This window comes from Acomys minous, assembly GCF_964271855.1.
Source record: "Acomys minous genome assembly, chromosome: 3".
Lineage (NCBI taxonomy): Eukaryota > Metazoa > Chordata > Mammalia > Rodentia > Muridae > Acomys > Acomys minous.
In genome coordinates this window covers 18409482-18479632 of record NC_140485.1, presented here as the reverse complement: position 1 = coordinate 18479632, position 70151 = coordinate 18409482, and the positions used below count along the sequence as shown (strand labels likewise).

Sequence of the window (70151 nt, the reverse complement as noted above, 5' to 3'; positions counted from 1 at the left end):
AGGGCTGGCATGTTTGGAGCAGGGTCACTAGGAGGAGGAGTGGGGCAGGCTTGATAGTTGTGGGTAGGGTGTGTGAGAGCAGCCGCATATACCCGGTAGGCTTTCGGAAGGAAATTCTCACTTGCAGCCTCCTGGGCCAACAGCCACAGACACAGGGTCAAGGGCCGAACACCATCTAGAGGTGTGTCCTGAGCTGGGTGTGACTGCCTTCGGGGTGCTCAGAATGTTGACCCCCCTATGGTCTGTGGAGAGCCAGGTTTGGGAACTCAGGCTCTGAGAGGGGGGTGGGGCTTAGGGATGCTGGCTGCCTGGTTCTCACTAAGGCTCCGTAAGGTGCAAGGATGATGTGGAGACTCTGGCTTCGTGACCTGTGGTCTGAGCTACGTGGGAAGATCAAAAGGCCAAGGCCAACAGCCAGGCGTGGTGGCACACGCCTTTAATCCCAACACTCAGGGAGGCAGAGGCAAGCGGATCTCTGTGAGTTCGAGGCCAGCCTCGTCTACAAAGTGAGTCCAGGACAGCCAAGGCGACACAGAGAAACCCTGTCTCAAATAACTAAAAACAAAACAAACCAAAAAGAGGGAAAGGCTGTGGAGAGAGAGACCCATGTCCCAAGACTGGTACCATCTTAGGCCTGAGGCCAGAGTGGGAGTGGACTGTTGTTCTGCAGGAGAAAATGGGAGGAACCCCAGCCAAAGAGATTGAGTCTGAGAAAGCAGCTGTAGTTCCTGATTTTAGCCTGTAAGTCATATGTTTGCTTGTTTCTAGGGTAGTCTAGTGTAGCCCAGGCTAGCCTTGAATTTACTATGTAGCAGAAGCTGGCTTTGAACTCTTGATCTTTCTAGCTCCACCTCTCAAGTGATAGGATTATAGGCATGTACCATTGCACTCGGCATTAGGCTTACCAGCCTCTTTTCATTGGCCACCAGAAAAAAAACCCTCTGTTCTTGGGCCCGCACTAACCAGCCCATGCCCTCTAGTGTGCACAGGCCAGGGTCCTCCCAGCTCCCAGAGGCTCCTGCTACCTCTCCCGGGTTATCAGTGTGCGTCAAGGGAGCTCCAGAGGACTGTCTGGCTTCTATCCCAACAAATACAGTGGGGCCTGGTAGCCAAGGTGGCCTCCCATACTCAGGATTTGAGGCCAGACCTTTTCAGGAATCACTGAGAGGCACTCGAGGACTCTAAGAGGCAGCCGGTGCCGAGGGAAGCCAAGTCCATTGGCTTCAGCGGCTTGAAGCTTCCTGACTTGGGCAGGTCATCACCGGGTGTCTGACTCCCCACTTAATTCCAGCATAAAGTAGCAAAGGAGGGCAACCATTGCACAGGGCTGTGCGCACTGAGTCACTTCATGTGAAACCTAAGGGAAGTGCCTGCGTCACGGTGATGTTAGTTGACAGCGGCATTGTATTATTAATGTCCTTGTTAAGAGTCGAAGCCACTGTTTTCCAGAGGGAACAGCTTCCTTGGCCTTCCACTGACGGCTGAAGATGAGCTTTGGGGCCCGATTTGTCCTGCTTAGTCGTGAGGCAGGCTGGGGGGGGGGGGGGGACACCTGGCTCAGGCCTGGGGTGTGGCCTTGTCCCTAACTTACTCTCTGTACTTCAGTTCCACAGTATCACCTGAAAGCTGATGGGGCCAGACTAAAAGACACAGATCCAAGCCGGGCGTGGTGGCGCACGCCTTTAATCCCAGCACTCGGGAGGCAGAGGCAGGTGGATCGCTGTGAGTTCGAGGCCAGCCTGGTCTACAAAGTGAGTCCAGAACAGTCAAGGCTACACAGAGAAACCCTGTCTCGAAAAACAAAAAAAAAAAAAAGAAAAAAAGACACAGATCCTAGGACCAGCCTGGGATGACCCAGAGCCCTTGGCCAGGTATGATGGCTGGAAAGTGGAAAGGTCCCACGAGCATGCTGGCTCTTTTCATTTCAGATCCCACACCCCACATGGACCCCCAGATACGCTACACTCTATATTTCCCTCACTGGTTCTTTTTCCCCAAATACTTTTATTTTATTTTATTTTATTTTATTTTATTTTATTTTTTTTTTTTTTTGGTTTTTCGAGACAGGGTTTCTCTGTGTAGTCTTGGCTGTCCTAGACTCGCTTTGTAGTCCAGGCTGGCCTCGAACTCACAGCGATCCGCCTATCTCTGCCTCCCGAGTGCTGGGATTAAAGGCGTGCGCCACCACGCCCGGCCTCTTTTATTTTATTTTATTGGGACAAGGTCTCGATCTATAGCTCTGACTGGACTGGAATTTTTTTATTTTATTTTTATTTTTTGTTTTTTGTTTGTTTGTTATTTGAGACAGTCTCTGTGTTAGCCTTGGCTGTCCTGGACTCACTTTGTAGACCAGGCTGGCCTCGAACTCACAGTGATCTATCTGCCTCTGCCTCCCAGAGTGCTGCGATTACAGGCATGCGCCACCACATGTGGCTTGTGATCTGTCATTTTATCCAGAAGTCAACACTTACTCTAACTCCCTCCATTCGGACTCTGGCCAAAGCCACCTACTGAAACTGCTGTGGTGGTGATCAGAAAGTGCCTGTGCTGCCGTTTCAGTGGGCACAGCTCTGTATTTCACATGGGCCTCTCCCAGCAGAATTCCACACGACGAAAATTTTGTCCTTTGACTGCAACACACTTTTTCTAGTCCCACGACATTGGGCTTTCCCGGTTGTCCACCACACCACTTCCATTTCTGGCTTCACGTTGGTGTCTACACGCTGGAACACCCCAAGACTCTCTACGGTGTCTCTTCTCTTCCTCCTAGGGCATTTTTATACTTTTTACACACTAATGATGCTCTAGCTCATATCTTCATTCTGAGCCTTTCCCTGGCATGCAGATTTGCAGTTAGAACCTTCCCGTGACAGCTTCCATCCTCCAGGCATCTGATCACCAATCAAATAGCACCCCCCCACCCCCATACACACAGCTTAACACTTACTGACCTGTCTAGAGCGCCGCTCACTTAATAAGTTACTTTTATTTAGTTTTATGTGTCTATCCGTATGTACGCATGAGTAGAGGCGCTCCCAGAATGCAGAAGAGGGCATCAGAGTCCCTGGAGCTGGAGTTAGAGGCAGTTGTGAGCCACTGAAATGGATGCTGGCGACCTGGTCCTCCGCAGGAGCAGTATGCAGTCTTAACTGCTGGGCCAGCTCTCCAGCCCTTCACTCTCTTTATTCTTTTCCAGCTTGGGTCTGTGTTGGTGGGGTACCCCCTTTACCCCCCTCAGCCCCCCACCATACCCCTCTCTTCTTCCTGTGGGGTGTTCATGTGTGTATGTGTGTTTGTATTCCTTCTAGAATGAAAGCCCCAAGACACGACGGATACCATCACTCGTGTTTATTATTCCCCTGGGAGTGTTTTGAGTTTTTGTTTTGTTTGTTTTTTGTTTTGTTTTGTTTTTTGTTTTTTTTGTTTTTTTGCCAAACAGTGGCCTTTTCAACTATAGAAAGAATGAAGGGGGAGGGGGAGGGAAGGCCTGGGACCAGCCCGAGCTCTCCAGGGCACTGCTGTGTGACCTTGGAAAGGTCAAACTTATTTCCAAGGTTACTGACTTGATGTGCTCACCCCAACTCCTGCCTCATTATACGCTTGTTTGAGACAATGTACCTGTAGCTCAGTCTGTCCGTGAACTCGCTCTCTGGCCGACTCTGCCTCAGTTCTTTTGTTTCCCGTCCTCTTCCCCCAAGCTGGGATTACAAGCACGTGTCGGCATGCCTAATTTCACTGGGGTCTTATGAGAAGGTGAGGTGTTCTAGAGTCTAGTGTTTATCTTTTATCTCCCCCCACACACACCTTTGGTTTTTTGAGACAGGGTTTCTCTGTGTGTAGTCCTGGCTGTCCTGGACTTGATATGTAGATTAGGCTAGCCTTGAACTCACAGCAATCCGCCTGTCTCTGCCTCCCGAGTGCTGGGATTAAAGGCCAGGGTCACCAAGACAGATGACAAAACTTGTTCTAGTTTAAAATCCTGTACAGTGGGGGCTAGAGAGAGGGTTAAGGGGTTAAGAGCACTTGCTGCTCTCGAAGAGGACTCAAGTTCTATTGCCAGCATCCTCGTGATGGCTTACAACTGTTTATAACTTCAGTTGCAGGGGATCTGGTGTCTCCTTCTGGCCCCTGTAAGCACGCCTTCTGCAAGGCACGCCTGAGGTGCACAGACATACGTGCAACAAAACACTCATGCACATAAAATAAAAATTATTTAAAAAAAGAAGAAAAGAAAAAACTCATCCAGGCAGTGGTGGCACACATCTTTAATGCCAACATTTAGGAGGCAGAGGCATGCAGTTCTCTGAGTTCCAGGCCAGCCTGGTCTACAGTTTGAGTTCTAGGACAGCTAGGGCTACATAGAGAAACCCTGTCTCAACAAACAAACAAAATCAAAACAAAAACATATGAAACAAAACAAAAACCTCTGTATAGAGCTACGTTGGGTAGATTCACAGTTCTGGGTCTGGTAGCCTGCTGAGGTTGACAGGGACAGGGGCCCCAGAGGGACAGGACAAACCTCTTTAAAGGATGTGGGAGGTACCAGCCCTGTCCATCTGCCCACAAAGGCGGCCAGGCAAAAAGGCAAGAAACACAGCTTGATGAAGAGAAACTCACAAGAAAAGACAAAAGGCCTCCAGGGTCCTGGAAGCATGTGGGGGTGGGAGGGCCGCAGGGCACAGGGGGCAGGAACAAATTATGCCATTGAGCTGGTCCAGCAGGCTCATGAAACACGGGCCTGACATTACTCAGCACCATCACTGCGGGGAGAGGTTGGTCCGGTCCGTCTGCAGGTCCTGGCTGGACGTGAGGCAGCTGGCTGCTGGAGTCTTCCCTCGGCCCTCAGCCCCGCCTCTGCAATGGGGAGGCCACTGCAAAGATGATGGGCCACCTGCCCACGGTGTGGGGACTCCAGTCCTTGGGAAGAGCTGAGGATACGCACCTTTGCAAAGGACGGGGAGCCGGGTCCAGGCATGTGTGTGTACCCGCGCTCCAGGGTGGGGGGTGGGGTGGAGGGGGGTGGGGGTGGAGTAGGGGTCGTGGGGGGGATGCAGGTAGGCGCGCCCATGCGCGCGCGCGCGCGCACACACACACACACACACACACACACACACACACACACACACACACACATCCTCCTGTCTCAACCTACTAAGTCCTTGCGCCACCCACCCACCACTCTTGGCTCACACATAGGTGTCAGAGTATCTGGCAGTCTTTTTACCCAATTCACATAAAACTCCTCAAGGAAGTATTCTCTTCCCATTCTTAGAAAACTGAGGGATAGAAACAGAGTCACATGCCCAAGAATACAAAGTAATAAGACTAGGCAGGGTGGCTTATGCTGTTAATCCGAGCACTAAGGATGCAGAGGCAACTGGGTCTCTATAAATTTGAGGCTTGCTCTACAGAGCAACTTTCAAACCAACCAGGGCCACAGAATGAGGCCCTGGCCAAAACCCAAAAATGTAACCGTTCCTTTGTCCCAAACTCCACAGCTGACAGTTGACTAAATCATGAAGGGGTTTAACATATTGACTCTAATTTTCTTTTGAGGCACAGGCAACTGAACCCAGAGTGGTGGCGTTGTGTGTTCAAAATGGAGGCTCGTAGGAAAAAGCCTTACTAATGATGAACTAGAAAGACTTCTATGAATGTGGAGAGGCGGAATGTCCTGAGTCCAGAGCCAAAGTGCCTCGGCTCTCTTCAGCCCGGCTTAGTAGCTGTCCACTGGCAGCCTCTGTGTTTGGCCAGCACGGATGCGAGGACTGAGTATCACGGCTCAGGAACACAGGTCATACTCTAAGCCATTGCCTCAGCGTACTAACAGTTTCATGAAGTTTTTACATTTTTATTGATTACTATCATGTGTGTGTATGGTGTGTGTGCACATGGAGTTCAGAAGACAGCTTTGTGGAGTCAGTTCTTTCCTTCTACTCTCATGGGTTCTGGGGACCAAACTCAGGTCACCAGCTAAGCAAGTTCCCAAGTGAGCCATCTTGGCTTCTCTCATGAGGATTTTATAGTAACAGAACAAAGCCATAGACCAAGACACTTAAAAACTCACTGGTGGGGGCTGGAGAGATGGCTTAGCGGCTAAGAGTGTCGCCTGCTCTTCCAGAGGTCCTGAGTTCAATTCCCAGCAACTACTTGGTGGCTCATAACCATCTATAATGAGATCTGATGCCCTCTTCTAGCCTGCAGGTGTACATGCAGGCAGAGCACTGTATACATAATAAATAAATAATTAAATAAATAAAAACAACAACTAATTGGTGGGTGGTGGGGGTGAGGGTAGGGGGGGGATGGGGGGGCGGGTAGGGAGAATGACTCAGCAGTTACCAGCACTGCTCCTGCAGAGGACCTGGCTTTGATTCCTAGCAGTCAGCGCTCTCAACTGAACCATCTCTTCAGCAAAGCTGAGCAAAGGTTGATGTTTTGCTTTTGGGACAGGGTCTCTGTGGTCCTGGCTTGTTGTTTAAAAGAAAGAAGATCCCAAGCCAGGCTTGGTGGCACACACCTTTGATCCCAGCACTCAGAGAGGCAGAGGCAGGTGGATCGCTGTGAATTCTAGACCAACCTGGTCTACAAAGTGAGTCTAGCACAGCCAAGGCTACGCAGAGAAACCCTGTCTTGGGGTGGGGGTGGGGCTATGCCAGGGCTGGAGAGATGGCTTAGTAGTTAGGAGCATTGGCTGCTCTTCTAGAGGACCTGGGTTCAATTCCCGGTACCCACATGGGAGCTTGCATCCACCTGTAACTCCAGTTCTGGGGGACTGGACACCCTCACACAGATATACATGCAGGGAGAACACCAATGCACATAAAATCAAAATAAATAATTATTTTTTTAAAAAAGGCTGTGCCACCATGCCAGGTCCTCATATAGGGTTTTAAAACAATGTTTTGTTGCCTGTATTAGTTTGTGTCTCACACCTTTATTCCCAGCACCCAGGAGGCAGAGGCAGAGGCAGAGGCAGAGACAGGCCAACTTCTGAGTTTGGAGTCTACATAGTGAGTTTTAGGCCAGCCAGGGCTGTAGAGTGAGACCCTATATAAAAATAAAAATGGAAGGCCGGGCGTGGTGGCGCATGCCTTTAATCCCAGCACTCGGGAGGCAGAGGCAGGCGGATCGCTGTGAGTTCGAGGCCAGCCTAGTCTACAAAGTGAGTCCAGGACAGCCAAGGCTACACAGAGAAACCCTGTCTCAACCCCCCCCCAATAAATAAATAAATAAATAAATAAAATAAAAACGGTGGCGGCCCCACCTTCTGCCAGCAGAGGTTGGAGAGCTGCGCTGGGCCACGCCCCAATCTCCCTATGGGTTTCTCAGAGGAAATTTTGAGGGTTCAGGCAGCATAGCTCATTTCCATCGTCTCATTATGGGTGACCTCTCTGAGACATCACACACACAAGCATGTGCCCCAGCATCTCATGTCCCCGTTGCTCACGCCATCGCGCCCCTCTTCCGTCTTAGGGGCAAAGCTCCCCTGCTCATCCCCTGGGTGAGAGGGAGGAAGGCAGGTGAAAGGGGTTCTCTCTGGAGGCTCCCGGCTTTCGAGACAGGCTAATTGCAGGCTTCCTAATTAATGAGCCATGGGGTTGCATTTCATTAGCTGAGTCATAGCTTATGTCTGGGCCTTGGGCCCAAAGAGAGGGTACCAAGAGTCAAGGAGGGTTCTGGGATGCGTAAAAGCCAGCTTGGAGATGCTGTCTAACCCATTTGATATTCTGCATTTAACTTTCTAAATTAAAAAAAAAAAAACTCATTTTTTTAGGTACGTGCGCCTATGTGTGGCCCTGTCTTGTGAAGGCAGGTGCATGAAGACCCATTGATTCTTGCGCCTGGAGTTACAGGTGTTTGTGAGCCACCCAACATGGCTGCTGGGAGCTGAAATTGGGGAAGAGCAGTGAGTTCTCTTACCCACTGACCTATTTCTCCAGACCCCTGCCCTTCCCCCTCCCCCTTTTCAGATTTATTTATGTATTTTATATGTATGAGTGTTTTGCCTGCCATGTATGTATGTGCACCACATGCGTGCCTGGTACCCACAGAGGTCAGAAGAGGGCATCAGATTCCCTGGAACTGGAGTTAACTGCGGAATCCTTCCCCAACCCCTTTTTGAGACAAGAGTCTCAGTATGCAGCCCCAGCTGGCCTAGAACTTGCTATGTAAAGTAGGCTGGCCTGGACCTCACAGAGCTTGGATTGCCTCTGCATCCAGAGTGCTGGTATTAAAGCCAGCTGCCACTATGCCTGGCGTGTCTTTTCCTTATTAAAGCCCGAGTCTTTCCACCCTGCGCCGGCCTTCTTAGTCATAAATCATTTCTGGAACTTCTGCCCCTGACCCTCTTTGACTCCCATGCCTTCAAATCCCACCAGAGCCACACGGGGTTCGTTGGGCACCACACCACACATTTCTCCAGCCGTGCAGTTTTTCTGTCAGACTTTGTCTTTGGCCACACCTAGCATGCACCTGGGCTCTCTGGGAAACATGACAAGCCTGCTTCAGCAGGGTCCTGACACCCACTACGGCTAGATGCCATCTAAGACCCTTCCCACATCCTCCTCCCAGTGTCTGCACGGTGGGGACTCTTCAGTTGACACTGTAGCCGTGATGGACCTGCTTTCACGAGGCCTGAAGCTCACTCTTCAGGACGCTTACTGACTTCCGTGTCTCTGGTTCTTCACAGAGGACTCAAGTGGAGGTTCCTGTAGCCCACCTGTGGGTCATGAGCCCTTTCACAGGGGTCACCTAAGACCATTGGAAAATACAGCTATTTTTGGTTGTGAGCCTAGCCTTTAATGGCTGAGCCATCTCCCTAGCCCGAAAATAGATATTTACATTGCCACTCATCATAGTAGCAAAATTAGTTATGGATAGCAATAAAAATAATTTTATGGTTGGGGTCACCACAACGTGAGGAGCTGTGTTAAAGGGTCGCAGCGTTAGGGAGGGTTGGGAGTCAACGCTATAGATAGTGTGCCAGCGTCAGTCACCAGATCGAGGCAGGCAGTGCAAGTGAGATCTGTGGGCGAGCACTCAACTGCTGAAACAATAGCTCATATTATTACCTCACATAACCAAATCTCTCGGTTTTGCTCCCAAACCTAGAGTTGTGTTAATTATTCATACAAAGCACGCAGCGCACTGCCGAGGACATCACCCTTGGATACACTCCTCCCCCTACTTTTCTCTGTGCATGATGTTGGGAACCAAACCCAGGGAAGGACCTCAGCCCTCTTTTAAACATTTTAATGCAAAGTTTTTTTTTTCAACACAGGGTTTCTCTGTGTAGCCTTGGCTGTCTTGGACTTGATTTGTAGGCCAGGCTGGCCTTGAACTCACAGAGATCTGACTGCCTCTGCCTCCCAGAGTGCTGGAATCAAAGGCGTGTGCCATCACGCCCAGCTGCAAAGGTTTTTTGTTTGTTTGTTTTTTGAAACACAGTTTCTCTGTGTAGCCTTGGCTGTCCTAGACTCACTTGGTAGACCAGGATGGCCTTGAACTCACAGCGATCCACCTGCCTCTATCTCCCGAGTGCTGGGACTAAAGGCATGTGCCACCATGCCTGGCCAGGTTTTTGTTTTGTTTTGTTTTTTAACATGCATGCCCTTCAAGGTATTCATTACTCCCTAGATAATATGAATGCAGTCACATGTCACCTGTTCTTGAGTCTACAGTCTGGATGTAGGTGGTCCCTCAAGGGAGTAATATGGTACCTCAGTCCCTAAAGGACCAACCCAAGCTGCCACTGCCTATGCTGCTTTCTAGAATGGGGCTTTTTATAAACTTAAAAAAAAGTTTTATTCTAATTTTTGAATTATTTTATGTGTATGAGGGTTTGCCTATCTGTATATCTGTGCACTATTTTTGTGCCTGGTGGCCCCAAAAAGCCAGAAGAGGGCATGGAATCCCCCAGGAACTGGAGTTACAGATGGTTGTGAGCTGCCATGTCTGGGAGTCAAACCCAGCTCCTCTGGAAGAGCAGCCAGTACTCTTAACTGCTAAGTCATCTCTCCAGCCCCTAGTCTAACTTTTAAAATGAATTTTGTTTTTTGGTTTTTGGTTTTTTTTTACAATTTCATACATGTCTGTATTGTATTGATTTCTTTCTCTCTCTCTCTCTCTCTCTCTCTCTCTCTCTCTCTCTCTCTCCTTTATTTAACTCTCTACTCCCTCCCTCCACCTCCCTCCCCCCTCTGCCTCATCTTTGTCTCCTTAGATCCATAACTTTCAGCTGGTGATGTTTTGTGACCCATGTAGTTTAAGCAGGACCATCTGTGTGAACTGAAGGCACTGTCTCCCCTCTGTCTCTGTCAGTAGCAAACAGTTGAGTAGTAAAAGATAGGGACCCTAAGCCTTCCTCCAGCCTTGCCTGACTGTGATGGGCCCACTCTCTTTCAGAAGAGGTAGCAGATCCCCGAAAACTGGAGTCAGACAAGGTTGTGAGCCACCACGTGGTGCTGGGAACAGAATGTAGGTCCCTGCAAAGGCAGGAAGTGTTCTTAACCCCTGGGTGCCCTGAAGGGCCCCTTTCCTCGCCCCCTCCCTCCCTCCCTCCTTCCTTCCCTCCCTCCCTCCTTCCCTCCCTCCCATTCTTCAGACGGGATCTCTTAATGCAGCTCTGGCTGTCCTGGAACTTGATATGTAGACCAGGCTGGCCTCGAACCTAGAGATCCAGGCTCCTGGGTGTCCAGGAGTAGCTTATTTGCCTCATGTGCCAGAGGCCTGGGGTCTGATTCCTCAGCACAGGCACACAGTGGGACCGCATTTCTTTTTTTAAATAGAAGTGTTGGGAGAGACAACAAAGTATTTTGAGTGGTGATACGCAGCACCACTAGCGGCTGTGCCAAGCTGTCCTTCACCATCTTTTTTATTTCTGTGTCCTCTGGAAATCCTTCCTTCTGCGTGGATTATGAGGATGTGGCCACACTTGCCTACAACTGAATGAGAGCCTGGGTTCCGTTCCAAGCATGGGGTTGGGGGAGGGGTGGCAGATACAGTCACTTCAGCAGGTGGAGCCCCAGGTGGTAGTCAGTGGTTAGTACAGAGTGAGGTTCAAGCCGACTGGGCAACCCCAAGCCAACCTGTGTTCTATTTTAGGGGTCTTCTCTCCTAGGACAAAGGTTTATACAGGGCACACCTGTCTCACAATCCTATCTGGCCTCACCCTGTGATCACGTAGCTGTGATAGTAGACTTGGTCTGTGTCTCAACTGTCCACTCTAGTAGCCGCTGGGAAATGTGGCTGGCTGGGGACACTAGGAACTTAAAGTCAATTTGCCTTGTTTTCGTTTTATTTATTTAATTTTTAGTTTTTTGAGACAGGATTTCTCTGTGTTATCTTAGCAGTCCCAGGCTTGCTTTGTAGATCAGGCTGGCCTCAAACTCATGGCAACCCACCTGCCTCTGCCTCCCAAGTGCTGGGATTAAAGGCATGCGCCACCACACCCAGCCAATTTGGCTTGTTTTCGGGCAAGGTTTCTCTCTGTAGCCCACGCTGGCCTCACATGCTTAAGGGTTGGGAATACAAGCATTAACCGTGACACGCAGCTTTTATTCTAATTACCCAGGAACACAAGGTGACTGTTCTGAACAGTATGGCTTTGGCCAGTTCCCAACCCGGCTCTCCCCTTTTCGCTCAGAAGCTGAGGAGAGGCTGCACGTGCCAGCAGCCTGGAGGCCAGGTGAGACAAAGTAGACCTCAATAGGTAGGCGAGTGGGGGAAGCTGTGGGCCAGGTCCTCCTTCCAGAGTACCCATGGGAGCTCTGTGGGAGGAGGCCAGCCCCCACTCCTACCCCAGTGGCCGTCACAATGGCATTCAGGTCTGCGTCACAATGCCACTGGCAGTGGGAGGCTGGTCTCTTTGTCTGCAGACCTAGTTACAGGAACTCAGGCGTCAGCGGACCTTGTTCCCTGGGGAATGGAAAGGAGCTCAGCAGCTGAGCGGCCTCAAGATGGAGACTAGGAGGAAGCACAGCAGGTGTGGGGCTGGGCGAGCCTACCCAGCCCCCCAGCGCGCCGTCCCCAGGACCCAGATGTCCACCTCCGGGCAGCAGGGATTCTCCGTGACCACTGAGCAGCTGCTCATCTTCTCCCTCGCTATCTGGTTCTTCTATTTCTTCTACCTTCAGGACTGACTAAGCCTCCCTTCCACCTGCTCAGGTGGTGGCTGAGGTGTCAAAGCCTTGGCCCCGCAGGGCCGCTGAGCAGCTCTCGCCTGCTGACTTAGAGAATGAAGACCCAGCGCCTGCAGCCACTGTGGGCCTCTTGTCCCAGGCTGCCCGCTTTCTGTTCTCAGGAGGCGGCACATGTCTTCATCACGCCTCCAGCCTTGAGCCTCCACTGACCCCATCACCAGGCAAAGGACAGGGCCGCTCTGGAAGACTGCCAGGCCAAGGCAAGGTTGTAGCTGCGTCATCTCGGTCAGTGGGAATTGAGCTCTGCAGGGTTACTGGAAGCTGTTTTGTGACGGGCCCCAGGCCCAGACTTTTAATGAGAAATAAAATGCCTATGGCACCAAATAACACATTTCTTTTTATTGTGGTGTCTTTGAGACAAGTGTCTGCTGGGTAGCCTAGGCTGGCCTTGAACCCGTAGCAGTCCTGCTGTTTCCACTTAAAAGCTTACACTAAAGCTGGCTTTCATTTTTGTATCCTAGGGAAGAAAAAGAGCAGTTCCTTGGGGTTGGGGTCAGATCTTGAAGAGAAAAACTTACTCATATTACTGGTGTGGGTGTGGCTCCCCTGGATGCATGGTGGGTCTTGCCCACCCCAGGGGCTCCCAGATCTGGACCCTCCATAGAGCTGCAGGAGAGCGGCAGCTTGGGGGCTCTCAGGAGTCAGGGCAGGGACGGCTCCAGCACTCACATGGCGGTGTGAAGGCTCAGTAGGAGGTGGGCTGGCTACTCCAGAGACCGTGGCGGGTTATGGGTAGGTCTCACCCTGGACCACCCTCTGTAGTTGGACGGGCTAAGCACACAACTGAGAACTTAAGGGACGCTCTGGCAGAGTGAGGATATGAGGAGCCACCACGCCATGCAGGGCGGCCTGTTATGCAGACCCTCGTGTGTCATATAAAGACTGCAGCACAGTAGGCACTGGAGGTGTGTAGGGGGAAGGAGGTGACATGTCCCCTACTGGCCGCCTCTGTGGACACCCCCCCCCCCCGGGAACTCTGAAAGCAGATTCCCTGAGCCCTGGACAACCTGAAGACACAACATGTGGCTCAAGGGACTGTGATTTATCTCAAGACAAAGTAGACCAGGCTGAAGAATGGGGAAAGTGCGATGACCTGCACAAATATTCCTGTCATGGCTGGAAGCTCCCCTTAGGGTGAACAGAGCTGTGTGGAATCCTTTTCTTTGGGACTCCATAAGGTTTAGTTTTGAATGGGAAGAAACAAAAGTAGTCTAGGGAGCCAGTGAGGTGGGTCAGAAGGTCGAGGAGACTGCCACCCCGCTGACGACCCGAGTTTCTGTGAGCACATAGTTAGGAGTGAGCGGACTCCTGGAGGATGTGCTCTGACTTCCAAGGGCATACCATGGCACATGTGTGCCCACACATAGACAGAATGTGCTAAAAACACTGCCTATAAAAAGTATTTTGTGCAGCGGGCTACATATGGAACAGGAATCTCCTTCCTCAGAAGCAGCAGCAGGACAAACCACACATGTCTGGTCTGACAGAGGCTGCTTGCCCTGCTCCCTGGCACTGACACACCCACGCTGGAGAGATCTGAACCACTGCCTGACCAGTGGCAGCAACTGCATATGGCTGTCCTGTGTGCCAGAAGGAAGCCTTGGTCAATGTCAACTGTCACTTTATTAAGGCTCCAAGTGTCTGCAGGGGTGGGTACACAGGGCTAACTCACGTGCTTGAGAGCTGCGTGAGGTCCCAAGTCAGTGTGGTGACTCCACCCACAAAGCTCCATTGGAAGGTTGTCTGCAGACAACATGGGCATCGGGGTGCTTCTGAACAGTTGGGGCTGGCTCTGGTTGGGTATGGCAAGGCGGGCCAGGAGAACAGGATGTCTTCACCAGCCCAGCCTATGGCTTTATTATCCTGTTCTTGCCTAAGAAGGAACGGGGTGTCCCGACCCAGTCCCTGTAACACACAATGAGGTGCTCAAGCCCGGGAGAGAACAGGGGCACTGGGATCCTGTTCTTGCTTCCTCCACCTGCAGGTAGCCCCCCAAAATGGGGTTTCTCTGGTTGAGGCTGGCCACTCAAAAATGGACCCGCAGCACATCCTGGCTGGTGCCTGGCTGCTGGCAGGCTGTGCAGATGATGGGCTGGGAGCGCTGCTGCTCACTCAGGCAGGGTCGGCACAGGAGGTGGCCACAGGGCAGCTGGTACACAGGCTCCTTTGTGGAGTAGGAAGAAAATGCTCTCTTGCAGGAGGCACATTCTGGACCAGAAACGCTCCTGGGATGCTCTGAGGAATCAGAAAAACGAGGCAGGGTGAGGGGAGGTGGTTCCTTAGTGCATGCTTTGTCCCTGGAAGCTAGGAGCGGGGGACCTCCCTCCTACATCGCTCTCAGTCTTGGTGCTGTGTATGGCTGTTCAAGAACTGGCTTCTGAACACAGTCCACAGGACCAGGCCTGTCCCCTGCTCTCCCAAACAAAGCAACAGTCCCCAGGCAAAGCTAGAGGAAGGTACCAGCTCACCCTGACAAGAGAAAACTGCAAGGAGAGGCAGAAGCAGAACATGGCCCAAATGCCAGGCTCACAACAGTCGGGCTGGAGGGGAACCGCCAGAGGGCAGCTTCAGTGTGCAGCGGCCTTCTACCCCCATCCCTTTCTCAAAGTGGCTTTCGGCAAGCCCTCTCAGTACAAGACTCACTGCAAGCCTGCCTCAGGCCTCCAGACGAGAGCAGCTCTGCTCCCCCCACCCCTGTGGCTCTCCCCTGTGGTTTAAAGGAGCTGTTCTTCTTCCTCAACTCTAAAAAATACAGAGGCCAGGCTGGCCTGTTTTCAAAGCTCACTCCCCAATACTTGGGGACCCCAAGTTACCTTAAACCACTTTGCAAAAATTCCTTGTTTTTGTTTTTTTTCTTGGAGGGGAGTCCCCTGTGATTTTTTTTTCTTTTTGGGGGCGGGGACTCCCATGCCACAATATGCCTGTGGAGGTCAGAGAACAACTTTGTGGAGTCACCTTTGTATGGCTCTGGGGTGTGAACTTGTCACTAGGCTTGCCATGCAGGGGCTAGGAGGGTGGTCCTGACTTTCCGATCTTCTTGCCTCAGCCTCTTGTGAGCTTGAGACTACAGCTGTGAGCCACTACTCCTGGCTTGGAAATTCTTACCTCAAGCCCCTGGTTTCTTTTTTTTCTTCTCTTGAAAAATTTGGCTCGGTAATCTATCACTGTGCTTTTCTAGTTAAAAATGTTACCAAGAAAGGCAGAAGGTGACATTTGAAGCCTAAACCTTTAAACATGGACATAAAGTAGCCCAGCTGTCAGAAGAGAGTGGGGTTAGGAAACAGGAAAGGAGCATCGGTGTCCAGCAGAGAACTGTGCGGCCCACACAGGCAGGTGTGGTGGGCGCCTTTGTAATCCCAGCACTTGGGAGCCAGAAAGTTCAAGGCCAGGAAGAAAGCAGCCTGTGTCAAAACAATCAAAACAAAACCTGAAGCAGGCCACCAAGATGTGACCTGACAGCCTATGACCAGAGAGGGGGAGGAGGGCCCCTCGGTCATAGTCCTACAGGAGGGGAACAGGGTGAAAGTGGGAGGGAGGGAGGAACGGGAGGAGACTAGTGATGGGATAACAACTGAGTTGTAATCTGAAAAAAGAAAAGAAAAGAAAAGAAAAGAAAAGAAAAACCCTATAGCAAAGACTTCTAGGCTGGCGTCCACAGAGCAGCAGGGCTGACTGAAGGCCTGGCCAGCGATGAGCCCATTTCCATTTCCAGGCAGCCCAAAAAGGCTAGGCCCAGCCTCCTGCACAGGTACATGCTAGAACCCCAGAAGATTACCGGCGCTGGCGTCTGGCCTCCTGGAAGCACTGCTCCCTCTTGTGCCGAGCTGCTGGAGCTGCCCCTTGGTGAGCCGGGCAGTGAAGGAAGGCAAGGAGCCAAGGGTGGAAGTCAAGGCAATTTCCAAACTTTGCGACAGCTTCTGCTCATGGGACACTGGACCTGTTGAGAAATACATACATAGACAGTCATATCGAAGAAGGCCCAGTAAAAGGGAAAACAGCCACAGGTCCTTGGAGGACCAGAAAATGACCCTTCTAACTTCAGACATGTGGGTGTAATGTCTCCCAAGATGGTTATGGCAGAACAAGGGAGTCAGAGTTCTGGGGACCCTCACACTCCTCCCATCTCTAAGGCCTACAGAGAGCTCTGAGCTTTATCTTCTCCTGGAGTGTTGTGCAGGAGAGAGCCATCTAGAGGCTTCGGAGCAGAACTGCACCTACCTTTTCTTTCCTTCCCTTATTGATTTTGTGGTGCTGGGGATACAGCCCAGGCCTTGTGACTTCCGGACAGTGTACCACTCACTCGGCTACACCCCAAGCCCTGTGTTACATCCTGGAAGGCCTTCCTGCTGGCCAAGGAAATGATGAGACAAGCGGATACCAGCTCTGTACAGTTCCTACCACACTCTAGCCTCTGCCTCAGCTTATTTCCTCTTGTTTTGGTTTGGTTTTGAGACAAAGTTATCACTACGTAGCCCAGGTTGGCCTCGAACTCATGTTGATTCTTCAGCTTCTGCCTCTTGAATGTTGGAATTACAGGCTTTGGCTTTGCTACCAAAAAAAGCTCAAGTGCCAGGGAAGTGGCCCTGTCAGTAAACACCTCCATCAAGAGCACGAGGACCTGCGTTTGATTCCCCTGGGATCCGTGGCAGATCCAGGATGGTGGAACACACTATGATCCCAGTTCTCAGGAGGCAGGGAAAAGCAGACACCTTGAGCTTGCTGGTCATGCAGGCCCGGCAACCCAAATTCAATCCCTGGAACCCAGAGAGGAAGAGAGTAACTATCCCTGAAAGCTAGCCTCTCAGCTCCACACAGGTACATGGCACATGAGTGTACACACACACACACACACACACACACACACACACACACTATAATAATAATATCATTATTATTTAATAACTTTTAAAAAGTAGAGAGTCATTGAGAAAAGATTATAAGCAATCCAACTGGGCTAAGTGAGGAGTGTGTGTTTCACTCTCTAGGGTGGCACACGCCTGTGAACCTAGTACTTGGACGGTAGAGGTAGGAGAGTAAGTTCAAAGTCATCCCAGCAACACAGAGTTCCAGGGCAGCCTAGGCTACATAAGAAACAACAACAACAGAAGTCCTCTTTAAATCTCTTAACTTAGAGAAGGGAGTGGTGCTGCACGTCATTAGTCCCAGTACTCACGAGGCAGGTGGATCTCCAAATTGGAGGCTAGCCTGGTCTACAGAACAATTTCAGGACAGCCAGGGCTACACAAGAAAACCCTGTCTCAAGGTCAAATCAAAACCTACCAACCAACCAACCAACCAACCAAACACACCTTGTCAATATTAAAAGGTCACATGGTTCATCACACATTTCCAAAGCCAGCCAGGGGTCTGCTTTGCTCAGGTGGTAGTAGAATGCTGCAAAGGGCGGGGAAAGCTAGACCGTGCAAATCTTACACTCAGCAACAACACAGCTTGCTCTCCTATTCGCCCGCCACACTTTCTTCCTCAGAGGCAGGCCTCCCGCCTCAGACCTGTCCACTTTCCTGTGCACTGAGGCACCTCACAGGGGAGACAGCAGAACCACAATGCTCTTCCAGCACTCTCCTCTGCGAAGACTAGACATAGTGTCACAAAGGCATGTAGACACACGACATACTGAAGGTTCCAGAAAAGAAGGCATGGTCTGCTCTAAGGGGTCTACTCTTTCTCCTCCCAGCAGGTCTGAATAGAGGATTCGAGACAGGAAGAGCACTGATCTGACAAGAAAGCACGAAGGGAACACAAAGCACAAGCTCACGGGATGACAGCACAGAACATGGTGACAGGGCTCAGGAACAGTCAGGTGTGGGGGCCTGACTGGAGGACCAACAGTTCAACACCAGTCAGGACTACACAGGGAGCTTTAGCCTGAGCTACAAAATGAAACCCTCTTTCTCTATAAATAAACAAACAACATTTTAAGAAAGAAAAAGCCCAATATGGTGGTGCACGCCTTTAATCCCAGTAGGCAGGCAGATCACTGTGAGTTAAAGGCCAGCCTGGTCTACAAAGAGTTCCAGATAGCCAAGGCTATTACACAGAGAAACCCTGTCTCAAAAAGAAAAAATAGGGCTGGAGAGTTGGCTCAGAGGTTAAGAGCACTGACTGCTCTTCCAAAGGTCATGAGTTCAATTCGCAGCAACCGCATAGTGGCTCACAACCATCTGTAATGAGATCTGGTGCCCTCTTCTGGCTTGCAGGAAGAATACTGTATACATTAAAAATAAATAAATAAGAAAATAAAAGAAAGAAAGAAGAGGGAGATGGGCTGGAGAGATGGCTCAGAAGTTAACACCACTGGCTGCTCTTCCAGAGGACCTGAGTTCAATTCCCAGAAACCACATGGTGGCTCACAACTATGAGTATTGCAAACCAATGCCCTCTTCTGGCATGCATGAAAACAGCATACTGATATACATAATAGAAATAATAAATAGATAAATGAAAAAAGAAACCTCAGAATAATAAAAGAACACACACAACCCTGTGGGGCTTCCAGTGACAAGCCCTACCGCAAACAAGAAGAGACATGGCCCCAGACTCATAAAGCCAAGCTCGTAAAGCATAAAGGCAAGGACAGCGGCACCATGTCAGCAGGAAGAGCAGGGGTGACAGCCACGGACACAGAAGGGAGAGTTACCTGCGGAACAGTCCATGTCTGTTGGGCTGGGCTCGCTGGGGGCTTTCATCTTCTTGGCAGTCGGCTCTGAGGTAGTGGGCGAGAGCAGAGGGCTTGTGGCCGCGGAGGAAGCGGGCATGCCAGGGCTGCTGTTGGAGCTGTGCTCAGCCTGCTCCGGCTTCCTTTTCCTTGAGGGCAGGGTAATGACAGAAGGGGTCACTGATGATGTAATCTGTGCTCTCCCAAGCAGGTGGCAGCCAGAAACAGAGTGCTGGAGTAGGAAGCGGTCGATCCGGGCCTTCAGGGAAGGATGGGGTAGGGGCTGGGCCTGGGGAGTAAAGGCCAGCCCTGTGAAAGGGTCGCTGGGCACGCGGCCCCAAGCAGCTTCGCTGAGGTTGCATTTCTCCAGAGTGCTCTGGTCAATGACCTTGCCTGAGGGCAGCAGCATGGGGCACGGCATGATCTCCAGGGTGATGGGGTCTAGGAACTCCTCTGGCACATCATGAACCACCTCAGACATCTCCTGTACGGTGCAGGGAGCCTGCTGGCCCTCAGACTGACCCCCGGCGTCACAGTCACTCTCCATGGGCGAGGCTGGGGTGTGCAGACCCAAGTTCTGAGGCAGGCTTTCTGATGCTATCAACAAGACTCGATTAATCACCTCCTGAGAGCAGGTCTTGGCTGGCTGACCCCACACCTCTAAACGTTTGATGCTAGAGACGCCATTGCCTGTCACGTGGGTGATGCCGATCTTGAGGTGGGCCACATGGCTAAGGGAAAGAGCCCCTTTATTCCAGAGTTCCTGGGCTACCACAGCAGGAGAGAGGAGTGCGACTTCCATTGGGCTAAAAGGTGGCCTGGCCTTGAAGCCCCTGTGGGTGAACACCACATGGTTCTGATTTTTCAGTAAGACTTTGCCTACCAAAGTGAAGGCCTCCTTGTCTGGGACCGACGGCTCCACCAGGCCTGTAGTCCAGCACTCCTGTGAATCCTGAGAGACTCTGCTAGATAAGGCAGACGTGTACAGTTCCAGGCCAGTGACATTCTGACCTCCCCCAGCTGTGAGATCTATGTTAATCCTACAGAGTTCCACATTAAAGGGAAAGGAAACTGTCACATAGACTGGAGGTCTAATGAAATACTCTGTCCTAAAGCCATGGCTTCTCTTTATGAGGTCCTCAGAGATGAGATTTTCTACTTCGTAACCATCAGCTGACACCTAGGTTTAAGGACAAACAGGAGACACACTGATCCAAATGAAGACAAGTGCCTTTCAAAAACTTGTCACTTACAAAAATACTTTTTAAAAAAGATTTATTTATTTTATGTATATGAGTGCTCTATCTGCATGTACACCTGCAGGCCAGAAGAGGGCACCAGATCACATTATAGATGGTTGTGAGCCACCATGTGGTTGCTGGGAATTGAACTCAGGACCTCTGGAAGAACAGCTAGTGCTCTTAACTGCTAAGCAATCGGTCCAGCCCTCAAAATACTTTTTAAATTTAATTTAATTTTATTTATTTTTAATGTTTTTTGAGACAGGGTTTCTCTGTGTAGCCTTGGCTGTCCTGGACTCACTTTTGTAGACCAGGCTGGCCTCAAACTCACAGTGATCCGCCTGCCTCCGCCTCATGAGTGCTGGGATTAAAGGCGCGTGCTACCACACCCAGAAAAATACTTTTTTAATATTAATGTTTATTTTTATGTATGTGGGTGTTTTGCCTGTTTGAACGGTTGTGTGACACATGCATGCAGTGCCCATAGAGACCAGAAGAGGGCATCAGATCCCCTGGAACTGAAGTCCCAGATAGTTGTGAGCCACCATGTGGGGAACTAGAAATTGCCATCTGGGTCCTCTGGAAGAATAGCCACTGCTCTTAACCACCAAGTCATCTTTCCAACTCCGCAAAAGTTGATTTTAAGGAAGACTTTATATCTGTTAAACTGAATTATCTCAAGTTCTTGGAGGCACTCAGTATCATGGCAAAGGCTGAAGGGAAATGCCCCCAAGCATGATCAATTATTAAAAATATGAGAATAAGAATAAGCCAGGTACTGTGGTACATATCTGTATCCTAGCACTTGGAAGGTAAAGCAGGATGATTGGAATTCAACATCTTCTTTTCTCTCTTTCTGTCTTCGGATTTTTGAGACAGGGTTTCTCTGTGTAGTCCTGGCTGTCCTGTAATTCACTACATAGGCCAGGCTGCTGCCTGGCTCTGCCTTGCTAATGCTGGGATTAAAGGTGTGGGCTGAAGGCCATCCTATGCTTCATAGCAAACCAGAGGACAGTCGGGACTATGTGAGAGCCTTGTCTCAAACAAGCAAAGCAAAACAAAAGCAACAGTACATAATACTGTGTGCGGTGGTTCAACAAATCCCCACACTTGAGACTGAGGAAGAAGGGTCACTTCAAGGTCATCCGTGGCTATATAGTGGCATACAGGCCAGCCTGAACTGCATGAGACTGCTTTAAAGAAACAAAAACAAGGGCTGGAGAGATGGCTCAGAGGTTAAGAGCACTGGATGCTCCTCCAAAGGCACTGAGTTCAAGCCCCAGCAACCACAGTGGCTCACAGCCATCTACAATGAGAGCTAGTGACCTCTTCTGGCCTACAGGGGTATATGCAGGCAGAGCAATGTATACATAATAGTAAGTAAATAAATCTTAAAAACAAAAACAAAAACAGCTGGGCATGGTGGCACATGGCTTTAATCCCAGCACTTGGGAGGCAGAGGCAGGTGGATCTCTGAGTTCGAGACCAGCCTGGTATACGAAGCGAGTCCAGGACAGCCAGGGCTACACAGAGAAACCCTGTCTCAAAAAAAAACAAAAACAAAAACAAAAAATGAAAAGCAAGGTCTGGAGAAGCATCTCAGTGGACTCGCAGCACCTGGCTGGCCTTGAACTCATGGCAATTGTTCTGACTTTTTGCTTCCTGCCTGCTAAAATTAAAGGCATGCACCACAACACCTGGCAAATGAATCTTAAAAACTAAACAAAAAGCAAGTCAAGAACAACAAAACCATGAGAGGAAAGAGGAAGGGAAGGAGGGAGGGAGAGAAAGAAGACAGCGATGAATTCTACTCTGCTATGACAGGTGACACTGACTGGCAGTGAAGAAAGGGCACAATTAAGTCTACTTTTCACAAAATGAGTCCCGGAGCCAGAGTGCTCAGGGTTCCCAGTGACTGGCTAAATGCTGTCTGGTGGGATTTAAGCGTGCCGAACAGTAAGGCCACATGCACGACCCAGGAAATGGCAGAAGCACAAAGGGTAGATTGAATGTGCGTGTGTGTGTACTTGTTTGGTTTACCTTGTTGCAGTGAATTCTTGGTCTGAACTGTGGGAGACAAAGATTTATTACCATCTTTGTGGTTGAAAGAATAGCTTCCAAGCATCAGAAACAGCCTTTAAAAAAGAGTGAAACTTAGTATTAGTCAGACACATTAAAATTCAGCTCTGAACTTTGAGGATTTGAATGGAAGAGAGGAGCAAATAGGGCAGGAGCAGAACTTCCGGTACATTCTCCCAGTCCACACACACCACTTGCCTGTACCCACTGATACTGGGAGACTACTCACTGGAAGGAAGGCTGGGGAGGTGAGAGCACTGGCTGCTCTTCCAGAGGTCCTGAGTTCAATTCCCAGCAACCACGTGGTAGCTCACAACCATCTATAATGAGGTCTGGTGCCCTCTTCTGGTGTGCAGGCAGAACACTATATACATAATAAATAAGTCTTTAAATAAAAAAAAGAACTTGAGGGCGCTATCATGGCATGGAATCACAAGCACAGCATTTATGGCCATTTACTTAAGTAGACCTGATTTCCTCTTTTACTTTTTTTAATTAAAAATTTGTTACTGGGTATGTATGCATATGATGTGTGTGTGAGGCGGCATGTGCCACAGCACACGTGGCAGTTGGAGGACAGCTGCGGATAGCTGGTTTTCTCCGCTCACCTCTCCATGGGTTCTAGGCATTTAACTGAGGCCACGAGGCTTGGAGTGCAGGTGCCTCTACTCTCTGAGTTATCTCACTGATCCCGCAGATTCCGACATTTTAAAAACTTACGGTGCGTGTGCACATGTGGCTCACGTGTGCCACAGTGTGTGAGAGCCTCAGAGGACAATGTGGCAGGAGTGCTATGGGAGCCCTGAGGTCATCAGGCTTTCACAACAAGTACCTTTACTGGCCACGCCACCTCTCCTACCCAAAGTGCTTAATAAACTAAAATTAGGGTGGCTTCTAAAAGAAGGCTCAGAAGTTAAGAGCACTGGCTGTTCTTCCAGAGGACCCGGGTTCCATTCCTAGCACCTACATGATGGCTCACAGCCACCTGTAACTCAGACCAAGGGGCTCTGATGCCGTCTTCTGGCCTCTTTGAGCACCAGGCATGCATGTGGTACAAAGGCATACCATGCAGGCAAGGAAACCGCCACTGCCCCCCCCCCCCCACATTAATGTATGATCTACAAATGTGGAAGTCTTTTTTGGTTTGGTTTGGTTTGTGTTTTTGAGATAAGGTCTCTAGCAGCCCAGGCCGTGAGCTTCTGATCCTCTTACCTGTAGTCTCCAAGAGGTATGTGCCACCACACCCAGTTTATGTGGTAATGACGATCGAATCAGGGCCTTCCTGTCACAGTCTCAATCAGTTCACAAAGCTGCTCCAACTTGAGCAACGGTGGCCAACTGCACGAGCACATTACTGAAGCCTCTCAGCCCAGGACAGACACATCCACTGCCTCTCTCCACAGCACTTACTGAGTCGGGAGGAAGATAACAGAGGCTGTTCAGGCCGTCCACATTAAAGTATCTTCATTGTCAACCTCAATGTCACCTCTTGTTTTCTTTCTGGTATCTTTGGGGACTGTGGCAGCTCATACCCCATGCTACCGCCTGACAGATTTCTCAGGAGGTCGATGGGATCCTCTCCTGTAGCAAAACAAATGTTAACACACTGACACAGTGTTGGGGATGGGGTGTAACTCAGAGCTAGAGCATTTGCCTAGCTAGCATGCATGAGGCTCTGGGCTCAATACCAAGCACCACAAATAGCCTTAAATATATATATATAACTTAAGGCTTGGTTGTAAATACAGCTCAGTGGTAGAGATTGACTAGCACTTGTTAGACTCTAGGTCCAATGCCCAGCAACAGGAAATTTAAACAATATAATTTAGTTGCTATATATAGTGGCTTGAGTGAGAACGGCCCCCACAGGCTCCTGTGTTTGAATGGTTGGTCCCCAGTTACTGGGACTGTTTAGGAAAGATGAAGAGGTGTGGCCTTGTTGGAGGAGGCGTTGTCACTGAAGGAAGTGTCAAAAGCTCACACTAGGCCCAGTCTGTTGGTCTCTGTGTCTCTGCCTGAAACTAGCACATCAGATGTGAGCTCTCAGCTGCTTCTCCAGTACCAAGGCTGCCTGCCTGCCTGCCTGCCACCATGCTCCCTGCCACGGTCACCATAGACTAACACCCTGAAACGGTAAGCAAGCCCCCAAATTAAGTGCTTTTTTTCTGAGCTGCTTTGGCCATGGTCTCTTCCCCTGCAATAAAACAGTAACTAAAACGCTATATTAGTCTGGAGAAAAGGGTTTGTTTGGCTTACACTTTCACATCTCAGTCAGAGCAGAAACTGAGCAGCAACCTGGAGGAGGAACTGAAGCAGAGACCGGGGCAGAATGCAGCTTCCTGGCTTTCTCGTCACAGCTTACTAAGCTTGCTTTTCTTTCCTATGCCCTAAGACCACCCGCCCAGGGCTGGCACTGACCAGTGAGCCACAACCTCCCACATCAATCATTAATCAAGCAAATGACCCACAGACTTGCCTGGTGGGCGCTTTGTTTGTTTGATTGATTGATTGATTGAGACAAGGTTTCTCTGTGTAGCCTTGGCTATCCTGGAACTCATTGTGTAGATCTGGCTGGCCTATAACTCACAGTCATCCGTCTGCCTTTGCTTTCACAGTGCTGAGATTAACGGTGTGCACTACCACAACTAGCTAGATTTTTTTTTTTAATCTGGTGCCCATGAAAACCAGAAGGGTATGTCAGATCCCCTGAGACTGGAGCTGCCATGTAGTGGGTCCTCTGGAAGAGTAGCTGGTACTCCTAACTACTGGGCCATCTCTCCAGTCCTCAACTTTTTTTCAACTGAGGTTCTCCTCTCTTCCCAGATGTCTCTAGCTTGTGTGACGTTCACCAAAAACTAACCAGCACAGTAGGGCACAAGGTGGGACAACATGTTAGCTAACAACCACAGCATTTCTGAGATACTTCTTTTCTCAAGCTGACTCTCTGGGTGGTGTACTGGCCTATGCCCAGCCCAGCCCAGCCACGCCCAGCCCAGCCACGCCCAGCCCAGCCCAGCCCAGCCCAGCCCAGCCCAGCCCAGCCCAGCCCAGCCCAGCCCAGCCACGCCCAGCCCAGCCCAGCCCAGCCCAGCCCAGCCCAGCCCAGCCCAGCCACTATCACCACCAAGCTCCTTGCCATACAGCACAGAAGCATGCACTTAGCTGTTCTGCAACGCTGTGTAGAAACCAGTTTGTAGTGAGGGATGCAGTGCTCTTAAGTTGTTAAAATGATCATTCTCTACTCTGCCTGGTATGCTCTTTTTCAGACCATGAGAAATTCCTCCTTTGTTCTCTATATTAAAATAATTGTTTCTCCAAGCAATTCAGTGTCATTAAGGTACAACCAGGATCCTCTACTTCAGCTGCCAAAAACAGGGACAAACCAGGTATGGTGGTGGGTGGTGGTCCAGGTAGTTTCCCTCTCTCTCTCTCTCTTTGACACAGGGTTTTTCCTGTAGTCCTGGTTAGCCTCTTGATCCACCTGCCTCAGCCTCCCAGTGGGAATAAAGGTGTGTGCCACCGCCCAGCTACTTAGGTTTTCCAAGACAGGGTTTCTCTGCATAACAACCCTGGCTGGCCTGGAACTCACTTTGCAGACCAGGCTGGCCTTGAATTCACAAAGATCCTCCTCCTGCCTCTGTCTCCTGAATACTGAGATTAAAGGTGTGTGCCATCACACCAGCTTTGGCCCAGAACTAGAGGCAGAGGCAAGCAGATCTCTGAGTTCTAAGACAGCAAGGGCTATATAAACAGACCAGAAAGAAAAAGAAAAAAAGAGCAGTAATAAAATCTGTAGCCTAGCACTTAAAATTATCTTTGTCTAAAATATTTGACACAGAGTACAAGGTTGCTGTGAAATCAAACAGGATGGGTAAAGTATAGTTCAATAGTAAATCATCTCCTTTTGGTAGATATCCAACTGGTCAGCAGCCTTCTACTCTTGAGGCTAGCCTCCAGGTCACTGCGCTACAAAGGTATACCCGACTCCTGACTCTCTTGCTTTCACTTCCCAAATGCTAGAAACATATATGGGTGCTGTCACACTAGTCCAGACACACAGTCTTTTCTTTTCTTTTCTTTTTTGACAGGGTTTCTCTGGACTGGCTTTGTAGACCAGGCTGGCCTCGAACTCACAGAGATCCGCCTGCCTCTGCCTCCCTGAGTGCTGGGATCACAGGCATGGGTCACGAGCCTGGCTTGCCCTTCAGTCTTATTTTAGTTTACATTTTTAATTTTGAGTCTACATGTTTTAAAGTTTCAGCTAATAATAAATTGGATTTGGGGGGTGGTTGTCCTGGACTCACTTTGTAGACCAGGCTGTCTTTGAACTCACAGCAATCCCCCTGCCTCTGCCTCTGGCGTGCTCGGATTAAAGGCAAGTGCCACCACGCCCAGCTCCATAAATTGGATCTTAACTCTTAATTTTTGTTGTTGTTTAAAGCAGGTTGGCAAGTACCCTAAACTGGCCTTGAACTTACTAGGTAGGCAGGGTTAGCCCAGAATTCCTGATCCTCCAGTCTCTACCTCCCCAGCGCTGGGGTTACCGGCATGTACCATCAGGTAGTGCACTGGTGGCACACACTTTTAATCCCAGGACTTGGGAGGCAGAAGCAGGCAAAGCTGTTATTTGAGGCCAGCCTGGTCTACAGAGAGAGTTCCGGGACAGCCAAGGCTACACACAGAAACTCTGTCTCAAAACTAAAAACTAAAAAAAAAAAAAAAAAGACATGTACCATCATGCTGACTTTAATAATTTGAGCCAGTTAATCTACATATAGAAAAATGCATAAACATCAATAAATATTTAAATATATAAACACTTCAGGGTCTTTATATGTGATCAGCTTGTTTGTTTTTATTTTTCTTGACAGGGTCTCTCTGTGGTAGCCTTGGCTGTCCTGGACTCGCTTTGTAGACCAGGCTGGCCTCAAACTCACAGTGATCCTCCTGCCTCTGCCTCCTGAGTGCTGGAATCACAGGTGTGAGCTACCATGCCCAGCTTATGTAATCAGTTTGTATTTTTGGATATTTTATTTTATTGTAGTAGGAGTTGAGCTTCATGCACTCTAGGTATTCTATTACTGATTGATATCTTTCGGGCCTGAACTCACTGATTTTTAATAAATGTTGGGTTGGTTTTCTTCTTGGTTTTTCTTCTTCTTCTTCTTCTTCTTGTTTTGTTTTTTGTTTTGAGATAGGGTTTTTCTGTGTTATCTTGGCTGTCCTGAACTTGCTTTGTAGCCCAGGCTGGCCTCGAATTTACAGCGATCCATCTGCCTCTGCCTGCTAACTGCTGGGCGCCACTGCCCGGCCCTCTTCTTGGGGTTTTATAGTATCAGTAACAGTGATCTCTGAAGCGACAGTTCTTACTTTCGTCTCTCATCTTACTGCATTAGCTAGGACTTTCAGGATTCTGTAAGTGCTTCTCTCCTAATTTATTCTCATCAGAAAATGCCTCTTTAGAAGAAATGAAAAACAAACAAACAAATAACTCAGTGGTAAAAGCACTTTCTGCCAAGCCTAACAACCTGAGTTCCAGCTCCAGAACCCACAATGAGAGAGAATCTCAATCCTCCCCCCCCCACACACACACACCTCTATAACACTGGTGGTCCTAGAACTCACTCTGTAGACCAGGGTGGTCAGCAAAGATCAGCTTGCTTCTGCATCTTGAGTGCTGGGATTAGAGGGGTATGCCATCATACCTAGCATTGCATTTTTATTGTTGGGCTGCAGAGATGGCTCAGTGGTTAAGAGCACTGGCTGCTCTTCTAGAGACCGAGCCAATGCCCAGCAACCACATAGTGGCTCACAACCATCTACACTAGGATCTGATAGCCTCTTCTGGCGTGCAGGTGTTAATGCAGATAGAACATGTAAATACATTTTATATAAAATAAATAAACCCTTTAACAATTTTTATTGTTTAAAAGAAAATGCATCTTTGAACACAATGCTTATTGTTCGACTGATATATTTTTGTTAACATCCTAACTCATACTTTCTTAAAAATTCTGAATTATATATACTCATATGTGTATGTTATATATATGTGCATATATATGTATGACATATCTTATTGACAGACTGGGACATATCAATTTATTTTCCTACTTAAACTATCCTTTTAATTCCAAGACATGCTCTGTGTGGCTTGAGACCATGTCTTCTTCTGTAGCCCAGGCTGCCCTTAAACCTAGGATCCTCCTGCCTCAGCCTCCTTAAGGCTGGGATTACATACTCTACATTGCATAGAACCTAATAGTTCTTTAAATATTAGACTACTGAATTTGATTTGCATAAATATAATTTTAGATTGGATACTACTGCATATTCATGCACTTACCAATCCTTTACAAGGGACTGAGGGGCAGAGATAAAATGCAGCAGCCAGGTGGCAAAGTTACTGGGCATTACACTGCAGTAGTAGATACATGGCCTTCCCACTCAACCTCGGTCTGGATTCCACCACCGTTGGCTCTATCAAGTCTTTAGCTGGTAGAGTCTCTCTGTCTCTCTTTGGTTTTTCTCTTTTCTTTCTTTATTTTTTAAATATTTATTTATTATTATGTATACATGTACACCTGTAGGCCAGAAGAAAGCATCATATCACATTATAGAAGGTTGTGAGCCACCATGGGGTTGCTGGGAATTGAACGCAGGACCTATGGAAGAGCAGACAGTGCTCTTAATCTCTGAGCCATCTCTCCAGCCCCCTCTCTTTGGTTTTTCAAGACAGGATTCTCTGTGTAGCCCTAATTCCTGGAACTTGTTCTGTAGACCATGCTGGCCTCCAACTCAGAGATCCACCTGCCTCTGCCTTAGCTGGTAAAGTCTTATTAGCTAACTAGTCTCAACACTCTGATCTTTCAAGGTCAAGAACCTCCTGCCTTAATGCTTTATGGGGGTGGGAGGGAGTCTTAACCTACAAAGAAAGACAAAGAGCCTAGCCTAGGAAGACAGCTTTGCCAGCCCTGCCTATGAAATTGTCTTGCAACCCAAATTCACTATAAATTCTGTTCAGTAAAATACAGATTGTAGCCTCCTTTTCCAAATGTGGTATCGTAATATAAACTGGGGGTCTCAGGTCACAGCAAAAGTAGCTGGCTGCTCAAACAGTACCCTGAAGCCGGGGACAATGGAAGCCTGAGACTTGAGTTCAGCCCCTGTGGCCAAAGGAGAGAACTGACTCCCAAAGCTGTCCTCTGACTGTCACACAAGTACCATGGCCTGTGTGCAACCCCCCAAAAGTGTCTTATAAAAAGGAAGTTAACTGGAAGAAAACACGAAACACCAAAATATGGGAAAATGGATATTATGTCATGAAACTTGCTTCAAATTTGTGCAAATACAGTTAATACCTATACTTGACCTAACTAAATATTTCTTGCTATGGCTCTGGATTTAAAAACAAAACAACAACAACAACAACAGCAACAAAACACTTGCCAAGTAGGGGAGAGTGGCAAGCTCCTATAAGTCCGGCATTAGAAGCTGGAGGTAGAACAAGCAGTAAGTAGTTCAAGGCTAGATTTGGCAACACAGTGAGAATGAGGTTAGCCTGAACTACATGAGACTCTGTCTTAAAAGACAAAATATAACTACTGGGCAGTGAACATCTCAGGCCAGCCAGGGCTCCACACTGAGACCATATGCACATTCTCATGGGGGTGAGGGGAGGAGAAAACGAAAAGGAGTGAATACAATCAAAACACTGTATAAAATTCTCAAAGCACTAATACAAATTTAAAAAGAAGGGCTGGAGAGATGGCTCAGAGGTTAAGAGCACTGGCTGCTCTTCCAGAGATCCTGTTCCCAGAAACCACATGGAGGCTCACAACCATCTATAATGAGATCTGATGCCCTCTTCTGGCCTGAAGGTGTATGTGCAGGCAGAATACATAATAAATAAATCTTTAAAAAAAAAAAAAATTTAGGGGCTGGAGAGCTGGCTCAAAGGTTAAGAGCACTGACTACTCTTCCGGAGGTCCTGAGTTCAATTCCCAACAACCATCTGTAATGTGATCTGATGCCCTCTTCTGGTGTGCAGGCATATACACAGGCAGAGCACTGTATATATAATAATAAATAAATAAATCTTTAAAAAAATTGTTTTAAAAGAGCTGAATGTAGTGCATTTAATCCCAGCACTTGGGAGGCAGAAGCATGTGGATCTGTCACTTCAAGGCCAACCTGGTCTACAAATGAGTTCTGGGACAGCCGGGTTTACATAGCAAGACCCTGTCTCAAACAAACAACCAAACAGGCAGGGGCTGGGGTGGGGGAGCTGGAGAGATGGCGCAGTGGCTAAGAACACTGCTTCTTTCTTCCAATGAATCCGGATTTGATCCCCAGCAGCTCTATCGGAGGGCTCCTCTGTAACTTCATTTCCAGGGTATCCAGTGTCTAACCTTCCCGGGCACCAGGCATGGATGTGGTCCATATTCATATATGTAAGCTAAACATTCATACACATAACAATAAATAAATCTTTAAAGGGGCTAGACCACTGGCTTTGATTCCCAGCACACACACACACACACACACACACACACACACACACACACGGTGGTTCACAACCATCCTTAACTCCAGTTCCAGGCCACCCGACACCTTCCTCTAACACCTGTAAGCACCATGCAAACACACGATGCACATACACACATGCATAAAATCTAAGACAAGAACCAAGAACATCACCTACTGAGTCATACCCAGGGTGTTGCCCTGATTTGAAACACAGTCTCCCTATAGCCCAGGCTGGCCTCAAATCCATGGCTATCTCCCTTCCTCGGGCTCCACAGTGCTAGGATAACAAGCGCAAGCCATCACACCAAGCATCTCTTTTTAACTAAGTAGTTTAAAACGAAACCCCAGCCGGGCGGTGGTGGTGCTGCACACCTGTAATCCCAGCACGTGGAGGCAGAGGCAAGAGGATATCTTAGTTCGAGGCTAACCTGGCCTACAGAGAGAGTTCCAGGACAGCCAAGGCTACACAGAGAAACTCTGTCTTGAAAAAGCAGGAAAAAAATAAATAAATAAAAACAAACAAACCAACCCCACCAGAATGTACCACATACAAGGGTGAACATTGTTTTGTGAAATTTGTTTCAGTTATGGCTGTGTGTGTGTGTGTGCGCGCGTGCTTGTCTCACATGCACGAAGCCCTGGGTCTGACTGCGAGCTCTGCATGAACTGAGCACGGTGCTATATGCCTATCACCCTAGCACTGGAGAGGGAGAGGGAGAGGGAGAGGGAGAGGGAGAGGGAGAGGTAGGAGGCTCAGGAGTCACAGATCCTACCTGTCTGCACAGGGAGCTTGAGGTCTATGGATACATAAGACCCCGCTTCAAAACACCACACACACACAAGGCTGGTGAGATGGGTCTCCATGGGTGAAAGTACTGGACCTGAGTTTGACTGCCAGAACTGACTTCTACATGTGCACTGTGGTGGATGTGCACTGGGATACATGCACGTCCAAACTCACACATACACACCACACACACAGTACAGCAATACATTAAATTTAAAAACACATACTCATTCATTCATTCAAGGCTTGTGTGTGAATCAAACTTCCTCCGAGGGTTGCAGTAAATGGAACAATGGTCCGAGGAGTTGCTTAGTTGATAAAGTGAGTTTGGCACCCATGTGTGGCTACATGCACCTTATGTGTTCCCTTGTGCTGAGGAGGCAGCTACAGGAGGTCTGGGAACTTGTTGGCCAGCCAGTCTCACGAACTGGTGAGCTCCAGGTTCAGTGAGAGATGCTGTCATGAAAATTAAGAGAGAGTAATTGAAGAAGACACACCTGATGTCACCTTCTGGCCTCTACCCATTTCCTACATGTGCATACATGGACACACACACACACACACACAATGATCTGGGAATATAACTCAGTTGTAAAGTGAGTGGCCTATGATTTACAAGGTTATGTTCGATCCCTAGAACAGAACACACCCCAAAAGAACTCTTGCAAATTCTCAAGTTGCTAATGTAGCAGTGTTCTCGCCTAGCATTCACAAGGCCGTAGACTCGATCCCTTTTCCCACATAAAACTGCAGTGGTGCTGCACCCCTGTACCCTCAGTCCTCAAGAGATGAAGGCAGGTATAGCAGTACTTCAAAGTCATCCCTGGCTATAACTGTTCGAAGCCAGCCTAGACTATATGACAAGCTGTCTCAAAAAAAAAAAAAAAAAAAAAAAAAAGTAGCCGGGCATGGTGGCGCACGCCTTTAATCCCAGCACTAGGGAGGCAGAGGCAGGCAGATCGCTGTGGGTTCAAGGCCAGCCTGGACTACAAAGTGAGGGAGGACAGTCAAGACTACACAGAGAGACCCTGTCTCGAAAAACCAAAAAAAAAAAAAAAAAGTTTGAAAGCTACTGGTCATAGGTAAGTCATAGAAGACTTCTAACAGGGGAGACAGATGACATTAACCAGGTTGGCCATTAACCTCCTAGATGACAAAGGCAATTCTGAGCCACTTAGAAGCAGTTCACCCTTCAAAGGGCCCCTCCTTCTTCTGCTGAGGAGTTCTCACAATCTTTCAGCTCTACAGAAGGGGTTTAAAGATAGTACCGAGGAGCACTAAGGAACAACTACTCAGAGATAAAGGAGGGCTATTATTCAAAAGCGAAACAAGGGAGATGACTGTCCTCCATGTGTCCCTGAGTATGCTGAAACAACCTCAAGGCTTCTAAGAAACTGGCTGGGTTTGTTTTGCTCTTCTGAGGCAGGGCCTTACTCTGTAGCTCAGGCTGGCACACAAGGCAACCTGCCTGCTTTCACCTGCCAACTGCTGCTGTTATAGGTGTGAGCTACTACGGCTATTATTGACTTTAAAATATTTATAGAAAGCCAGGCAGTGATGGCGCACACCTTTCCCAGCACTGGGAGGCAGAGGCAAGTGGATCTCTGGGAGTTCGAGGCCAGCCTGGTCTACAGAGTGAGTTCCAGGACAGCCAAGGCTACAAAGAGAAACCCTGTCTCAAAAAATAAAACAAAAACCAAACAAACAAAACTTACAGGGGGTGAGGGGTGCCACACAACATGTCAAAGCATGTGTGAGGGTCAAGGGACAACTTGGGAAGCTGAAGCAGGAAAATTTAGAGTTCAATGCCAAAATGGGCTTCACAGTGAGGCTGCCTCAAAACAATGTCAGGGCTTAGAGATACAAGCTCAATGTTGAGCATCTGCCTCAAATTCACTGGCACCACAGAAACCAACCCCCTCCATCCAGGAATGCACAGGCAGTTTGGAAAGTAATAGTGAACATGCAGACATTTAAAACTATTACACTGGTCAGTTAATTTGGGGATTTCCCCTTTTTGTGTGTGTGTTTAAAATGGAGGTAAGAAATTATAAACACTGGACTGGATCCTACGGGTCTCAAATATGTAAGAACTGAGCATCCGCACCCACACTCTGGGGAGGGACAAATCTTTTTCTTCTATGCTTTGGCTTAGGAAAGGAGAGTCAACAGTAGTTTTCCAGGAGGCACTGCTCTACCCAGGACCAAGGGGTTTCCCAGAACACAAGACTTTCAATACTGAAGTGGGGAAGGTCCTAGGCAAACAGAATGAGGTATCTTCTCTAAAAGGTAGCTAGCTGTCTGTGTGCCCCAGAGCCTGAAGCAACCAAGCTGACTTCTTGTTGCTGAGGGTCAAAATGTGGAGGCGGGCAAGAATGGAGAGCTACTTTGGAAGAGAATAGGGTGACCATGACACCATTTGGGGCCTATAAAGAAGTTGTCATAGCTGACTTACACAAGAATGTAATGGGAAGTAATTCTGGAAGACACGTATATTTTAAAGAGTAGGTCCAAACAGGTTACTTGGGAAGTGGGAGCTACCTGTCAAATACTGGAAAAGCATTTAACCTTGAAGAGTAGGTAGAATACCAATACAGCGAGCAATTTTGGAAATTGGGTACTTTAGCTTTTAAAGACATATAGTACTTCTTATAATTTCTAAATTGAGTTACCTATCTATCCAAGAAAAAAATGTGGCTTGCAACACTTTTCAGAGGCAGCTAAAATGAAAGACAGCTCTCCTAGCCTTTTCCATATATATGCCCGGCAGTAACAGTGTGGCACAGTGGGAGCGTGCTGGGCCCATATATATGCCCAGCGGAACAAGACTAAACACAGCTACAGGTCTAAAAGACATCTGCAACTGATGCTGTACGCAGGCAAGCCACAGGCTTGGTGCCCTGGAGGCACTGTACGAACACATGTGAAGTTTTCTTTTTGTGGTGCTGGGATCAAGTCCAGCACCTCAGGCCAGCAAGGTAAACACATTGTAACTGACTCACATTGTTAGCCCTGTTTTTGCTCTTAGGAAATATAAATAAATTAGAGGGTGAGTGGTACTTCCCTCTTAAAAGACTATCAAGATTAATATTGTACTCAATGCTTTAGTAATGTCTGAAAATCGTGATCTTGTCCCTTTTCTTTGGGCCATATTTCATGTGCTTTTCAGTTTCTCTTGGAATTTCAATTTCAACCTGACTACTGAACCCTAACTTGATGCAAACTCTATTGGCTGCCAAACTTACCAAATAGAGCTTAAACTGCTTCAGATAAACAATGAAATTTTAAAAAGGGGTATTTATTTATTTATGTATACAATGTTCTGTCTGCATGTACACTTGCAGGCCAGAAGAGGGCATCAGATCACATTATAGATGGTTGTGAGCCACCATGTGGTTGCTGGGAATTGAACTCAGGATCTTTGGAAGAACAGACAGTGCTTTTAAGCTCTGAGCCATCTTTCCAGCCCCAAATTTTTCTTTTTTCTAGACATAAGACTGTCCTATTTGGCTAAGTGTGGTGACACCAGCCTTTTAATTCCAGCACTTGGGAGACAGAGGAAGGCAGATCTCTTTGAGTCCAAGGCCAGCCTGGTCTACATAGGGAATTCTAAGATAACCAAGGTTGCCTAGAGAGACCCTGGTCTCAAAAACAAAGCCAACAGCAGAGTTATTGAGTACTCAATGAACCAGGAACAAAAGGGAACTTCCTCTAATGACAAAGCCTGTATGAAGACCCACAGCTGGCATAACACTCAATGGCAAATGGCCAAAGTATCCCCCATAAGATCAGACAGACATCTACTTTCACCACTTCTGTCCAAGCCTTATTAGAATTCTTGCCAGAGTCAATTAGGTAAGAGAAATAAACAACGCCAAAGTGGAAGGGAAACACAAAACTCTATGTACAGATAACATGAGCTTCTATGCAGAAAATCTTAAAAAGGATTCACATCACAATTAAAACCTTTATGGGTTCACAGATTAACAAACTGACAGATTTTGACCAACCTCAACCTCGAGTGCTGGGATTAAGGGCTTGTACCACAATATGGGAATGCGTGTGTGTGTAAACATACATACATACATGCATATTTATTTATTTATTTATTTATTTTTGGAGACAGGGTTTCTCTGTGTAGCCTTGGCTGTCCTGGACTCGTTTTGTAGACCAGGCTGGCCTTGAACTCACAATGATCCTCCTGCCTCTGCCTCCTGAGTGCTGGGATTAAAGGCGTGCGCCACCACCGCCTGGCTGGACTATATTCTTGTAGGTCTACTTTTAAGATGATGAGGTTATGAATGCTTACTACTCTTGCAGAAAACCCAAGTTTGGTTCTAGAACACACATAACAATTATTAAAAAGGAAAAACAAACACCAACTCAAAATAACTATAAGTTAAGGCTAAGGGGAAAAAAACGCAGTAAGACTTTGTAGATCAAGGTTATTTTGAAGATGCTTATTTATTCTGAGCAAAATATACAACTATAGCAGCTGTCATAACATACAATAGCTATAGGCTTTGTAACAGAAAAGATTACACCCATAGAGTCGGGCGTCGTGGCACACACCTGCACTCAGGCAGAAGCAGACGGATCGCTGTGAGTTCCAGGCAAGCCTGGTCTATAAAGCAAGGCCAGGACAGCCAAGGCTACACAGAAAAACCCTTTGTTGAAAAACAAAAAGAAAAGAAAACAAAAAAAGTACACACATAGCTACTCAATAGGTGGCTGTTTTATTATCCATCCACACTCTGGCTTTTCTAATTACTTGGAAGACATATTGAGAATCCCTGTATCAAATACTTGGGACTGTTTCGGATTTCAAGTCTTAGGTATCTGCATGGACTACCACTTGGCCTGAGGTCTGTCGGGAATCAAAGTTTCAGATTTTACAACACTTGACTTTGATTTTGTGGTTAAGGATGCTCAGCCTACAGGTATAGGATGTGCACCTATCACTTTTCTGAGCACCAATGGCCATGAGGGCCCTTCAGAGAGCGGAGGTGAACACTTTCTCATGGAGGTATGCTAGCTTCTCTAGACGAGTTCGCTTCAGTAGCGGAAGCCATTCCCAGTGGGGTAATTCTACCACACGGTACCCAACTTGAACCAGCTGCCTCCTCTTCATATTGTGCAATCCAAGCAGATCCCTGGAACCATAGCAATACTGGTTCCTGTTTGTGAACTGAATAGCTAGCTTCACTAGCGGGGGCTGCTTGTGGGCTAGAGGGCGCAGGCCAACGGTCCCCACATCCCCCAATCTATCTGTCACATTGCAATCAGAGTCCACCAAGGCCATGGCTGTCTTCTTTCTTAACTCCACGGGTGGCTGCCCAGTCTCTAACTCAGTTTCCCCCTGGAAATACCTCTTGGCTTTTCCCTTTAGCAACCGATTGATCAAATCATCTGTAAGGCTCACTCCCACCTGCTTAAATTGTAATCGGGCTCCATCTTCAGTCAGTGTCACTTCACTATTAAATGGTATTGGCTTCATGTTAGTATCAAGCTGAACCTCAAGGTCAGAAGATCGGGTGTGAGGCAAAATCATATGGTGCTTGATATACTGGGGACCACCCAACATCGTCTCAAGTAAATAGAGAGTTTCTAGGAATTCAGGCTTTGATCTCATATCCTTGCTTGCTAAATCCCACAGCTTTGCAGATGCCTCTTGCTGAAGGTGAGAATTAAGACGACTGCCCTTGTAATCTGGACACTCAATGGCCACTGTGCCATCGAGAGTATACAGCTCCTTAGTGAGTTCAAACTTGCTTCTCTCTTGAGCTAATTTGACAAAGCCCGGACTTAGAGCAACATTGATGAACTCAGCTGGAAAGTACTCAGAAAATGCCAAGCCAATCAGGCAGGTGAGAAGGTGCTCCGGGTACTGGTAGAATTCAGGCATCTTTCTGTGGATTTCATTTATCAGACTGGAATAAAATTCTTCTGTGTTGGGTGGCTTATAGTTCAGAGTTCCAAATGACCACAGAATTTTGGCAACATCTTTACTTCGACAGTGTGCTACCCTCGGAGGCAAAGAGGCAGCTACTGCATTCATTACTCTTTCATCCAGGATTCGTAAGGCTGAGCAGGCAAGAGTGAGGTGCATAACACCCTGAACCCCCAAGGAAGGAATTCGCTGGGGAGCAATTTCTCCAAACTGCCTCATGAAATCCACATGATCTACATGAGTGAAGCGGAACATTTTAAGGATATGAACTAAGGTGTGGCTACTCAGACGCCCCATGTGAGCACAAGCCAGATCGCCAATTTTCCGCATGACAAACTCAGAGAGACTACTACTTGATTTAAAGAACCCCAAACAGACTGTGCCAGCCTCCTCTAAGTTGATCAAATCTACATACTGAAGGAGCACTGATTCTAGCTTCTGCATTAGGTCTGGTGGAGCCTGACGATGTTCACCTATAATATAAATCAAGTGGATCAGCTGAGACAAGGAGAGCTCTCGCCAGTGTAAATTAAGGTAACTAAAAAAGATTTTTAAAAAACGAGGCACTCTGCGGCCTAAGTTCCTCCAAAGATCAGCTACTAGGAGAAGCTGATCCAGACTCATCTCCCACACCTGATGGCAAAATCTGGTTTCAAACACGTCTAGCATGGCAGGGGAGAGAGAAGTTCTTAGATCAACAAAGGCTTTTAAAATGCTGATCAGATCCGAGGTATCAAAGAGCTGTATGTTTTTCACACTCAGTTGGCAGAGCAGAGCAAAGCTGTTACTGGACAGCAAAACAGAATGCTGTTCTGCTGGCAAAGAGCTCAGCTTATAAAAATAATTAGCAATGACTTCTGGCTGGAGTTTATTTTGATAAAATGTGACTTTGTGCAAAATCAGTTCACCTTCTGAAGCAGACAGGGGTTGGCAAGGCTCACTTCTATTATAACTGTGAAGCTGGTACTCTGGCCTCAGCGTTAGGAAAACGCGGATTCCTGCAAAGGAATCAAAAACCTCTACATCCTCTTCACCGACCCTTGTGGCACCGGAGCCTGGATGCATCGTGCTGGACGGAAGGGTAGAAGGCTCGTTGACTTCCAGAGCCAGGTGGGCACTGCTGGTTGTGAAGATTCTCTGAGACAAAGTGGTACCACCAGTGCTCTTTACTTTTCTGGCAGGATGGCAGGAGCTCTCACGCTCAGGAGCTATTATGTTCTGTCTCCCGTGTTGTGTGCTGTTTTCCATATTCCAATATGCCAGATTTTGGGCTGCATGGTAGGCAAATGGATTACAAGATGCTTGGTATTTTAAAAGCTTAAACAACTTGAGAGCGGCTGCCATTCTGGAGTCTGTGCTGATCTTTTTGGCAGTCAGAGCACAGTCTTCATATGTTTGACTAGGCAAGTTCTTGTTTCTATGGTGCTTGATTAGAGACGAACAGGGAGATGTTCCACAGAAACTGCCTGTAAATCTTCGGCATACCACAAGAACCATGGGCCACAAATGATGGGGCCAGAATTGGTGCCAGATACTGAAAAAAGGGTAGATGAAGAATGAGTGGCTTCTACCTATAACACAAAATGTACACAATATAAGAACTAGGGCCGGGCGTGATAGCGCATGCCTTTAATCCCAGCACTTGGGAGGCAGAGTTCCAGGCCAGCCTGGTTTACAAAGTGAGTCCAGGACAGCCAAGGCTACACAGAGAAACCCTGTCTTGAGGAATAAATAAATAAATAAATAAATAAATAAATAAATAAATAAATAATAGGGCCAGGGCTTGGTGGTGCATACCTGTAATTCCAGCATTTGGGAGGCAGAGCCAAGTGGATCTCTGTGAGTTCGAGGCCAGCCTGGTCTACAAAGAGAGTTGCAGGACAGCCAAGGCTACACAGAGAAACTCTGTCTCAAAAAAACAAAATAAAAATAAATAAGTAAAAGAAAGAAAGAAATAGGAACAGCCAGGAGTGGTGGTACACATCCTTTATTACCAGTACTTAGGAGATAGAGGCAACACGACCTATGCTAGTGTTAGGCCAGCCAGGACTATCTTGTGAAGCCTGTCTCAAAAGACAAAAGAAAAAAGAAAGAAAAAGAAATAGATACAAAGACTGTACTACTGTCTGTGCAAGTATGTTAGTGAAGGCCCGAGCACAAAACTTTGTGCACACTGCAAACAAGAAAGCCTTATATCCACACACCATTAGGTGATATCTATACTGCTCCTTGCTACAAATCTACTTCCTTGTAGGGAAGGATTTTAAAAAACAAACAAGCAAACAAAAAACAGCTGGGGGTAAAAGTGGACAACTCATTCGTTCCATTTACTGTCAACATGTTAGGAAGAGTGCTCTAAAGAATAAGAACATTAATAGAAAAGCTGCCATGCTAACAGCATAAAGCAAAAAGCAGGATTTGCTTTATTTTTTAAGATTTTTATTTGATGTATATGGATGTTTTGTCTGTATGTATGTGTGTGCACCACGTGGTGCCTGAGGAGGTCAGAAGAAGGGGTTGGATCCCCTGGAGCTAAGGGTACAAGCAGTGGTAACCCACTGGACTTGGGGTGCTGGGATCTATGCTCAGGTTCTCTGAAAGTGCAGGAAATCTGTACATTTTCTCTAAGCTTCTCTGTCTGTCTGTCTGTCTGTCAAATGTGTATGAATGTTTTGCATACCAGAAAAAAGGCATCAGATCCCATGGGACTATAGTTATAAACCACTGTGAGCCACTATGTGGGCACTGAAAGTTGAACTCAGGACCTTGGGGAAACAGCCAGTGCTCTTAACTACTGAGCTGTGTCTCCAGCCCACAAGAGGCATTTTGTGATTCCATTTTTCTAGGTCCAGTTTTTGGGGGTTTTTTGCTTGTTTTATTTATTTATTTATTTATTTATTTATTTATTTATTTATTTATTTATTTCTGAAACAGGGTCACACTGTGTATATCTTGGCTGGCCTAGAACTCAGTTTGTAGACCAGGCTGACCTCAAACTCACAGAGATCTTTCATTCACCACCAGCAGCAGGGCGTGCTGGTGCACACCTTTTTTATATTCCCAGCACTCAGGGAGGCAGAGGCAGGTGGATCTCTGTGAGTTCGAGGCCAGCCTGTCCTACAAACTGAGTCCAGGACAGCCAGGGCTACACAGAGAAACCCTGTGTCGAAAAACCAAAGAACAATAACAACAACAAAAGACATAACTACCACCTCCAGCTTAGGTTCGGTTTAAACTGAAAATGTGAGGATTAGGAGAGGGTTATGCAAGAGTAGACATGTGACTGATAGAACCAGGTGGAGGATATCAACTCTAGCTCTGAAATGAGTCTTTACAGTAGGAAGAATCAGAAACTAAGAGTGGCCAACAAAACCTAAATAATAAGGCCTTGCACTTTAGAGGATATGAAAAAAGCACAGGAGAAATAAGGAAATCTAGGTGCTGCTTTGGGAAACATACTTTAATGCTGGCGTGAAGAAAGCCTGTTTCTCAGCTATTCAGAAGTTTGAACCATCTCTCCAGACCCTTAATTTGCTTTCAAGTGGGTGTAAGCTTTAATTAATTATAACCACAGGGCCCTCCCAGTTCTTACAGCACAAACTTAATTATAGAATCCTGTCATTTTTAGTGCTATTCCTCTTACAAAGGCCAACTGTCCTCTCTAGGCTGCTTTGTTTTCTGAGAGGTCTTATTACATAGCTTAGGCTGGCCTCAAATTCATGATAGCCTTGCCTCAGTCTACTTCATAAAGCTGGGATTACAGGTGGTGCCACCACAGCATGCTTCCAGCTGCGTCTAACAGGGTGTGAATTAATTAGGTAATTAGGAGCTGGGACGCACACTCAGCAACTCTTACATGGTAGTGGTGGGGAGAGGACATAGTAGAAAAAGAGCTACTCTAAGGTATGCTTCAGTCAAGGAGGACCAGGTCACAGGGCTGTCCTGCTAAGGAGCCCAGGGAAGAGCACAGGTCTCCCTGGAGGAGGCAGACTGGCAACGAGGCCACTGAGTCAGGTACTAATTACGTCCTCACTTGGCTGGAAGCAGTACAATTTCCATTTTCCTCCCATGGAAAAAAAATGAGCAGGCCATGAAACTGGCTCTCCTACATTCCTCCTCCTTTTTACAAAAAGACTTTTTTTTTTCTGCCAGGTGTAGTGGCACATAACTTTAATCTTAGCACTCAGGAGGCAGAGGCAGGCATATCTCTGAGTTTATGGTCTGCCTGGTCTACAAAGTGAGGCCTTGTTTCAAAACCAAAACAAACAGCAAAAATATTTTTTCATTTTATGTATATAGGTATTTTCCCACTTGTATGTCTATGCACCACATGTGTGCAGTGCCGTGGAAGCAAGGTGTTGGATCCTCTGCAAATGTGAGTCTCATACAGGTGCTGGGCACTGAACTGTGGTCCTCTGTGGTCCTATAAGTGCCCTTAACCACTGAGCCATCTTTCCAGAGGCTCGTCATCTTTTTTTTCTCCCCTATACTTACCAGCAAAACCCCAAGGAGATGTGAGTGGCCAATCAATGGGCCATACAAGGTTGTTGCTGCAAAATTTTCATGAGAGATCTTTGGAAATGTCTTTCTTTTGGGGGTGGGGGGGTGGGAGGGCTCGGGACAGGGTTTCTCTGTGTAACAGCCCTGACTGTCCTGGACTCACTTTGTAGACTAGGCTGACCTCGAACTCAGAGATTTGCCTACCTCTGCCTCCCGAGTGCTGGGATTAAAGGCGTGCACCACCATGCCTGGCGGGAAATGTCTTTCTAACTCTGCTTTTGGCCTCTTCTTTCCAGGCTCCATAAAGAGCCATGAGTGCCTGGCAGGCGAAAAGGCTTTGTTCTGCCTACCAGGCTTCTTTCTCGTGGTGACAGGAAAGCACATTCTACTTTCACAATACATCTATATACACTGGGTTCCTTTTTGGGGGGCAGGACCTCACTATGTGGTCCTGGCACTCACTAGATAGACTAGGCTGAACTTTGCATGAACACATTGAGCTCTGTCTGCCTTCACCTCCCTAATTCTGGGATGAAAGGCACGCACCATCTTGCCTGGTGCTACACTTGGTGTTTTACCAGGCCAGCTTCAACTATTCAGGTGGTCACAAGCTACATCCTGGGGCCCAAATTGAGCCCCACACCTGGTTTTTGTAAGTAAAGTTTTTTTTTTCTGGATGTATCTAATGTCTGTGTTGGCTTTCCCAATACAAGAACTAAGTAACTGTTTAAGAAATTATGTGCTTGTGAAACATAAAGTGCTTCTTATATAGCTCTTTATAGAAAAAGTTCAGTCCCTGCTACAGACCACTAGTTTGTTGTGATTTAAGCTGTTAATATGAACGTGCTTATCAATTAACAACAAATCCTCTGTTTACTTTTTTTTTTAAAGACAGGGTTTCTCTGTGTAGCCTTGGCTGTCTTAGACTCACTTTGTAGACCAGGCTGGCCTTGAACTCACATCGATCCACCTGCCTCTGCCTCCGGAGTGCTGGGATTAAAGGCGTGCGCCACCACACCTGGCCCCTCTATTTACTTTTAAATTGCCTCCAAAGTCATTTTTGTTTGTCTGTATTTTTCTTTTCTTTTCTTCTTTTTTTAGGCTTTCAGATTTCATAAAACCCAAGCTGGCCTTGAGCTCAAGATCCTCCTGCTTCTACGCCCTATTATAGGCATGTGCTGCCATATCTAGTTTACAGATAATAATTCCTAGGCAGTTTTATGAGACTGGGTGATGTGATCCAGGCTCGTATCAAATTCAGTAGGTGGCTGAAGCCGGGCAGACCTTCCGAGCGCCTGCTCCCACTGCTAGTGCTTACGCTGCAGGTGTGTGTCCCCGGGTCCTGTTCTATGAGCTGCTGGGGATTTGACCCCAGAGCCTTCTGCACACTGAGCAAGTACTTGACCAAGTGAGCTATTCCTCTAGGCCTATAACCAATAATTTTTAAAAATTACCTCTACAGAAGACAGAGAGGTCTCAGTGGTTAAGTGCACTTGCTGCTTTTATAGGGGTCCCAGGTTCAGTTGTCAACACACACATGGCGGCTCACAACCCTACTGCAACTCTAGTTCCAGGGGATCTGACAGCCTCTCCAGGCTTCTGTGGGCAACAGGCATGTATGCAGTACTACACATAAAATAAATAATCTAAAAAACATTTTTAAAAATTATCTTTATAAGCCAGGTGTGGTGGTGCACACCTTGAATCTCAGACAGGTGGAGCTCCGTGAGTTCTGGCCTGCACAATGAGTTCTAGGACTGCCAGAGCTGTGTAAAGAGACCTTGTTTCACAAAACAGACAAAACAAAAATGAAAGGAAACCGAAGGAAAGAAAATTACCTCTACAGCTGAACATGGCGACACACACACAATCTCAGCACTCAGAGACAAAGGCAGGAGGAGCTCTATGAGTTGAGACCAACATGATCTACACAGTTCAGGGTTAGCGATGCGTTCATGCTGAGGCTTTACCTTAAAAACAGAAGGCTGGAGAGACGCTCATCGGTTAAGAACGCTGGCTGCTCTTCCAGAAGATCTGAGGTTCAGTTCCCAGCACCCACGTGGTGGCTCACCATCATCTGTAACTCGAGGCCACACTACTGCCAGACAGACAGAGAGACACACTTCAGGAAGCAGGTTCAGCCATCAGGGAAGGGCTGAAGATGCTACTGCTTCCTGAGTTTCCAGACGCCAGGACCTAGAGTGCTGATGCCAGGTCAACTCACAAGCATCTCTTGCCTATCACAGTCTAGTACCCTAGGTGTCATTGTAATAAGTTCACCCTCCCTAGGAAAAGAATAAAGAGAACACTCAAGAGCTGACAAGAAAGAACGGATTTTGCAGGATATTCTACAAATAGCACTACCACTAAAGACCTGAAAGTTGACAGATGTATGAGATGGAACACGTGTGAGTTTTAGGGGCTGAGGGGCTGTTGTTATGGCTCACTAATGGAGAGCACTGGCTGCTCCTGCAGCCTTGAGTCTGCTTGCTAGCACCCACACGGTGGCTCCCAACATCAGTCATTGCAGTGCCAGGGCATCCACTACCCTTGTCTGGCTCTGTGGGCACTGCATGAACACGGCACGCAGACACACACGCTGGTAAAACATGTCGGCACAGCAAATAAAATAAATCTAAAACAGAGCAGGAATGCTGGCACACACCTTTAATCCCAGCACTTGGGAGGTAGAGGCAGGAGGATTTCTGAGTTCAAGGCCAGGCTGATTTACAACAGAGTAAGTTCCATGATAACTGTCTCAAAAACAAACAAACAAACAAACAACAATAAACAAACAAACAAAACAGTTTTAGGGGCTGGAGAGTTGGTTCAGTGTTTAAGAGCAGCTGCTCGTGCAGAGGACTAGTTTTTTTCCCAGCATCTTCACAGTGACTCACAACTCCAGTTCTAGGGGACCTGACACCCTTTTCTGAACACTGAGGGTACCAAGCATGCACATGGCTTATATACATATATGTAGGCAAAACATTTATATGTGTAAAATAAAATAAATCTAAAGGGAAATTTTAAAAAGAAAAATTAGGAGTTTTAATATGCTGGGCATGGTAATGCACTGGTGAGGAAGAGGCAGGTAGATCAAAGTGAATTTGAAGCCAGCCTACTCCATATAGCAAATTCTAGACTAGCCAGGGCTATGCAACGAGACGCTGTCTCAGGAGGGAGAATGAATTCGTTTTCAATTAGGTGAGGTGGCACTTACCTACGCATACCTCTAACCTCAGCACTTGGTAGACTGGCCAGGAGAATCATACATGTTCAAGGCTAGCTTACACTAAATAGAGAGACTCTCTTTCCAAAATAACAAAACTGACAAACTTCTAGTGTCCATATGGGGATAGACAAGATGACAGACAGAAAAATAAGCCAGTAATAACACTAACAAAAGTTATCGCTAGGGGCTGGAAAGATGGTTCAGTTAGGGACACTGACTGCTCTTCCAGAGGACCTGGGTTCAAACTCTAGAACTCACATGGCAGCTCACAACTGTAACTCCACAACCTGACACTCTCACATAGACATACATGCAGGCAAAACATCAATGCACATAAAATAAAGGTAAATAAAATTTTAAAAATAAGATAAAAAAAAAGCCAGGTGTGGTGGCTCACACCTGGCAACCCAGCATTCTGGGAGGCAGAGGCAGCTGGATCTCTGTGAGTTCAAGGCCAGCCTGGTCTAGAAAAATGAGTCCAGGACAGCCAAGGCTACATAGAGAAACACTGTCTCAAAAAAAAAAAAAATATATATTGCCAGGTATTCACTACAGATGTAGTAGTGCTTATAGTCCAGGCTCTTAAAGAGGCTGAAGCAGGAAGATCATGCGTTTGATGCCAACATGGGCTATGCTAAGATCTTCTTTCCTATTTAAAATGGGAAATAGGGAGTGGGGAAGGGAGGGATAGATGGCTCTATGACTTAGAAAACTTTCTGCTTTTCCAGAGAACCTGAGGTGGGTTCAGCTCAGAAACATCTGTAACTAAACCTCCAAGGAATGCGATATCGTTCCTGGCCTTTGCAGGCACACTCATACACATATACATAAATAAAAATAAAATTAAGACAAAAAGTTATGCCAGAAAGAAATAGTTATAGTCCCTGCTCATTTAATGCTCCCTAGACATCTGTGAATAATGATTACATTATTATATTACTGTAAACCTGGAATAAACCCTACCTAAAAATTATGAGCAAACTATCTTGATAAGAGACAGTTGAATTTTCAGCTTTAGAGGCTAGGAAGTCCAGTATCAAAGTCCTGATGTCTGGTGAAGGTCCTCTGGCTGGTCATTAACAGTGGAATGCATAGCCGGGCATGGTGGCGCACGCCTTTAATCCCAGCACTCAGGAGGCAGAGGCAGGTGAATTGCTATGAGTTTGAGGCCAGCCTGGTCTACAAAGTGAGTCCAGGACAGCCAAGGCTACACAGAGAGACCTTGTCTCAAAAAACCAAAACAACAACAACAACAAAAAACCACAACAAAATAAATAAATAAAAAAGTGGAATGCATAACACACTGGTATGTATAAAAGACAAAGATAGGGCTAGGGCCAGGCGTGGAGGCAGAGGCAGAAACAGGCAGATCTCTGTGAGTTTGAGGCCAGCCTGGTCTACAACTGGAGTTTAGGACAGCCAGAGAAGCCCAGTCTCGAAAAACCAAAATCAAAAAAGGACAGAACTGTCATGGAGAGGGTGTGGGAAGTGTTTAAGACCACTCTAGGAAACAGGAATGAGTCTCAAAATCAAAACAAAAAGAGGGGGCCGGGCATGGTGGCACATGCCTTTAATCTCAGCACTCGGGAGGCAGAGGCAAGCAGATCGCTGTGAGTTCGAGGCCAGCCTGGTCTACAAAGTTAGTCCAGGACAGCCAAGGCTACATAGAGAAACCCACCTTGAAAAACAAAATAAATAAATAAACAACAACAAAAAACAAAAGCAAAAAAAAAAAAGGAGGGAAGGAAGAGTGAGCAGCACTAGCTATATGGTGGCTCACCCCTGTAATCCTAGGTGCTCAAGAAGCTGAAATAGGACAAAAAGTTCTACTTGGGACACTTGGTGGGTCGCAGCCTCAAAACAACGTTGTTAAGAGCACTTGCTGTTCTTTCTGAAAACCAGGGTTCAACTCTCAGTACCCTCAAGGTAGCTTACAACTGTCTAGAACTCCAGTTCCAGAAGATCCAGTGCTCTCTTTGGACCTCTGTGGGCACCAGGCGAGCTTGTGATGCACACACATTCATTTAGACAAAACACTCATACACATAAAAAAAAATAAAATCTGGAAACAAAAACAATCAAAAAGCCCTTGGATGTAACTCAATAGTTGTTGCCTACCACACAGAGGCCGAGTTCATTCCTCAGTGCCACATGAAAGCAGGAAGGAAGTGTGAAAGCAGCTGCTAAAAAAACTTCTCTCTCTCTTTTCCTTCCTGAGACAGGTTTCTCTGTGTAGCCTTAGCTGTCCTGGACTCGCTTTGTAGACCAGGCTGGGCTCTAACTCACAGAGATCTGCCTGCCTCTGCCTCCCGAGTGCTGGGATTAAAGGCGTGCGCCATTGAGCCTGGCTTTCTAAAACCCCCCTGTATGTATGTATGTATGTATGTAAGTATGTATGTATGTAAGTAAGTATGTATGTATGTATGTATGTATATAAGCACTCTACTGCATGCATGCCTGCATGACAGAAGAGAACATCAGAGGAGGGCATCAGACCCCATTATAGATGGCTGTGAGTCACCATGTGGTTGCTGGGAATTGAATCAGGACCTTTTGATAAACAATCAGTGCTCTTAACCGCTGAGCCCTCTTCAGCCCTCTAAAACGTCTCCTAAGCATGTTGCTATAACACTAAATCAAACCTCAAAGAAAAAGAAATAAAATGATAGATGTCAAAACCCAAAATATCCTGCTGAAAATGCTTTGGGGGGAACAAAAATGGAGGAAGAAAGGGGAAAGAACAGTGTTACATGCTCTGTGGAACTATTTAAACCACAAGCATGCACAACTTCAACAAAAAATAAATTTACAAAATGCATGTGCTAGAAGTGTGCTGTTGCATGCCTGTAATCCCAGCACTGTGAAGTGGCGGCAGCTCACGGTCACCCTTAACTATATACTGAGTTTGAAGACAGGCTGGGATACAGAAGACTCTGTCTCAAAAACAAAACAAAGCCAAGACTAGCTGGGCTCATGGCCCACGCCTTCAGTCCTAACTAAAGGTGAGAGGCAGAGGCAGGCGTGAGTTCGTGGCCAGCCTGTTTTCTGCTTTACAGAGTTCCAGGACAGCCAGGGCTACAAAAGTGTGTGTGTGTGTGTGTGTGTGTGTGTGTGTGTGTGTGTGTGTGTGTGTTACGTAGAGTGGTGCACATCTTTAACTCCAGTACTAAGGAGGCAGAGGCAGGTATATTTTTGTGTGTTTAAGGCCAAACCTGGTCTATACAGGAAGCTCCTGGCTAGCCAGGGCTACATAGTAAGATCCCCTGTCTTTAAAAAAAAGAAAAGAAAGAAATTAAAGAAAAAGAGAAATAAAAAGGAACGAGAGGAGGCAGAATAAGACTGTATGGAGGAAGCGCATGGCAAGAGAGGCATGTGCTGACAGAATAGTTAACTTCTCTTTCCCAAGATTTCCCAGAGCACATATAAGAAAGCGAGAAAGAGAATGCTACGATTATGTTCACTTAATTCCTGGTTCCTTTATTAAAGGACCCAATCTGATGTCACTGAACAAGCTCCCTGCCTAGTTTCAATTTTCTAAACAGAGCCTCCTCTCTGTACCCTCTGTAGGGGTCTAAGAGACCACAGTTCATTTCAGAGTGCTGGCATTCCCAAGACCACCCCGAGTGCTGTGGTATCACGGAGCCAGGGACCTTACCTTCCTATCCTCCAGACACATGCCTCAGCGAGGCTATTTTAAAGCACAGCCCAGATGTTAGGAGAGGAAACTGGGCTCTTTTCTTTTTTGCGATGCTAGGAGTCAACCTTGGGCCTCATACACTGTCCGTTCACCACAGCCTGAGCCTCTGACTCCTAGGTGCTAAAGTCAAACTTTAAAGCCACAGCACAAGGACCTGCGCTGTCAGAGAGGACACTAACTAGGCCGTTTCCTCCCATCTGTTTCCACACAAGAGCAGAGCCTAGGAAGTAGTCTAGGACAGTTACGCACAAGTGCAGAAGTCTGTAGGTCAAAGTAAGTGTCCATGAGCTAAGAAAAACAAAATCCAATCCAGCTCAAACCAACCCTCTTCTTTTTCCCCCTCCCCTCCTTTTTTTTTTTTTTTTTTTAAAGATAGGGTCTCAGGTAGCCTAGACTGGCCTCAAACTAAGTAGCTGAATTGGGGGGGGGGGGGAATGAGCTGCTTCTAAATATAGTTGAAGAGTTTTATGGTAAATTTGACGAAGAGCACAGCCAGAGGCATCTGGAGGAGTCCAGAGTGAATGTGGCCGACAGATTGAACTGGGCCATGTGGGAGATAGGGGTGGGGAGGTGGGAAGATGGGAGGAACCGGAAGCCAAGAGGCCAGGAGAGTGGGAACCAAGAGGCAAAAGGATTAAAGGACTGGTAGCCAAAATGGCTGAGATTATGTAGGATTCAGAGTCGCTGGGGGAAGGGAAACCCAGCTCCTGGGCTGCAGAGTATAGGGTAGAAGGTGGGGGATGCTAGCCAGCATGACTCCACAGGTACTGAGCAACGCCAGGAGGACCTGATGCCCATGTCCACTTTGATACGTTAAATAGGCACCTCAGCCATTTGTCCTGTGCTGGAGACCTTGAACCGTGTGCTTGGGTTACAGACATACGCCACCATGGCCGTTCCTTCACTTTATGGCTAAAAAGCAGCCAGGTAAGCCGGGCGTGGTGGTGCATGCCTTTAATCCCAGCACTAGGGAGGCAGAGGCAGGCAGATCGCTGTGAGTTTGAGGTCAGCCTGGTCTACAAAGCGAGTCCAGGACAGCTAAGGCTACACAGAGAAACCGTGTCTCAAAAAATGGAAAAAAAAAAAAGCAGCCAGGGAAAAAACAATATAAAGACCCACGTAGACAACAAAAGTTGTAGTCAAACAACTGGGGGTTTGTTTTATCTCTTTTTCCAATTTGTAAGGTTTTAAAGTAAGAAACTTCTCCTCCTCCTCCTCCTTCTTTTTTTTAAAGGAGGGGTTTAGGAGAACACAGTACAGCCCTGTCTCGCCTCAAACTCAGAGATGTGCCTCCTCTACCTCCAAATGCTGGGATTAAAAATGTGCAACACTAGGCAAGGCACAGTGGCTCAAGCCTGTAATCCCAGCACTCGGGAGGCAGAGGCAGGCAGATCTCTGTGAGTTCGAGGCCAGCCTGGTCTACAAATTGAGTCTAGGACAACCAGGAGAAACCCTGAGTGGGGGGGAGGGGGTGGGGCGGGGCGGTTACCAAACCAAACAAAAAACGCAACAGCATGCCCTACCAGAATCCTTTTATGCAGAAAACATGAGCACAAAATACCAGTTACCTATGACGTCAGAGTATCTAGATATAAGCTCCACAGGATGAAGCAATGCAACGGCGCCTGTGAAAAGACTCATGAACGTATGCAGTGTAAAGACCTCTGTGTTACACAGCGAAACCCTGTCTCGAAAAACAAAACAAAAAGCAAACCAACAAACAAAAAAAAAAAACCACTCCTGTCCAAAGCTCCTTGAGCCAGAGCCAAGAGATGTCATAATTTGCACAGAAAAGGAGAAATTACTTCCTATCCCTGGGGGGGGGGCGGTGGGGAGGGGAGAGAGAAACATTACTACCCCGAGTTTGGCTTGTACAACCAAAAATTGCTTCAAATGAAGAAAAGGTGTGTGTCCTATTCCTTCACCCTGCCCCAGGCCCTAAATCAACCTCCGCTCAAAGTGCTACCTGGCGAGATGGGGGCCCTGCCTAAGACCCTCTAAGTCACTTTCCAAGGGCTCTGCGCGCACACTAGGATGTGCAGAGGGACCGGGCAGAATGTCTCCTTAACAGCTCTGTGCGATACGTACAGAGATGATCTCTACTTCGCAGAGGGTCAAGAGCAGCCTTCAAAGAAGTCACAGTCGCAAGCAGTCCGGAGTGGGGAAGGTGGCCTAGGCACAGAGAGGTTCTCTTAGGTGGCGCTACTGTCGCCGGCTGGGAAGCACCTCCGCGGCGCAGCAGGCTTGGGAGAACCAGGATAGTGGAGCGCCGGGCCCGGTGGAGCCAGAGCGCAAGCAGCAAGCCGAGCCACCTTCTTCTCCCCCGCCGCCACTCACCTGAGGCCAGCGAAGGCAGCGCCCCGATCCCAGCCCCGGGCCGCACAGGGTAAGTCAACCAACACACAGATTCCTCCAGCACCAACCGCTTCACAACCCACTTCCGGCCAGCGGCCCCTTACTTCCGCTGGTGTTGGTACGGGAGACGCGGATGTTCAAAAGACTCCAGTCAGCGTTTCCCCTCTAAGGTTTCCTAGTGCTTGACTTTAAGGAGTAGTAGCAGTAGTAGCTTAGAACATACAGAGGGAAGAATAGTAGCCTGGATGGATAGCTTTGGAAGCAATTGAGAAGAAGTAAATGGCACAGGTTCGAATCCTAGGATTGCCGCCTGGGTTTTATGACTTTGGAGAAGTCACATAAACTTTTCAAGCCTAGTTTGTCATCTATACAAAAAGGATACTAAGGGGCTGGAGAGATGGCTCAGTGGTTAAGAGCACTGCCTGCTCTTCCAAAGGACCTGGGTTCAATTCCCAGCACCCACATGGCAGCTCAACTGTCTGGAACCCCAAAGATCTGACACCCCTACACTAGAGCACATAAATTAAAATTTAAATAAAAATGTATTTTTAAAAATATTTTTTAAAAGGATAATAATAGTGAAAATGCTTTCAGAAGAGGGGCTAGCAATGAAGAGATTAAAAAATAGATTCAAGGAGCCAGAAATGGTGGCGCACTCCTTTGATCCCAGCACTGATCCCAGCAGAGGCAGGTGAACCTTTATGAATTCATAGCCAGTCTGATCTGAGTTCCATGACAGATATGGCTATGTAGAGAGATTTTGTCTCAAAACAAAACAAAACAAAACAAAACAAAACAGGAGGCAGGCAGGTGTTCAAGGACAGCCTGGTCTACAAAAGTGAGTTCAGGACAGCCAGGCTACACAGAGAAACCCTGTCCTGGAGGAGGAAGGGGGAAGAAAAAGAGAAAAGGGGGGCTGGAACTGGAGGGGGTAAGTCAGGATGGTCTCCCACCTCCCTTGGCGGGGCTCACACCTGGGCTGGTTTGGCTATCAGGGCAAGGAAGAGATTCCACCAAGGCCTGTGTGGCAGAAGAGCCTGGCTCCAGGCCCATCAGTGTCTTTTCAGTCTCCAGCCTTGTCAGTGCCATCTATTTGAAAAGCTGTCAAGGAGAAGTGAGACATCATGCTCCCTCCAAGGCACTGGTGGGGCGACAAAGACAAAAGGGGTTTGATCTCAGCATCCCAGCCTTCTGAGTTCTGTGAACATTTCAACATGTGTGCCCCCGACCATCGGCTTACACTGGCTGGGGACTTCTCACCCGATTATAACCTAGTCACAAACCCAGAGTGAAAAATCCCACCTCCAGGGGACAAAGCTTGATTGCTCCTAGACAGTCGTGACAGTCCGGTTTGTTTTTGCCGAATACTGTTTCCTAGTTTCCCATGATGTGGGAGGAGCTTATGGCCCAGCTCTAGCCAACGGGACCGGAAGGGAAGAGTCATTGCATGGTTCTGGGAACTTGCTTTAGGGTGTGCGTATGGAGGCCAGTGGTCAGCATCAAGTGTCTTCCTGAGCCACTCTCCACCTTACTTTTGGGGACAGTGTCTCTCACTGAAACTGGAGCTCACAGATTTAGATTCAGCCAGATTGGCTTGCCAATAAACTCCAGGGATCCATGTGTATCCTGCTGACCCCTGAGATGGGGTTACAGATAGACCAGGTCTCAGGGCCTGTTTTTATGTTGGTGCTGCAGAGCTAAACTCAGGTTTACATGCCTGTATGGCAGGCACTTAATTGATTGAGCCATTTCCCCAGCCCCTAGAAAAGCTTTTCCCCCATGTTTCTTTTTTTTAAGTATCAGCATTTATTGATTAAATTTTTTTTTTTGAAACAACATTTCACTATGTAGCCCTAGCTGTTCTGGAACTCTGTGTAGACCAGGCTGGACTCCATCTCAGAGATCTGCCCACCACCGACTCCTGAGTGCTGAGATTAAAGCCATGTGCGACCACACCCAGCCTCAGAAAAACTTTCACTATCATGATAAAGAGATGCAAATCTATCTTGTCGAAGATCTGCGATGCTCCACGGCAAAGAGGTGACAGGTTGGGTAGGAGAGCAGGAAGATGACAATCTAGGCTTTAGATCAGCACTTCCTTCCCAATGGTGCCACCCTTTAAAACAACTCCTCATGCTGTGGTGACCCCACGGGCTACTTCCTACCTGTAATTCTGCTACTGTTAGGAATCATGACGTGACTGTCTGATATGCGACCCCAGGAAAAGGTCGAAAACTTACAGGTTGAGAACCACTGCTCTAATCCACAAAGAGCCAGGTATCTGTGATACCTCTATCTAGACTTGCCGGGTGAAGGGAAAAGAAACCACTCGTTAAAAGTGTAGATCTAGTGGTGGCACACGCCTGTGAGCCAGTGCTTAGGAGGCAGAGGAAGGAGGATCACTGTGAGTTCAAGGCCAGCCTGGTCTACAAAGTGAGTCCAGGACAGCCAAGGCTACACAGAGAGACCTTATCCCGGGGGTGGGAGGGTGGGGGGGGAGGGGGGGGAAGGGAGTGTCAACCTAGATGTGATGCCAATCACTGTGTCCCATATCACCTACCTCTTCTGGACAGCAAGCAAGTGTCCAGCTCCTGAGCTAGAACTGGCTGTATCACTAACAGCCGACACTCAACAGGAAACCCCACCCCATGCCCATTGGTAGGAAAGGTGGAACCGTGACTCCTGGATGAACATGAAAGACTTGGCCTTTGAGCCAATCCCCTTGGCCAGCCTAATGAACATCTCTGGTCTCATGCCTCCTCTGGAGCAACGTCTGTTCCAGCTTTGTCCTGCCCCATGCCCGACTTTACCTCCCTCCCATACTTGCAAAGATACAGCTGGCCAAAGAATGCCATCCAAGAGGCTTTCTCCATTTTATTTCTTTGGGAAAGGAAAATGAAAACTCTTTCCATCACATATGGTAGATATATATATATATATATATATATTTATATATTTATATATAATTTATTTGTGGTTGGACATTCCAAAGCTGTTCATATTTTTCTCTCCCCCGTCTTCGTTTTGTTCTGTATTAGTGCCTTCTCCCAGTCCTGGTGGACCAGGCTCAGGGTCTGGAGCAGGTGCAGTGAGGGATTGGAGGGGTGGGCAGTGGTTGCCAGAGTGGCCTCCAATCAAGGTAAAAAACCTGTTTGAGGACCACCCAGAAGGAGCTGTGCAGAAGGTTGGAGGCCACAAGCAGGGCACTCCTGTTTTTTTTTTTGTGGGGGATGCACAGCTTGTTAAACAGTCACCAGTCATGGGAGGAGGCTGGTCAGGGATTGGGGGACTTGCTCACAGTAGTTACCAACTCTCTCCATCCTGACCCCAAAATTCTATCTTGGGGGTGGAAGAGAGAGTGAAAAAGAGAAATACAAGAACTGAGGGCCAAGTCTCCTTTGATTGTTATTGCTGGTGAATTGGAAAATTACTTTCTTAAAAGAGAAATTAGAATTTCCCTGCCTGTCTTGGGGAGATAGAATCTGAGAGATCCTAGAAAAGGACAGCGGCATTGACTGTCGCAACTCATACTGATGACAGTACCAGCCATCCCTGCCCGGACAAAATAAGACAACTCAGGAGTCTGGCAAGCAACGCAAGAGTCAGTGGTCCTCAAACGTTAGCCTCGTTCTTCAAGGGCAGTCACCTCCAACCCTGGTTGGCCCCTCAAAACAAGGGCCCCAGGCTCGGACTTGGGCCAGTGGAGCTGGGGAGTGAGCAGTGCACCAAAAGTCAAGCAGAGCTTTCTGCTGGGAGCAAAGGTTAGACTTGGAAGAAAGGCAGCCTGGGAAGATGATGTGAGCATGAAAGCAGAAGGCTGGTGGGGGGGGGGCTTGGGGGGAGTGAGGGAAACACAGGAAGACATCAGACATCCATCTGACCACAGCAACGGGGCACACAATGCCTAAGAGGCAGGTAGCACTCATAGCTATAATCAGAGCTGAGCAGTGACCCTGGGTATGGTGGGGTCAACCAAGCAGCAGGGCATGTAGCCTTGGAGGATCCTGGCCAGAGGGTGAGGATGGGGGTGGGGCTGAGAAACCTCCAGGTGACCTTTCCCAAGAATAGGAAGGCAGATCTCCCCTGAGTACTGAGCTTCCAGCCTCAGCTGTCACCTCCCTCAATATACACAGAGGGACACATGCTCAGGACTAGGCCAGGCTCTGAGGCCTGAGTCCAAGATACCTTGGGGGGGGGGGCGGGCAGGTAGCCCTCCCAACCACAGGCAGGCCATCTGCTCCCACTTTTACCAAGCTGCCTGGGTTAGGAGAATACCACACGAAGGAGAGAGACTAGGAGCCTAGGGTCTGTCAGCATTGGTAGACCCATGCAGGCCCCTTCAGGCTGTCTGGCCTCGATGGAGAGCGCAGACAATAGCACTGGACACAAAATGGCCAGCAGCAGCAGCAGCAGCAGCAGCAGCAGCAGCCAAGATCCGAGGAAGGGGGCTCGGGTACTTCCTGGCAATGCAAGCCTGTTGCCTCCATCTCCAACCAGAGGCTTCCCAGAAAGGGAGCATGCTCCCTGCGCCTGGGACCTCACCCCATGGCACTCTGCTCTCCGCGATGCTCTCCTTGGCGAGAGGGTCTGGAGTGGCTGGCTACCCACAGAGGCAGTGCTGGAGCTGCATGGACTAGGGGACAAGGGGGCTGGTCCCAGCTGCTTTGAGAACCTCTTTGGTCTGGGGGATATGCAGCACACGTGGGGAAGGGAAATGAGTGAATGGAAGGGGCCATCGGTGACTCCCGACCTTCAGACAGGGCACTTGTCAGAAGGTTGTGCAAGAGGACAGAGAATCAGATTTCCGTGGACTCGATTCGCTCTAGGCGGGAGGGGGTCCAGGCCTTCTTCTCCTCTCCATGCTGGGGAGTAGGCGTGCTGGCACCCCCTGCTGCCCCACGCTCCCGAAGTCGCCGCTCCAGCTGCTGGTTGCGCTGGTACATTTCCACGTAACTCAGCTGGAGCTGCTTCTGGTACTCAATGACCTTCTCCTTCTCCTCCAACCACACCCGGCGCTCCTCTGCAAAGCTGGCACCCTGGCGCTCACGGGCACGCCGCTCAGCAGCCAGCTCAGCCTGCAGTCTCCCCAACTCCCTGCGTAGGGCCCGTGTCCCACCCTCTCCCCCGGCATCCACCTCCCCATCAACAGAAGTCAGGGAAGCGGCAGCTGCCACCCCAGCCTGGCGGCGCATCTTGGCCTCATCGCTCTCACAGGAGGCCAGCGCCTCCTGTGGTTCGGCCAGGTCCACTGGGGTCAGTGCGGGCTTGAGGCAGGCAGGGGGCAGCTCGCCTTCGCTCAGCTCCAGGCTGGCCTGTTTGCTGCCGAAGGAGTCCCTCAAGCTGAGCAGCTGTTCCTCCTTCTCCCGGAGGGAGGCCCTACCCTCCCGAAGCTGGGAGCGCAGGCCCACGATCTCACTCAACTTCTGCGACACATCAGCCTGTGAGTCCTTCAGTTGTTGCTTCAGGAGGGAAATCTCACCCGCCTTCTGGCACACCTGGACAGGGACAGGCGGAAGCAGAAGCCCCGGTAAAGACATAAGCCGAGGTAGTTAAGGTTCATATCAACCCAGCTCCCAGATCTGGCTCCAAAGGCACCTCGGCTCTTGCTCTGCCCCACGGGGGTTCCTTGGCCAACTCATCTCTACAGCCCAAGGGCACAGCCTCTGTTCTCGGTCACTCTGAATTGATTTCACTCCTCCCCCCCAACACACACACACACACACACACACACACACACACACACACACACACACACACACACACACACACACACACACACACACACACACACACACACACACACACACACACACACACACACACACACACACACACACACACACACACACACACACACACACACACACACACACACACACACACACCACTACACTACACGTTGGAAGTAAAGAGAAGATGAATGGGAGGAAAGCTCTAGACCCCGCCCCAGCCCGCACCTCCCACTTAGTTTCCTCCATCCGGGGCAGGAAGTCGGCCTGCTCCTTCTGGCAGGCGGCCACCTTGTCCTCTAGCTCTTCCCGTTGCCTCATCAGCTGGGCCGCCTCCTCCTGCAGCTGTTTCTTGTCCTGCTGTAGCCGCAGCACCTGCAGCTGTAGGCCCTGCTGGGCCCGCTGGGCACGGCGGGCCACCTGCTGCAGCTTTCCACTGCAGCCCTGCCGGAGCTCAGCCAGCTCTCGCTCCCAGGCCTTCTGCCGCTCCTCCAACACTTGGGCCACGGCTGCCTCGCTCTGTTCCAGGCTGCGGCGCAGAGCTGCCACCTCCTGCTCCTTCTCCCACAGCCGCTCCTCCAGCTCCTGGATCAGTGCACTGGGCGAGGGCGGTGAACAGGCTGCAAATGGCAGGCCTCCACTGCCGCCCTCCCCAGATCCCAGGTGGCCGGACCGCCCCATGGAGGAGGATGACCCACTCTTACTGGATGCCCGCCCACTGTCAGAGGTCCCCAGATCTTGGTAGCCTGACCCCCCGCCGCCGCCGCCGCTGCTGCTACTACTGTAGCCGACAGTGCCAATGCGGTTGATATGGCTGGTGGAGGCACTGAGGGGTGCCAGGTGCTGGCTATAGCTGGAATTATAGGTGGGCAAGCTTGTGAGTGAGTTCCGGCCTGAGTCGGAGAGGCCACCCCCACTCCCACCAGCTGGAGTCATGGTCCGAGACTTGTCCAGTCCGCCCTTGAGTCCAGAAGGGCCCTGTCGTCCCTCAGGGGTCCCATTGGTCTGTGGAGGACACAAGTTCTGCATGGAATGGAAGTTCTTGGGTACAACAGGCTTGAAGGCTGATGGCCGAACTAGTGGCTCTGAGCACTGCATAAAAGGGAGGAGGGCGGGAGAGGCATCAGACTGTGATCTTAATCCTCTTCCTTACATCCAAAACTCCTGCCCCTGTTAGATCTCCAAACGAAGTCTCCCTCAAACCATCCCTGTCCTGGGTCCACAAGTGACACTTAGCCCCAGGATTGTAACTCCACAGCTCCCCCAAGATGGTTTTCCTCCTGCCTCCCATGAGCCCCCCCTAAAAAACTCTTGGGTCCTGGGACTAACCTGGTCTAGCTTGCCAGAGGTGGTCAGGAGCTTGGGTGGGTGACCGGGTTCACGATACTGTGGTGGAGCCTTGTCACTGCCCCCACTGCTGCTGCTGCCCCCACTGCTGCCCACCACATTACCACAGACATCTGTGTGGTCACTGCCCCGCAGCTCGCCGTTGAGGTAGAGAGAATTGGCGAGAACCTTGTCCTCTGATGGGTAGCGGCCAGGTCTCTCTCTGCTGGCCCCGCCGCCGCCGCTGCCACTGCTTCTCGGACCAGGGAAACTGCCCTGGCTGCCCCCACCCCCTGTTCGAGTGCCCACGCTTTTCATAGGAAACTCCTGGGCATGGGTCACCCCACCACCCACACTGCTCATGGTCAGGCGGGGATCTGGGGGTCCAAGCTCAGATGGCCGGGGGCCGAAGGCCAGCAGAGGATCCCTCCCTGGATCAGCGCGCACAGGTAACGTCTCCAGCTTCGCCATGACTTAAGCTAGCAGGGCACTGTGGGAAGGAAGGTAGAGAGGTCAGAAGCCACCCCAGCCCCACCACAGGCAAGTCAGTAGGGGCCCCACTGGGTCTCTCCGTGTTCCTCGTAATAGACAACAGAGGCACCAGGCCCCCAAGACGAACGAATAGCTGCCTTTGCCCCAGCACCATGCACACACCTCAACTGCACTCACTTAACCCGAGTCCGTCCATGAGCCTCTCAGACCCAGTGACCCTCTTAACTGTGCTGCAGCTCCCAGAATTTAGTTTTCAGTAAATTTACCCTGGGTCATGACTCCCATATTCCCCCGCTTCCTGGGCTGGGGAGATTGGCCGGGTTGAGGAAAGCAGTAACTGAATCCAACTGAATCCAGAAGTTAGAGAGACAAAATATACTTTACACACACACACACACACACACACACACACACACACACACCTAACAGCGTGGGTCTTTCCGCGGTCCCTTGACTCAAGGTGAACAATCGAAGTGAAAGCTAACTACAGGGTAGACTTTTCTCCTTACCTTTCCAAAGAGGTGGGGGGCCGGCGGGTCCTCAAGCTTGGGACCCTCCGAGGCCGGGTCTGCAGGGGCCATATGGCTCTCTATCGAAGTCCGAGCTCGGCCAGAACCAGCTGTGCGACTTTGGACTAACTGACCAAGCCATCCCGTACTACAGTTTTCTCCTCTGTGAAATGGGAGTCATTAAAAACCGTGCAGTCGCGCGCCAGGCGCCCAGCAAGCCAGCGAAAGAACCTCCCTCCCGTCTTGCAGTTGGGTGGGCGGAGCTGCTGCTGCTGTGGCCTGCTCCAAGGTCGCAGGTGGGCGCAGCCCTGCTTAAACCGATTGGCGCGCTTGGGCAGTGGCTGCAGCAGGTGGCAAGGGAGCCTCCCTGGAGGTTTTCCTAACTTGGTCTCCTGAGGGCCTGGCCCCCCCGAGAGGCCCACTCTGAGATCAGTACTTTGCAATAGTCCCCAAGCTGGCAGAGGCCAGGGGCAGGGACTCAGCGACACTAGCACAGGAGCAACCAACTCCTCCTGCCAGGCTTTTCCCACAGGTGGGTGAAACGGGGCGGGGCTTGCACAATCAGTGCTGACCCCTGAGGATGCCATGCCTGCTGAACCCTGCTAAGAATGCAGTACCACCAGGAAGATTTTTGGATTAGCCATTCCTACACACACACACACACACACACACACACACACACACACACACACACACACACACCCCTTCCCTTTGGACCTTGACCCCGCGTCAACTGACCATGCAGTGTTCTCAGCCAGTTCTGCTGGGTGTACTCTTCCCACAGAAGGGGGTGCAAAGCCTCCTATTATTTATTACTCGTGCTCAGAGAGGCCTAGCTTACTTCCTGGTTCTTTTGTCCTAGAGATCTGTATTATACAGGTGGGCAGGGACACCTGGCATGTCCCAGCCACTAGCTAGAGGCTCTAATAGCTCAAATACGTGTGCCGGTTATGAAAGAGGGCTGCTCTTCAGGCCTATAAACCCCAGAAACCAGGCGGGGCACCTTTCTTCCCTATTAAAGTTAAGGGGTCCACGTACAAGCATCTCTTGAATGCTCTGCAGACCTCCTTCTTACCCAGATGGCTGATTCTAATGGTGTGTCCTTTCTGTCAGGCCCCAAACCAAGGGAGGCTGCCGACACATGCACCCTTCAGTTTCTTCTGGCCACACTGAACACTGCCAACTTTGCTAACAAGCTGGTCATCGGCACTGCAGAAATCTATCCAGTGCCTATCCGCACAGGTGTGGAAGGCAGCACTGTTGCCACCCTCCTCCTTTTGCCCATCCTGTGCCCACATGTAAGCTGATACCAGCCTGGGGCACAAGAGGCACCTAGGGAAATCCCGAAGTGTGGGGTGTAAAGGTGTAGAACCCCAACAGGGAGGCCTCTTGGCCTTACCCCAGCTACCTCCACTCTGGGCATACTCTAGCCTGCTGGCCCTCAACCTTGAAACCTTCTCCTACCCTAAGCCTCCTCTCTCTCTCTCTCTCTCTCTCTCTCTCTCTCTCTCTCTCGCTCTCTCTCTCTCATCCTCACTGAGTTCCACGTAGGGGACAGCTGCGACTGGAAGGGTGAAGGCTGCTTGGCCTGAGGCTTGGAGCCAACAGGGAGGCCTGGGCACGGTTACAGGAAGAACTGGCAAATCCTCGCGCAGCTGGAGCCCAGGTGGAGGGAACATGAGAAGGGCTGGGGCACCGGGTGTGGGTGTGACATCATTAACTTGACAGGCAGAGATTGCTCGGAAGAGAAGACCAAAGATACCTCTTGCAGGGAGGCAAGGCTGATTGTTAGCATCCGAGAGTGGCGTAGGTGGGCCTAGCCACCAAGCAAGGATGGGAGGTAGTGTGGGAGCAGCAAAGAGTCCAAGAGAAGCTGTGCCCTGAAAGCCAAAATAGGGAGGGGATTCAAAGCAGGGTCACTAACCAGCCTGGAGAAATAGGCCCCAGACCCCTGCTACTCGGAATTCTGAAGCAAAAGGATTGCAAGTTCAAGGCTAGCCTGAGCAACTTAGTGAGATCCTGTCTTAAAAAATAAAAAAGGCAGCTGGATGTGGTGGCACACACCTTCAGTTCTAGCACTCAGAGAGAGGCCGAGTCAGGAGGATTGCTGTGAGTTTGGGGCTAGCCTGGTCTATAAGTAGCAAGCCCAGGACAGCCAAGGCTACACAGAGAAATCCTGTCTACACACACACACACACACACACACACACACACACACACACACAGGCTCAGCGGTTGACTGCTGCTTCCCTAGCATGTGCTAGGATTCAATCCCTGGTTTGGAAATAAATAAAAATCAGCAAGGAGGTCAAGAAAGAAGAAACAGGCAGAGGAGCAGCAAGCGGCCTGAGCTACTTGAAGGGGCTCACAGGAGCCCAGGAGTTTGATACAACAGTGAGAACCAAATGAGATTCATTGTAAAAAACAAAACACAAAAAGCAAGCAAACAACCAACACAAAATGAGAGAGGAAGGGAGGGAGGAAGGAAACAGAACAAACATGAGGACTGTTTCCAGTGTTGAAAAGAAAAAGAAAAAGGGGTCTGGAAGGTAAAACTGGAGGTGAAGAGTGTGGTCTGGGTTCTGCAGCTGCAAACACCACCGACGTCTATGTCGAAATGGTTTTTAGAAAAGTACAGTGTGAAGCAAAAGCAGACAGGACCACAGGGATGGGAAGGTGCCGCAGAGAGACAGCGGAGCTCCTGGTTAACGGAGGACAGAGGAGGTCTTCATTTGAGAAAGTCAGGAATCAAAGGACTTTTCTTTTTTAAAGTTAACCCAGGAAGCAGGACGCGGTGGCATGGAGGCGGAGGCAGATCAAGAGTTCAAGGCCTGCCTTCGGTAGATACTGAGTTTGAGGCCAGTCTAGGCGACATGTCATCCCGTTCTCCAGAAACAAACAGGGGAAAACATAATAAACAACAGGCCAGGGAGGAGACGGCTCAGTGAGTAAGAGTACCCGCTGCCCGAGAGCCTGACCCTGAACCCTCAGCAGCCACATGAAATCGTAGGACACCTCCCTGTGGCCGTGCTAGCACCTGTAGCGCCCCGCTGCCAGCCTAACTCCCAAGTTCAGTGAGAGACTGCCTCAGGAGAATGAGGCGGAAAGTGACAGACACCTCCGTCCCTCTCTGTGTGCACGAACATACGCTCTACCAAAAAAATCAAACATTTTGATAGGAATGAAAACGCTGATAGAGGCACCACTAGTGAGACGCTGGCCAAGGACTAGCACAAGGGAGCTGCGCCACAGGCCGGGGTGGAGGAAGGACCCAGTCCCAGGAGTGAGTGTGCTGACTCTGAGCGACAGGAAGTAATCTAATGAGGGCTTGGGAAGATCTTTATAAAGATCTGCAAAGCTCTCCTTTCTCAGCTCCAGGGAAGGAGGCCCCGAGCATAGTTTGGAGATGGCCACATGTCAGTCTGCCTCATTCTTTCTCTAGAGTGTGGGTCCTTGGGAGATTCTTAGGGTCCTAGACATTGTCCTGAGCCTCCCTCCGCAGGCTTTACATGAGGCCTGCTGCTTTGTAGTCAACCAACAGGCAATTCCTATAGCGTTCCTTGCCATAGTCCTGCCCTGCGGTAGTCAACCCCTCGTAACCACTCCCTTGCCTCTTCCAACCTCGGGCTCCTTCCTTTCCTCAAAACCCTGGTGGAGAGCCAGAAGGACGAGGAGTGGGATATAGTCTCTTGGTAAGTAGGAACTGAGGGAGAGAAAGGGCTGAGCCAGGCTGGTGGGCAGGCCGAGGCAACAGTGTGACCTGCAGAGGCAGTTAACAGCCATCAAATCAGTCTGGGACGATAGCCTGTTGCCTGAGCCTACCTCTGTTTCTGTCCCACCAACCCTCAGTGCCTGTGATACTACAATACCAGTGGTCAAAGGGGCCAAATGGACTCTGGCTAAAGCCTTTCCACAAGCAGGGTCAAGTGCAACAGAATTCTTGGCAGCATCAGCTCCAGATGTAAACCACAGCTCAACTGATTAGCAATGGAACTTCATGCAGATCGCTCCGCCTCAGATTCTCACACCTACCTTACAGCAATCTTAAGAAGGAAATGTTTATGTGCAAAATGCCTGGTAATCTTTCTGGCACCCACAGCCCAGTAAAGCTGTGGCAGAGTCCCCAGGGCCTATAATATATCCTATCTTTCTCCTGACGTGAGCTCCTCACCCCACACACGACCTATTCTCAGCTCTCAGCCCATCCTATATTCTTCTGGAGCCAGTCCAAATACTCATGCTCAGCATAGCATCCTTGATACCCGAGGGGTCTTGAAGCACTTAGCTCAGGATGCCCCAGGGAGATTGGACTGTGAAGCTTCCCCATCGGAAGCTCGTGTTACCTCAGGGCACAAAAGATGTCTTTAGGGGTTTCTGGGCCCTGACATCAAGAAAATGCAAGGCCGATGCTTGTGGGAATGTTGCTTATGAGCAATGCAAATAGGAAATGGATTCAGAGAGAGAAACAAGGAAGAGCTGCCAGGACGGACTCAGGGAAGGGGATTCAAGGAGCAGAACTTCTTGGTTGGGATGTATGAGGGGAGATTTATCTTCCCTTGGAAACGTGGGCACCTGCAGGGCAAGAGGCCCATCCCCGAGATCACGGCTCTGATGAAGGCACTGCTTCAGGGCTGAAGGTAGCGACAGCACACCCCCACCCACCCGCTCACACAGGAGCCTGCCTCGGCTGTGCATGTGTGTCGGAGTGGGGAGGGGGGGAGGGTCGCCATTCACTAGCACATAGCTCCCAGCCACAAACCCTCCGCAAAGGTGCCACAGAGGTCTCTGCGGTTGGAGAAATTCCACCCATACCTCCCTCGGTTCTCCACCAACCTGCGTGGCCCCCCGGGGGGGCGGGGTGCAGAGAGATGAGGTGACATAATCTGGGCCGCACCCCCTCCGGCCGCCACCCCCCCAACCCCGCCGGGTGAAGCGTCCATGACATCATCGGCCTCATCACCCCCCCCTCCTTACTCCCCCCCCCCCAGCTCCGGGTACCCTAGCAGCGGGACGCGCCCCCTCCCCAGCTTCCCACCGGCCAGAAGCAGCGCGCGATGCAGCGGACGTGTTGACCTGAGGGAGAACCTGGAGGGGCGCCCCGGCAGGCCTGTATCACTTACTCACTGCCTCAGAGTCCGGCGCAGAGGCTCAGACACCGGCGCCAGCTGCCCCGCTCTCTGGCGCAGCCCGAAGCCCGCCCCACTGGGCGCGCAGCGCGGCCCGGCTCTGCTCTTGGCCCCTCCCGCCCCGCGCCCGGCCCGCCCACCAGCGGCTGCGGCAAACGCGGGCCCGCCCTCCGGCCACGCCCCCGGGACCCGCCAATCCTGGTCGGGGGCGGGACTCGGTGCCTTAACCCCTTTGGTCGTTTAGCGCGGGCTCGCCTGCTCCACAGGCCAGGTGGCACAGATTCTCTGCCTCAGTTCCTGTTAACTGCCATACCAGATTCTTGAGGTCAGGCTCCAATCTCTGCCCTCCAACGAGTCCAGCAGGTTCCTATTCTCTCTGAACCCCACATCTTGAATAAAGAGTATGAGCCCTTTGGTTTATGGACAACCCCGTTTGGGCTCTTGATTGAACTAGCTGTTCCCAGTGCAGCAGACTAAATTCTTCACATCTGCGGCTGGAGTGATGGCTTGGTGGTCAAGAGCACTGGCTGCTCTTCATAGAACCTGGGTTTAATTCCCAGCACCCACATGATGACTGCTTTCAAGGGATCCGACACCTTCTGGCCTCCGCGGGCACTGCACAAACACACGGTTGAAATAAACCATACACAGAATCAAACAAACAAACAAACAAACACAAAAACACAAAACACCCAACCACAACAACAACAACAACAAATGGATAAACAAAACAATCTTTAAGATCCTTCAAGCCAGGTGGTAGTGGCGCTTGCCTTTAGTCCTAGCACTCAGGAGGCAAAGGCAGGAGGATCTCTGAGTTCAAGGCCAGCCTAGTCTATAGAGTGAGTTCCAGGGCAGCCATGGCTACACAGAGAAACCCAGTCTTCAAAACCAAAACAAAACAATCCCCAACAAACAAGGTGCCTCCAGAATGCGAAGGATACGATCCCAATGGAGACCAGAGCCAATAAACTGACCAGTTTAAAACTTGTCACTACAGGAAATATGCATCCTATACCTTGTACCCTGTGCCTGCTGTAAAACTAACAGTCCCTGTCCCCATCCCAAAGAGAGACTGAGTGGCGTAAAGACTTCATTTTGACTCAGATTGCCATTTTGGCAAGCTCATGTGCCATACACTGCAGGGACTACCAGCTGCTCAGAGAGGCTGCCTGAGGAAAGCGGTCAGCCTTGAGCTATGGCCTCGGCCTGGTCAGTATGATAAAGGAAGCACTAGGAAAAGGCTGGTGTAAGATTTAATTCATAATATCTGTTGTGACACCAATGAGTTTGGCCTTTAGCCGTCCTATAACATAGGACCATGTCATAGAATTGCTATTTTTTTTTCCCTTTTTGGTTTTTTGAGACAGGGTTTTTCTGTCTAGCCTTGGTTGTCCTGGACTTGACTTGTAGGCCAAGCTAGCCTCGAACTCACAGCGATCCTCCTGCCTCTACCTCCCAAGTGCTGGGATTAAAGGCGTGTGCCACCACATCTGGCTGAATTGCATTTTTTTGGTTGTTGCTTTTTTTCCTACAATTGCTTTTGTTGCCTACAGTGATTTAACGAATGCCTGTTTTCAGTTCTGATGACGCCTTGAAATGTATTCAATAAGCTGGGGGGTGGCCCACGCCTTTAATTCTAGCACTTGGGAGGCAGAGGCAGGAGACTCTTTTGAGTTCAAGGCCAGCCTGGTCTATAGGGTTAGTTCCCGGACAGCTAGGGTTACATAAAGAAACCCTGTCTTGAAAAACAAAACAAACAAGCAAACAAACAAAACCTGGCCAAACAACCAGCTTAAAAAAAAAAAGCAAAGAAATATATTAAATAAACTAAATTCTTATTTTGTAAGTATTAGTCAATGACCAATCATTTCTATGTTCTGGAGATCTGTGAACCAGGGTGTCATAGAACTTGTGGTGATCCTCCTGGCTTGTGGCCACCAATTCCAAGATAAATTCATTTCTTCTCGTAGAGAGGTAACGTGTCACACTTGCTTTAAACAGACCAGTCCAGATTTGCTATCATTTTTAGTGAGAAGACAATGAGAAGAGGGTGAAATACGGAAAGAATCTCAAAGAGAAATTTTCTTTTTCATTTTTGTTTTGTTTTTGAGGCAGGGTCTCCCTACAGAGCCTTAGCTGTACTGGAATGATGCAGACCAGGCTGGCTTCAAACCCAGAGAGATTTGACTGTCTCTGCCTCCTGAGTGCTTGGATTAAAGGTGTCTGCCACCATGCGACAAACAACCACATATATTTTGAAGAGTGAAGAGTTTTTGTCTGTTTTTTAAGACAGGCTGCCTGGCTGGCCTGAAATGCACTATGCATTTACTGACCATGGCCCTGATATTGGAGATCTGCTCGTCATCCTCTGGAGTGCTATATGAAATTGGTGTCAATCAGGGAGAGTGTAAACCTCCCTGGGTTCTGTCCAGCACCCAGGGGAGAGCCTGGGTTCTGTCCAGCACCACACATACCCTCTTTTTAAGGTGGTTTTGGCTTCTGCCAACTCTGCTTATTTGGTCTCAATGTCATTGCAAGTATTTAGGCTCTGGTTTTTCTTTCTTTCTTTTTTCTTTTTTTTTTAAGATTTATTTATTTATTATGTATACAGTCTTCTGCTTGCATATACACCAGCAGGCCAAAAGAGGGCACGAGGTCTCATTATAGACAACTGTGAGCCACCACATGGTTACTGGGAATTGAACTTGGGTACTCTGGAAGAGCAGTCAGTGCTCTTAAGCACTCAGCGATCTCTCCAGCTCGGACAGCTTTTCTAAGAATCTGACCTAGGTGAAAATACTTTCACAGTATTTCTGTGTGCGTTCACAGAATTCTGCCCATCTTCCATCCTTACTCCCTTGTCATCTTACTGGAAATGACGGCAGAGCTGGGCTAATCTGTTTAAAGCAGGTGTTTTGCCTCACATTTTTATATTTTTGCTTTGAAGAGTGTGTCTTAGCCTTTAAAAACTATTACTGAGTTTTTGAGAAAGAGTGAGTGTGCCGTGGCAGATGTGTGGATAGCTTTTAGAAGCCAGTTTTCTCCTTCCATCATGGCTTTGGGAAATCAAATTTAGGTTGTGCCCCAAGCACTTTTACCTGCTAAATCATCTCATGTGCCCAGAGTTTCTTCTCAGAGTTTCCTCAGAATTCAAACATTGCTACTATATGTCTCAGTAGCACCATTGATTAACTTTCTAGAAACAAAAGATGCCCTTTCAATTCAGAACAGTCATAATATATTCCTGTTATTCTGTGAACAGATTTTAGGACCCTACCAAAACGGTTGCATTAAGTGGTCATTGTGCACCCTGAGAAAGCATGTGAGGTTTTTAGCCATCGCAGATTTAACTTTCTTTATAGTCTCCATGAAGACGTTTGACCCTGCTGATTCGGTTTCCTATTGTCGCAATATACTACGCCTCTATTTCATTTTCAATTCTTCTCCTTACAGTTCTCTGCCCGTATTTCATGGGTCATGTGACTTTGTCTCTTCAGAGCAATACTAACTGTCCAGGAGAACGGGGCAATCCCAGCACTCAGATGACTGATGCAGGAGAGTTTGAGGCCAGCCTGGGCTACAAAATAAAAACCTGTTTAAAAAGAAAAAAAAGAGAAAGAAGTCACTCACAGCTATGTGTGGTGGCACATGCCTGGAGTCCCAGCTACTCAGGGGCCTGAGGTGGAAAGACTGTTTAAACCCACACACTGGAGGTCAGTTTGGACAACATAGTATGATTTCCATCTGAAACAGTACATTATTCACGGGCTGGAGAGATTGCTCAGTGGTTAGGAGAATCAGCCAGTTGCTCTTCCGAAGGACCCATTCCTCTGGAGGGTCAAGTCGCTGCACCTACGTGGCAGCTCAAAACCATCTGGAGCCTCATTCTCAGATTCAACACCCTTTTCTGGCCTCCAAAGGCAGCAGGAGCACATGTAGTGCACAGACATACATGCAGGCAAAACACTCATCCACATAAAAACAAAAACAAAACAAAAAACAAAAAACCTATCACCTACCTATAAAACCAACACTGGGTACTTAGGTAGGAAAGGCAAGAAGATTGCTATAAGGCCAGCCTGGGGTACATAGTGAGCTCCAGATCAGTTAGGGCTACACAGAGAAACGCTAGCTTAAAAAATTAATAAAAAACCCAATACTTAAAGGTTGGTATAGCAGTCCTTGGCCCTCTTCTGTATACCTAGTATTTAGAGCTGAGACAGGCAGACCAAAGGCTAGCTTAGGCTATATACTGACTTCTAGGTCAGCCTGGGCTACATAGTCAGATACTGTTCCCAAACAAACAAATTAACTTTAAAAATTATGCAGGCCAGACATGGTGGCTGAAGCCTGCAATCCCAGTTCTTGTGAGGCTGACGTAGGATTACAGAGTTCAAGGCAAGCTAGGGCACTGCTGCCAGGCCAGCCTGAGGAGCTAGAGAGTGGCTCCTGGGGAGGGTGGAGAGGAAGCCCAATGCTGACAGGGAGAGCCTAGATTATGTGCTACCCTGACTTGGTAAAATCAAGAAGGCGTGCGTGGTGGAAGCAGAGGTTGCCCTCCTACTCTGAATGTGTGAGTAAAGCCCCCAAGCTCTGTACCAAGTGGAGCAGATGAGACTCCAGCGCAGCCTTGCCTGGCCTGTACTATTTTCTCCCCCTGAACTGCAGTCAGACTTAAGAAACACATGCTGCCGGGCGTGGTGGCGCACGCCTTTAATCCCAGCACTCGGGAGGCAGAGGCAGGCGGATCGCTGTGAGTTCGAGGCCAGCCTGGTCTACAAAGTGAGTCTAGGACAGCCAAGGCTACACAGAGAAACCCTGTCTCGAAAAACAAAAACAAAAACAAAACAACAACAAAAGAAACACATGCTATCGATCTCACTCATGTAGTGTCAGGTGCCCTGCTTGGCAGCCCCTGTAACTCCAGGCTTGGGAATCCCTCTCTTATCAATGGGATAAAGCATTAAAACACAGGTTAAAAGAGACTGACTGCAAAGGAAGGAAGGAAAGAGGGAGGGAGGATAAAAGTATGGTGGCCTTTATCCCAGCACTCTGAGGATGCAGGTGGATTTCTCTGAGCTCAAAGCCAGCCTGGTCTATACATCAATTTTCAGGCCAGCCAAAGCTACACAAAGAAACCCTGATTAAACAAATGAACAAACAGAGAGAAAAACAGAAGGAAAGCTACTTTGACTATAGAAAAATGGCCAGAGAGAATGACATAACTGGTTTTGCATATGTACGTGGATAGCCAGAGACTTTTTCCTGAAGGAAGTCAGTCCTACCCTGTACCTAGAAGGGAGTGCTAAGCCTCCAAACCCAGTAATCTACATTGCGCTGTGGCTGTAACTCAGTCCTGGGTCTGAGCTCTATCACAGCAGAAAACTGAGCAGACAGTGCACACCTGTCACCCTAATACCTTGGGGTTAAGCAAGAGGATCAGAAGTTCAACATCACCCTCAGCTATATATGGAGTTCAAGGCCAGCCTGAGATACAAGAGAACAGGTATCAAAATTAACTGCACCTACAGCAGCACTAGGCTCTGGTAAGATGTTACAGCAGCAGTGGAAAGCTGATACAGAACAGTGGATAACATCACATAACCCCACTGGCCCCTGTGACGTAGAAAACTTTCAGCTACAAAGGGGAAACTTGGGGCTTCTTCTGTGGGAGGACTGTGCTTCTAAACACTAAACGGTGGTGGATGATGAACTTC

At 48.7% G+C, this 70151-nt stretch overlaps 3 protein-coding genes across 10 annotated transcripts; all 3 read right to left on the bottom strand.

Annotated features, from left to right (window-relative positions):
• Positions 1-13807: 13807 nt before the first annotated feature.
• On the bottom strand, positions 13808-51347 carry UBOX5 (U-box domain containing 5). 3 transcript variants are annotated; one of them, XM_084774235.1, is made up of 6 exons: positions 51232-51347; positions 23412-23780; positions 22161-22255; positions 18862-20059; positions 15979-16140; positions 13808-14438 (listed from the first exon to the last, which is right to left on the bottom strand). In XM_084774235.1, exons 3-6 carry the CDS (start codon positions 22212-22214, stop codon positions 14230-14232), a joined length of 1623 nt encoding a protein of 540 aa, XP_084630361.1. In that variant the 5' UTR covers positions 22215-22255; positions 23412-23780; positions 51232-51347; the 3' UTR covers positions 13808-14229. The 3 variants fall into 3 exon arrangements, with proteins under 3 accessions (XP_084630361.1, XP_084630363.1, XP_084630362.1); XM_084774237.1 differs by having other exon boundaries at positions 23412-23608; positions 51232-51342; XM_084774236.1 differs by lacking the exon at positions 51232-51347 and adding an exon at positions 50983-51041.
• FASTKD5 (FAST kinase domains 5) lies at positions 35961-51337 on the bottom strand. Of its 6 annotated transcripts, none has more exons than XM_084774218.1 (2): positions 51232-51337; positions 35961-39036 (listed from the first exon to the last, which is right to left on the bottom strand). In XM_084774218.1, exon 2 carries the CDS (start codon positions 38960-38962, stop codon positions 36509-36511), a length of 2454 nt encoding a protein of 817 aa, XP_084630344.1. In that variant the 5' UTR covers positions 38963-39036; positions 51232-51337; the 3' UTR covers positions 35961-36508. The 6 variants fall into 6 exon arrangements, with proteins under 6 accessions (XP_084630344.1, XP_084630345.1, XP_084630346.1 ...); XM_084774219.1 differs by having other exon boundaries at positions 35961-38999; positions 51232-51323; XM_084774220.1 differs by lacking the exon at positions 51232-51337 and adding an exon at positions 50983-51054 and having other exon boundaries at positions 35961-38999.
• A 2756-nt stretch (positions 51348-54103) lies between the features above and the next one.
• On the bottom strand, positions 54104-64553 carry LZTS3 (leucine zipper tumor suppressor family member 3). The gene is given in 6 exon segments (XM_084774232.1): positions 54104-56744; positions 57207-58070; positions 58308-58778; positions 58780-58794; positions 59306-59468; positions 64430-64553. Coding segments are annotated over 5 exon segments (2121 nt in total). The 5' UTR covers positions 59378-59468; positions 64430-64553; the 3' UTR covers positions 54104-56045.
• Between the last annotated feature and the right edge of the window lie 5598 nt (positions 64554-70151).

Bases quoted from the DNA above. Each gene is read 5' to 3' on its own strand.
- UBOX5 (XM_084774235.1), bottom strand. From the start codon at position 22,214: ATGGTAATAAATCTTTGTCTCCCACAGTTCAGACCAAGAATTCACTGC. The intron at 16,141-18,861 runs GTAACTCTCCCT...ATTTCTCAACAG, and splicing joins AGACATGGACTGTTCCGCAG to GTCCAGTGTCCCATGAGCAG. The intron at 14,439-15,978 runs GTAATCTTCTGG...CTGATTCCTCAG, and splicing joins GAGGCCAGACGCCAGCGCCG to AGCATCCCAGGAGCGTTTCT.
- FASTKD5 (XM_084774218.1), bottom strand. From the start codon at position 38,962: ATGGTTCTTGTGGTATGCCGAAGATTTACAGGCAGTTTCTGTGGAACA.